At 57.3% G+C, this 69,188-nt stretch overlaps 2 protein-coding genes across 2 annotated transcripts in view; one reads left to right on the top strand and one right to left on the bottom strand.

Moving 5' to 3' along the window:
• Positions 1–37,306: 37,306 nt before the first annotated feature.
• Positions 37,307–59,672, top strand: ONECUT3 (one cut homeobox 3). Its single transcript, XM_050321443.1, has 2 exons — positions 37,307–38,336; positions 59,380–59,672. Exons 1-2 carry the CDS (start codon positions 37,307–37,309, stop codon positions 59,670–59,672), a joined length of 1,323 nt encoding a protein of 440 aa, XP_050177400.1.
• Positions 59,673–69,184: 9,512 nt separating this feature from the next.
• Positions 69,185–69,188, bottom strand: part of ATP8B3 (ATPase phospholipid transporting 8B3) — a 16,602-nt gene continuing 16,598 nt past the window's right edge. Inside the window, exon 26 of the mRNA XM_050321529.1 lies at positions 69,185–69,188. This exon is cut by the window's right edge and continues 335 nt beyond it. Within this exon, the coding sequence (XP_050177486.1) occupies positions 69,185–69,188 (4 nt within the window).

Genomic DNA, 69,188 nt, shown 5'->3' with positions numbered 1-69,188 from the left:
AACCAGTATTTTTTGGACTGGTATCTGGTGTTGCTCCAAATCCACCAGCTAGGCTTCGGTTTGTCAAAGCCACCCCCGTCCTGCATGGGCTGCTCAGGCACCTCCTGCTCAGAGCACAGCTCTCAGATGGCCCCAGAGCCCCCAGCCCATCTCGTGGCACCAAAGAGGTAACCAAGCCCTGCCCAGCTCCCCTGCCCTCCCTCCAGGGTGGGTTGTTGGGCTGATCCTTTGCAGACCTCTTGCTTTGCATGGTTAATGAGGGGCGACTCCATTTGGGGCTGCATTTACCACCTGATTACTCTCCCGTGGAAGACTAATTTGCAGACAATGGAGACAGATGCTGCCCAAACTATCAGCCAAAAGGCCTAATTCCTGCACAGCCAACTTTTTTAATTTACTTCCTGGCTGATTAAAAAAAAAAAAATGTCTCCTGCCACGGCAGGGGCCAAGGGGGTGCCAAGATAAACCCTGGCAGAGACCCTTCAGAGGCAGCTCTGCCCACAGGCTGCCAGCACCAGGGGCAGCTGCTTTGGGAAGCAGCTCTGGTGCTCCACAGGATGGGATTTCATGGAATCACAAAATGGTTGGGTTGGCAGGAACCTTAAAGCTCATCTCATTTCACCCCCTGCCATGGGCAGGGACACCTTCCACCAGCCCAGGTGTGCTCCAAGCCCCGTCCAACCTGGCCTTGGACACTTCCAGGGATCCAGGGGCAGCCACAGTTGCTCTGGGAAACCTGATACAGCCCCTCACCACCCTCACAGACAAGAATTCCTTCCCAATCTCCCATCTCACCCTGCCCTCTGGCACTGGGAAGCCATTCCCTGTGTCCTGTCCCTCCATCCCTTGTCCCCAGTCCCTCTCCAGCTCTCCTGGAGCCCCTTTAGGCCCTACAAGGGTGAACCCCCCCAGCTCTCCCAGCCTGGCTCCAGAGCAGAGGGGCTCCAGCCCTGGCAGCATCTCCGTGGCCTCCTCTGGACTCTCTCCAGCAGCTCCACGTCCTTGTGCTGTTGTTCTCCAGGGCTGGGGCAGCTCTGCAGGGGGGTCTCAGCTGAGGGGGCAGAGGGGCAGAATCCCCCCCCTCCCCTGCTGTGGGACCAGCCCAGGGCACAGGGGAGGTTTCTGAGCTGCCAACACACCCAGCTGGGGCGTTTGGAGCTTCCCATCCACAATTTGCCCTCAGGGATGACAACTGCCCAACTTCAGGGACGGGGTGGGTGATGCTCAGGGGCTCCTCTCAGAGCTCCAGTTGTGCCCCGTGTGCTCCCAGCTCCTCCTCACCCTCCTCCCCTTGCCCTTTCCTCGCTGCGGGAGGGCCGTGACTGCTGCTCGAAGCAGGAATTGGCCGTGGTTGCCACCGGACCAGGAGACTTCTCTTCCATCCCCAAACTCGGGGCCAGGTCTGGAGCGGGCGCCTGGCCCTGCCTGGCCAAGGTCAGCCTCTCTCTGAAGGACGGCAGAGCCTCCCTCGCTGCCTCCCCCGGCTCCCCACGCGCTGCGTCGCTCGTGAGGGCTTAATGATTACCCTCAGATAACTTTATTGGCTGGGAATTATCGGCTGGCTCTGCTGCAGAGCCAACCTCCCTCCCCTCTGCGCAGCCACAGGTGAAGCCCAGCGTGGAAAGTGGGCGAGAAAAACCCCCACGGGGAGCGGGGGGTGGTCGGGGTGGGATTTTTGGCTCAGGGTGTCTCTCCTTGTGCGGGAACAAAGCAGGGGCCGTCCATCCATCCGTCCTTGGCTAGGCAGCCTCTGGCTCCCTCCAGGTTCCTGACCGCTTTTCTCAAGTGCTTCTCATTTCCAGAGCACTTTAAAGACACGATCTAATTAATTCCTCCGAACCACCCTCCCCGGGGGAAGGGGGCAGGTAGGGAGGTGGAGCCGGGGATCCTGAGCGGGCTCACCGGCTGATGGGAGCTGCGGTTTCAGCCGTGGCCTGTGGGAGGGAGGAAAACCGGGATGAGGATCTTCTCCACTGCCCTGGACAAAGGGTGGTGACACCGCACGTCACTTCATGTGAGGGGCCTCATCCAGCCTTGTGGGCAGAGCTGACCTGGTGGGGGCGGGCTTGACTCCCACGAGGGTTTGACCCCCCTCAGCAGGTGGAGGTGCTGGCGGGATCCTTGCCTTGGGGTGCTGAGCAGGGTCCCCACGGCTGCAGAGGACAGGGAGAGCAGCCCATCGCCATGGAAACGGTCCATCCTGTGTGGATGTGCATCCTGGCAGGGTGGGTTGTTGGTGGTTTTTTTTTTTTTTCTTTTTCTTTTTTTCCCCTCCCTTCTTCTCCTTCTGCGAGACCTCGGCATTGATCCGGGAACGTGCTCTTCGCATGTATGATCCATGCAAACACCGTGTTCCTATTGATCAGCCCGCTCTGCTGCTTGGGGTCTGTGCTGGCAGCAGAAACAAAGGCCGGGGGGAAGGAGGGGAGAAAATTACCCGGCACCACACCAGGCAAACAGCTCTGGCAGCGCCTTACGGGGTCTCTCCGGAGCTGCCTCCTCCTCCCGCCCGTTCCCGTTCCTCCCGTCTGCCCTCGGTGTTCCACTCGCTCGTCTCTTCTCCAGCTCCCCTCTTGCTCCTGCCCGCCAAAAACGGCCCCAAATCCTCCCCCCCTGCTCTGCTGGTGACTTCCTGGGGGCTATTTCCAAGAACCAAGGAGGTAACATGTCCCTTCCACCCATGGGATGTGGGGACACGCTGTGGGGGGGAGGGTGGGGGTCCCAAACCCACCTCCTTTGCCAGCCGAGCTCTGTGTAAGCCTTAATAATTACAGTGAGGAGTCAATAACAATTAGGCCTAACAGCCACTCAGCAGAATTGACGCAAATTATTTTAATTTTATGTTTCTATCGATGGACTTTTCCAGGTTGGCACCTTCTCCCCCCTTCCCGCTCCTCCCAGCCCCCCACTTCCCGGGCACACCCCCAGCCCCTCCTCCCGTCCTTGCTCCAAAAAGCTGCGTCCAAATCTGGAGTTCCCTGCAGGAGAGGGCGTTCGTGCACGGACAGGTCTCCTCGTTTGGGAGGAAAACCTCTGCCCTTCCCGGGAAAGTCGTTCCCGGTCGCTCCTGAGGCACGGCAGGAGGGGAGAGGCCGCCTTCAGGCTTGGTTTGCTGGCAGTGGAAGCAGGTTTTGTATCAGTGCAGCCTCCTACAACGTGGTTTTTAGGATATTTAGACATATTTTTTCACCTTCGTGGTGGGGGGAAGGCCACCTCAGGTTTAGCTGGTGTTCTGTTGTGGGATTTTTCTCGTGTCGTTCTGTACCATTGACCCACTTGATGCATTCATACCACACCGAAATTATGAGGGAGCTCATCCAAACGATGCCTCAAAAGCAAATGTTTTCACGACCTCACATCCAAATCTGTCTCAGCTGTCCCTGTGTGGAAAGTGCAGCCACAATCCCGCAGGTCCAGGCTCTGCACTGGGGGTTTGCAACACCTCCAGCCCTTCCAGCAGCCAAAAACAAACCAACCCCTGGTGTGGGATGTGCCCCCGTTCATCACCTGCAGGGAAAAAAAAAAAAAAGCACAGGTAATTTTTATTTTTTTTTCCTGCTGGCTGACGGTCAGTGAACTATTCCTGCATATTTTTTTTCCCCTTCCCTGTTTACGGGACTGAGCAGTTAATGGCATGACCTGCTCCACGTCCCCCGGGATGTCGGGAGCTGCCGAGCTCCGTGGACCAAGAGATGACCCTCAGGCTGCGGCCGTCGAGTCTCCCACCCATCCCACGAGGGAGACTCCTCCAGGCTCCTTTCCTCCTCCTGCCTCTGGGGGTGTTTTATCCGCCCGTCCCGGCGCTGGGAGCGGGCCCAGCCGAGCTGTAAATCGCCGGCATCCCCGGCCCCGCTGACCTGCATCTTTTCTGCTCTCCTGTCATTAGGGCGAGGCAGCCCATTCACTGGGTGACAGGTGCTCAATTGCTCTTAAGTGGCTCCCGGATAATTGGGGAGGTCTTTAGCTACTTGTAACTTCCAATAATAAACAATAGAGAGAGGGGAAAAAACACCCGCTCGCGGAGCACTTAACTGATGGCCCCCTTGTCAAAACCGCATTAGGGCTCTTCTCCTTCCCGCGGGCCAGTCCCGGGAACGGTGACACTGTGCCAGAGCCACCTCCTCGCTGTCACTTTGAGGGGGTGGGTGATGAAGGAGGGGACCCCCGGTCCGGTCCCACCACTGCTGGGTGTCGGGGGAGCTGTGCCAGGGCTCGGGGGATGGGGGTTTGTGAAGCCCTCCTGGATGTTTTTTGAGGGGGTGGAGGGGATTCAGGTCCAAATCTCAGATCCAAAAGGCAAGTTTTACACGTCAGGAAGTGTTGCTGGTCTGAAATCCCTGGCCTTCAGTGCAGCTTACAGGAGGCTGAGCCCGCTCTCAGATCCTGCCCCATCCCTGGAAGTGTCCAAGGCCAGGTTGGAGCAACCTGGGCTAGTGGAAGGTGTCCCTGTGGAAGGACATGGGCCTTAAGGTCCCTTCCAACCCGAACCACTCTGGGATTCTGTGATCTTCCCTTTAAATCCAAACCCAAGGTGTTGCTTCTCCTGGCCCTGAGCCATCTGCAGGCAGCTGCCTTGTGGAGTCCCTCGGCTCCAAGCAAGGCTCTTCCCATCCCATAAGGGGCTGAGAAAGGACCTTTCCTCAAAGCTCCACTGTGGTTCTGCAAGAAGACCTGTCCATGGAGCTTTCCCCCTGCTGCTCAGGTGTTGGTCCAGAGAGCTGCTGGTGGGATCTGCACCTTTGTCGGGGTTGGGAAGAGCACAAAGGTGGGATGAAGCCCTGCAAAATCCTCAGCTCGGTGGGCAGCTGGGTTAAAACTGCAATCCCCTCCAAAAGGAGCTCTCAGAAACACATCTCCAGCTCCTGGGATGGGATGGGGTGGGATGGGATGGGATGGGATGGGATGGGATGGGATGGGAGGCATGGCTCATCACAGCACTAACTACCCGCATGGAGGCAGAAAGGAGATTTCCCCTTGCCCTGCTCCAGGCTGGAGGTTGCACAAGCTGAGAACTCAGATCCAGCAGTAGGGCTGGGGAGACAGTTCAGGTCTCCTAGAAGTTTCCTTGGAGTGCTGCTCAGCAGTGCCCCAAAGCCCTGGAGTAGCTGCACCGTGTACGGAGCCTTTCTGGGAGCATCACTCGGCTTTAAAAGTGCCTGTCAAGCCCCTTCTCCAGGCTGGGAACCCCAACTTCCTAAATAAGCCAGTGAGGATGTGATGGGACACCCCAGATAACGCTGGGCTGTGCCAGGTGAGCTCTGAGCACACGTGTCCATGATGTCCCTGTGTAGGGGCTGCTCCCAGGGCTGCTCAGGTGTTGCTGGGGGGACCTGAAGTTGTCCCTCCCACATGGGCCACCCTCCCCTTGTGGCTCTGAGCCTCCCCCAGGCATGGCCAGCCTTGGCTTTGGCCAACAACGACTGCAGCTGTGCCTGAGGAGAGGCTCTCTGTGCCCAGAGGCAGAGGATGGTGAATACCCTGTTTCTTGCAGATGCTGCTGCCCACACAGCCAATGGCCCCCCAGTAACGGGGACCCTGGCCCATAAATCCCCCATTGATCCGCCAGGAGAAGGAAAAGGGCAACAAATATTATTCCCAATGAATAATTCAAGCCGCTCCAAGCCAGGCCTCGCGCGTTCATTACCCTCCACGAGGACCTGGGGGATAGAGCTTGAAAGGCCCTATAAAAGGAAACTGGGGAAGATTTATTTTTGAGGTTGGGCAAATCCTGATCACCCACGGCGGGAGGGGTCGTGCCTGGTGCTGGAGCAGGGGCTGCTCAGCCCTTTGCCCCCCTCTCTGCTCCAGCCTGGTTGATGCTTTGTTAAAAAAGGAAAGCACTTACGGTGCTGTCGGGGCTCAGTCCACTCTCCTTTCTTCCCCGCCGAAGCTTTCAGGGATGAAAGCACTCTAAAGTGCTGGCTCTGGTGTTGGGAGCTGAGCAGTGGATAATCCCCCTCCTGCAGCCCCTGCCTGCCTGCCGGGGAGGTGCTGGCTGGGGCACACGAGCCGGGAGGGGATTTTCACTCCTCGGTGCCCTGGAGACAGTGAGGGTGTGGGTCGGGGTCTCACCACAGAACCACGGAGTGTGCTGAGCTGGGAGGGACCCACCAGGATCATCCAGCCCAACCCTCAGCCCCTGCACAGGCCGAGTCACACCCTGTGCCCCAGAGGATCATCCAAACGCTCCTGGAGCTCTGGCAGCCTTGGGGCCGTGCCCACTGCCCTGGGGAGCCTGGGCAGTGCCCACCACCCTCTGGGGGAAGAACCTTTCCCTGAGATCCATCCCAACCCCCCTGGCACAGCTCCAGCCCTTCCCTGGCTCCTGTCCCTGGTCCCAGAGCAGAGCTCAGTGCCTGCCCCTCCTCTACCCCTGCCCAGGCAGTTGGGACTGCAGTGAGGTCTCCCCTCAGTCTCTCTTTCACATGGAAAGAGGGAGAGGCACTTTTCCTGGAAAAGTTGTTGTTTCAGGTACAGGGGTTTGCTTTTTTATTTTAAGTAAATAGAAAGGGAGGATTGAGGTTTTGATGCAAGTCTGGCACTGCTGAGGTTTGGAGTTGGGTGTCAGCTCCACCACAGAATCACTAACTGGCCACTGGCTCCACTGGTCATCACAGAACCATGGAATGGTTTGGGTTGGGAGGGACCTTAAAGGTCATCACATTCCACCCCTTCCACCAGCCCAGATTGCTCCAAGCCCTGTCCAACCTGGCCTTGGACACTTCCAGGGATCCAGGGGCAGCCACAGCTGCTCTGGGCAACCTGTGCCAGGGCCTGCCCACCCTCACAGGGAGGAATTCCTCTCTGATGTCCAATCTAACCCCGTTTTGTTCCAGTTTAAATCCTTAACTTCTGCTGAGCTCCTTGGAGCAGGCACTGCTTGTCCTCTGGATGTTCCTGTAAGAACTTAACTCCTTCTGGTGGCTCCACTTACCCTCCTGCCCAAAGAAGCAGCTCCCTTTCGTGCCCATGAGCTGGGGCTGGGCTGGGAGGCGTTTGCTCCCCTGGCTTGCACTGCCCGCTCTCCTCTCTGTTATCTCTGCCAATAAAACCCATTCCTGAGATCGAGCCCTTGATCAATGATGGCAGGATCCATCTCCCATCAGCTGAGCGAGGTGGCTGTGGCAGCTGGGTGGGAACAGGGGGCCTCCTCGAGAGGACAATTCATCCTGGTTATTGGCCACCAGCCGTCAGAGGGGACGAGTGGCTCCCTGAGGGGGGAGATCCTTCTCTGATGGCCTCGATGCAGCGACCAGGATGGATTTGACACCTTCCCTTTGGGCAGCCACAGACTTGGCTGGGAAAGCTGTCCCTGAACTGGCCTGGTGGAGGTTCCCTCCACCACGTCTCCCGTGGGTTGAGGGGACAAGTGACACCCAAGGGCTCAGCTCGTTGGGTTTCAGTCCTGAGTGTCACTGACAGGAGAAGGAGGACTTCTCTGCCTTCCTCCATGTCCACCTGAGGCCTTTGAGCTGTTCCTGTGGTTGCTCACGTGTGGTTTGGCTCGTCATCTGTCGAAGCCAAGGGGAGATTCCCCATCTCTCCCCAGGCTTGGTGGTGTGAAGACCGCCAGGAGCATCCCGAGGGACCGTTGCAGACTCGGAGAATCCAAGAATCATAAACATTGGAAAAGTCCTCCAAGGTCACCAAGTCCAAACTTCGACCGAGTGTCCCCGTATCACAGAGTGCCACATCTGCTGGTGGTTTTTAACTCTTCCAGGGATGGTGACTCTGCCACTGCCCTGGGCAGCCTGTTCCAATGCCTGACCACACTTTCAGCAAAGACTTCCCTAATATCCAGCTTCAACCTCCCCTGTAACAGCCTGAGGCTGTTCCCTCTCCTCCTGTCCCTGTTCCCTGGGAGCAGAGCCCGACCCCCCCCGGCTCCCCCCTCCTGTCAGGGAGTTGCAGAGCCAGAAGGTCCCCCCTGAGCCTCCTTTTATCCAGGCTGAGCCCCCCCAGCTCCCTCAGCTGCTCCTGCTGCTCCAGCCCCTTCCCCAGCTCCCTTCCCTTCCCTGGACAGTCTTCAGCCCCTCAGTGTCCCTCTAGTCCTGAGGGGCCCAGAACTGCCCCCAGGATCTGAGATGGTGCCTCAGCAGTGCCAGGTGTATGTGTGTGTCCCCCCACCCTCTCTCTGCCTCTCCATAATTTCTGTCCAAGCCAGGGCACACTCAGCAGGAAGATGCCCAGTGGCAACTTCGAGTGCAGGTGATGGAGGACCCATCTCCAGCGGTAGATAACTGGTGGTGATTAATTACCCGGGTCATTAAGAGCGCCTGCCCAGCTCCCAGCCTGGATTCCAGCAGCACAAGGGCCTCATTAGGTCTCTATCACAGAGCCTCCGCTTTGGAATTTGAACAAACCCACCCTTTTATCCTCCTCGTGGACCTGGGAACAGCCTCACACAGGCAGGGTGTGCATCAGCCTTTGCCAAAGGATGGCCCAGTGGTGTCAAACCCCACCCCAGGTGGAAAAGGAGGGGTGCAGCCTTGGAGGGCCCACGGATCAGCTGGGAAGGGCACAACAGGAGAGGGACACAGGGAGAGTGTCCCGTGCTGTGCACGTGCACAGGAGGGCTTTGCCATCCCGCAGGGCTGGAGGCTCAGCAGAGGGACAGGACAACCCCCCCTCACCTCCCCTAATCAGGCTGCTGGTGCAAAAACTGTCCCCCACAACCCACCCTGGGCCTGCCTGCCCCCAAACCCAGGCACTGCTCCCCACAGGGTGCTCCTCAGCCCTGGCCTCCATCCCTGCTCCCCCCAAACCGCGCGGCACGGGCAGGCCCATCCAGCGAAAGGTGGAAAAAGGTAATTAATCTACAGAGAAAAAAGTGTTAATACCTCTAAGACACCGGGGACACTGGCTGTCAGCTTCCACCAATTAGTCACCTAAAACCCTGCCTGTATGATCTCTGTGGTACAGCTGAGTTGATTACTCTAATTAATTTTGCATTGATCTGCATGGATCTGCAGCACCAGGGCCTATCACGGGCCGGGGAGGAGATGGATGCGTGAGCCCTACCGGAGCGTGGAGGAGGGAGCTCATCCCGGGAATGCTGCTCCCGCTTCCACTGCCAGCCTTTGACGGCTCCCCCCACTGCCCCCTTGTCCCCACAGGCAGAGGGGACTCAACTGTGCTCAGGGCAGCATTTTGGGAGCACCTTGTCAGGGGTGGGACAGCCCTGTCCCGTCCTCTTCCTCCCCCTGCACCTTAAAGATCTCCCTTTGCCTTGCCAAGGAGAATTCCACTCCTGCTGATTCCCCTCAGCCTGCAAGCTGAGGTTTAAATCCACCTCAGGCAGGCTCAGCCTCGCCCCTTTTTTGGGGACCTTTCTCCCTGTGTTTATTCTGAGTGAGGTTTTGTGACAGTGAAAAGCCAAACATTTGGTGTTTTCTAATTTTTTTTTTCTCTCACACTTTTTTCCCTCCCTCCCTCTCTGGCTGAAGTTTGACCCAAATTCACAAATGTGCTCTGAACATTCCACAGACCCGAATTCCTCTGCTCCCTCCCTGGGGGGAAGTGGCAGTGGCAGAAGGTGACAGTTCTGGCACAGGGGCAGGATCCAACCCCACCCTCCTATTTCGGGATGAGCTTCTCCCCTCCCCACTCTCCCTTAAAGCCTGGAAGTGGGAGGGATTTCTGGCTGCCACGATGGAGCTTTCATGGCTTACATTCCCCTCTCCCAGCACTCTCATGCATCCCGTGCTCCGATTCCACGTGGCTTTTGCCAGGGTTTTCAGGAATGTTGCAGCTCCCTGCAGCTCTTTGACCTGCTCTGAACACCTCAGGGGCACCCAAGTCTGTGCCCATCTCCTCCCCACACATAGCTGGGCAACACAGCTCCTGCTCTGCATCATCCCAGGGCCACAGAGCAGCAGCTGGAATGAAATCCCTCCTGGAGCAAACCCACCCTTGCACCGAGACCTTGTGGAACCCCCAGCAGCCCCCACAGCTGCTCCCAAAGCTCATCCCAAACCATCTCCTTGGCTACTCATTAAAGGTTTGGTGTTAAGGAAAGCTCCTTCCTCAGTGCCTTAACCAGTGCCGCTTCCAACTCTGGATTTATTCACCTTGGAAAAGGAAAACTGAGGCACAGAGAGATTTAAACCACCCGAGGACGGGATGAGGCAAGAGAGCAGAGCATCCTCCTCACGCAGCCCTAGCAGGCAAAGGGTTATCCCCTGCCTTCATAAGCATAATTTCCCGGGATTAATATTAAAAAGGTTTGTAATGGCTCCCACTTGTTTCTCAAATACCCAGCGTGGAGATAAGTTATCAGCTGCGGCCATAATTGCTATTAATCAAATATTCAAATCACCGCTGCAGTTGCCCACAGTGGGACACACACATAACTCTCCAGCTCTGGTAATAATTAATCTTTCTCCCCCCCCCATTTTTTTCTTCTCTTCTACTTTGGGCTCCTGCAAATATCTTTTGGTGTTAAGAGGTCCCCAGGGAGACCTGCCTCTAAATGAGGTGTAAAAATCTAAGCCGCACAAAAAATAGCATGCGGCTGGGATCGATACTCTCTTCACAGCTACATCGATTAACAACAATATTCTTCATTTATTAATTATGAAGGGGAATTTTCCATCCTTGCATCTCTTTCCCCCGCTCGTTGCTCGGGTGGGTTTTGCGGCTCCCGGCCCAAGGGGGGAGTGGGGAGGTGGTGGCTGCCAATGTGGGTGGGTGGGTGGGTGAAAGGGGCAGGGAGGGGAATCTGTTGGTTGGTTTGTTGGTTTGTTTGTTTGCCTGGTAGGTCTCAGCAGCTTGAGCCAAAAAAAATAAATAAATAAAAAACAAAAAAAACCCCCACCATAACTGAAATACGGCTGCCTGAAAGCGTTCGAGTCTGAGTATGTGCTTCTACAGCAGCTTCCAGCAATTTACAGGATTGTCCTCCTCCTGTCCCAAGCCCTGCACTGCCACCCCCCACCCTTCCCCATAAAGGCACTGGAATTTGTGCCTTTGAGACACTTTGAATAATTGGTCTGACTGGAAACCAGTCCTTCCAAAAAGGGAGGGGGAAAAAAGGGTTTAATTTTCAGCTGGTCTAGGCCAGGAAACAACCTGTTTACCATATCCCTGTGTAATTAGAACACTGCTGTTCAGGGACAGTGGAGGGTTCTTAACCTTGCCGAGCAGAAATGTGTTGCAGCCTGTCTTGATCCACACCTGTCTCTGCTCCGTGGGCTGAGACCTCATGCCACGAGTTGATGTGCAGGAGAGCAGCTGGAGCTGGTGGCTGGATGGAGCTGATGCCTGGATGGAATTGAGGGCTGGATGGAACTGGTGCCTGGATAGAATTGATGCCTGAATGGAGCTGATGGCTGGATGGAATTGGTGCCTGGATGGAATTGGTAGCTGGATGGAATTGAGGGCTGGATAGAACTGATGCCTGAATGGAGCTGATGCCTGGATGGAGTTGGTGGCTGGATGGAATTGAGGGCTGGATGGAATTGGTGTCTGGTTGGAATTGGTGTCTGGATGGAATTGGTGCCTGGTTGGAATTGGTGCCTGGATGGAATTGATTCCTGGATGGAATTGATGCCTGGATGGAATAGATGCCTGGATGGAATTGAGGCCTGGATGGAGCTGATGCCTGGATGGAATTGAGGGCTGGATGGAGCTGATACCTGGATGGAGCCGGTGCCTGGATGGAATTGAGGGCTGGATGGAATTGGTGCCTGGATGGAATTGGTAGATTGATGGAATTGAGGCCTGGTTGGAATTGGTGCCTGGATAGAATTGATGCCTGAATGGAGCTGATGCCTGAATGGAATTGGTGCCTGGATGGAATTGGTGGCTGGATGGAGCTGATGGGTGGATAGAATTGATGCCTGGATGGAATTGAGGGCTGGATGGAGCTGATGCCTGGATGGAATTGGTGCCTGGAGAGCAGCTCAGCAGATGAAGACAGAGGAGGCTCCAGAGCAGCTCCTGTGCTCCGGGAGGGTTTCCAGCCCTGCAGAAATCCCATGGTTTGTCCCAGCCCTGTGTTCCACAGTGAGTGTCCGGTGGATGCTCCAGACCCAGTGTCTCCCAGGTCACATTGTGGGGTCAGGGAGAGGGGCAGTGGCAGGGGCAGGAATCAGCAGGGAGCAGGGTTGAAAACCTCGGGGGCTGAACTCTCCACCATCCTACACTTTTTCTGCCAGGGTGCTCTCCCTGGGAGCTGCCACATCTCCCTCAGGCTTCCAGGGATGCTCCTCTGGGAGCAGCAGCAGAGCTCGTGTCACCCTCTGCACACAAGAGCAGCATCTCATGCCCCATGTCAGCACTTCCAAAGGAAAAGTTTGCCCCAAACTCCTCCTTCTGGATATAAAAAGGGCCGACTTTAGGGCTGCAGGTGGGAATTGCGCTGGTGGAGCACAGAGCAGCATCGCTTGGGTCCTGCCTGGAGGGAAGGGGGCTCTGGGGCTGGAGCCCAGGCACACCTTGTACTGCCGAGCGGGTGATCGTTATTTAAAGTGAAAATCACCACCCAGCTCTATTAGACTTTAAAATAAAAATTAGAGATTTTTAAAATAGATTTTCCCTAACGAGGAGCGTGACGGATGGGGCCTGTTGGAGAGTGTGTGAGCACAGTGAGCTGCTGGGGGAAATGAAATGGCTGAAATGGCATCAGAGAGAGCGTCCCTCGCCCTCCCCACCGCTCTCCTCCCTCAAAAATCCATACCAGCACCATCCTCCTGGAGTGGCACTGGGACAGGGGCCAGGACACATCCTTCCCTCCAGGCTTAAGTGAGCAAAGACGTTTCCTTCCTCTCCAGAGACAGATATTTCCCCTCTCCTAAATCAAAGCAAATGGTCCATCCCTGCTCCTCTAAATCCATTTGCAGCCCTGGCTTGTCCTCCATCCCCTCCGCCGCTCATTCCCACAGTTTCGGAGCGGAATTCAGTTTGGAAATTTCTGTTCAAAATTCAGCAGGGTTAAAACACACTAACTTCTTTTTTTCTTTTTTTTTTTTTTTTTTTTTTTTTTTTTTTTTTTCCCTAGGTGACCGAAATCTGAACACCTGAGCTGTCTTGGAGTAATAAAGATCAAACCTGGGGTTGTGGAACAATATTTTTTTGTTGGTTGGTTCCTGCCCATTTTCTTGCTCAGAGCTCATCTCACAGATCAACGTGTGGAGTTCTCATACCTGCTCCAAAGCCGAGGCATTTTCAGGGGGAACGTGGAAATGAGGTCCCTGCAATTCCAACGAAATACAATTGACGTTTTGCCAGCTTCATTAAATGTGCTATTTTTACCTCTGGAGGTGCAATATCCATCCGTGCCGCGGGAGCGAAGGGGTTGGGACGCGTTTAACGCAGCAGCTCCTCACATGAAGTCCTGTTCAATCCCTGCGTTATCTTTCCCAGCGCCTTATCAGCCTCTCTGGGCTATCTGCCTTCCTCACCCCTCCCCTCGTGCCTGTCAGCGAGCTGGGGGATGTTCAATGTGAAAATCCTTTTCCATCAGAACCTCAGCAGGGCCTCGGGCAGCCCCTGAGCTGGGAGCGCATCCCGTGGGCTCCTCCTGGGAGCTGCAGCCCAGGGACACTCAGCCAGGGTTCCAGAGTCATCTCCTGCAGTACCACAGAGCATGGGGTGGGTCCTTGATCCTCCTGCACTTTTCCATCCTAGGATGGGTTGTTGGAGGGTTTCTCCCTCCCACCATCGCCTTCAGTTCGGCCCCATGAGCTGCAGGTGGTTACACACCAGGGTTTGGGTTGGGAGGGACCTTAAAGATCACCTCGTTCCACCCCCTGCCATGGGCAGGGACACCTTCCACTAGCCAAGGGTGCTCCAAGCCCTGTCCAGCCTGACCTTGGACACTTCCACGGATGGGGCAGCCACATCTGCTCTGGGAAATCTGGAACAGACCCTCCCCACCCTCAGAGGCAGGAATTCCTTCCCAGTATTCCATCTATCCCTGCCCTCTGGCACTGGGAAGCCATTCCCTGTGTCCTGTCCCTCCATCCCTTGTCCCCAGTCCCTCTCCAGCTCTCCTGGAGCCCCTTTAGGCCCTGCCAGGGGCTCTCAGGTCTCCCTGGAGCCTTCTCTTCTCCAGGTGAACCCCCCCAGCTCTCCCAGCCTGGCTCCAGAGCAGAGGGGCTCCAGCCCTGGGAGCATCTCCATGGTGTCCTCTGGACTTCCTCCATCATCTCCACAAACTTTTGCTTTTGTTCCCCAGGGCTGGTGGCAGCTCTGCAGGTGAGGTGTCACCTGAGTGGAGTGGAGAGAGTGGATCCCCTCCCTCCCACTGCTGGTCAAGGACAACCTGAGGTTGTTGCTCTCAGCGCTCTTCTTCCCACCATCACGACAATCTCAGCTCATCCATCGCCATCCCTGGGCATCTCACAGCTTGGATGCACCTCTCCAAGAGTCTCTCTGAATCCCCATGAGCTGCCCCAGAACAAGGTGGTTCCCAAGGCAGCGGAACGACCCCACTGTGACAAAACGCACCACTGTCCCCTCTCCCTCCAGCTGGAAGTGCCACCGGTGAGTGGAGCCTGCAGGGTCTCTGCTTCCTGCTGGGAGCAGGCTGAGTGTCCCTGCCAGCCCGGAGGGAGAAGGTGGCACGGCTGGCACTGGGGGTGGTGGCGCTGGGGGGTGGGAGGCGGCTCGGGGGGCTCCGGCTCGAGGTTACCACTCGAATCCGCACAACTCGGCGTACCTTGCAAAGTGCTCGATACGCCTATTGATCAGCGCTGGGCCTTGATCAGTTTACTGGTGCTGCTGCCGCAGTGCTGCTTTCGGGAGGGAGGGAGGGATGGAGGGAGGCAGCGGCACAGGAGGGGGCAGGGAGGCCACGCCGCGCCTGCGCCGGGGACGCTCCAACTTCCCAAGGCCAACTTGGGGTTCTCGGAGTTCGGGGCCTCTCCGCCCTTCTGAGCCTCGCCTGTTGGCTTGGGGGGTGTTTTTGAGGCAGCAGAGTGGAGGAGCTGTCCAAAAATCCTCCTCTCCCCTGCCCAGCAGGGTCCTTGCCAAAGCCTCCTCAGATGCCCCAAGCTGGGCGCCCACCCAATGCCAAGAGCAGAAGCCAGGAGCCAAAGGAGGGAGGGGGAGATGTGGTATCTGTCCATGCTTGGAGCCCACTGAGGGCACCCAGAGGGGTGTGGGGAGCTGTGGGGCACCTGATCTGCTCCCCAGAGGGTCAGTGTCTCACTATAGGGGAGCAGAGATGGGGCTGGGGTGTCCTGTGCTGGACCTGTGGATGGCAAGGCCAGGTGGCCAAGAAGGCCAAGGGCACTTGGCTTGTGTCAAAAACAGTAGGACCAGCAGGAGCAGGGCAGTGATTGCCCCTCTCTGCACAGCACTGGTGACACCACACCTCGAGTGCTGTGTCCAGTCCTGGGCCCCTCACAGCAAGAAGGACATTGAGGGGCTGGAGCATGTCCAGAGAAGGGAGTGGAGCTGGGGAAGGGGTTGGAGCAACCGAGGGAGCTGGGGGGGCTCAGCCTGGAGAAAAAGAGGCTCAGGAGGGACCTTCTCACTCTCTGCAACTCCCTGACAGGAGAGAGGAGCCGGGGAGGGGTTGGGCTCTGCTCCCAGAGAACAAGGGACAGGAGGAGAGGGAACCACCAGAAGCTGCACCAGGGGAGGGTCAGGTTGGGCATCAGGAGGAATTTCCTCACAGAAAGGGTGGTCAGGCCTTGGCAGGGGCTACCCAGGGAGGTTTGGAGTGCCCAACCCTGGAGGTGTCCAAGGCAGGCCTGGCTGTGGCACTCAGTGCTCTGGGCTGGGGGACAAGGTGGGGATGGGGCACAGGGGGGCTCCATGGGCTGGGAGAGCTTTTCCAAACTCAATGAATCTGTGATTCTGTGGTACCCAGAGGCAGGCAGATACCCAGAGGCATCGAAGGAGGTGTGGTGGGACAGAGCAGAGCAGGGAAGGTTGATCAGCATCAGAGCCATCCTTTGGGCTCAGGCCATCCACAGGTGGATAGGGGAGGTGCTGTGAACAAACATCCATGGGGCTAGGATGGCTTTGGAGTCCTGGGCTCCCTGTTTCATACACTGTCCCCATCCTCTAAACCCCCTCAGCATGTCTGGGGGTGTCTGCCCAGGGCTCTTCCAGGAACAGCTCCCCTTCTGCTGAGAGGGTTGGTAAAATGCTCTGGGCTCCAGAGTGGAGGGAGGCATGGAGACAAAAACCTACCCACAGAGGTCAGGGAGTTAATTTCCAGCTCGTGTCCCCCTCTCACACCTCGCTGATTAATAATTGAAGAAAATGTATTTCTTTTTCGCCTTGGTATAAATCAAAAATAAACACAGCATCCATATCCTGCCCCAGGGAGAGCAGGAACGTGGGCTGGAGGACGCTGAGCTGGCTCTGCAGAGAGGTTCCCTCAGCCCCTCTGAGCTGCCTTGGAATGGGGAGGAGGATGAGATGGCAGTGGGGACTCCTTCAAAGAGACTTCAAGATTGGCTTCAAGCTCCTCCCGTGGAAATCAGCACTAAAAGGCTTCTTGAGATGAGCCCTGGAGTTGGGCTCTGAGCCAGCAGCCACTGGGAGTTTGGTGTTCTTGGGTACTTCCCATTGCCCGAGTTCCCACCCCTCCTGCTCCCAGGTCTTCCCACCCACCTGCACCCAGTTGCTCCATCCCTGCTGTTCTTGTGTCCTGCTCCCAGCCATAGCTCACCTGAGCCACTGGCAGCCTCTGGGGAGACATTTATGGATTGTTGGAACAGTCACCAGCCTGGCATGTCAGTGCCTGTCACCCACATGGTCCAGGATAACCTGGAAAAGAAGGAGGAGGAAGGACACTGCCCTGCCTCTACCAGGGCCAGCGGCCTGAGCAGATCCTGAACCCCCACCATCCCTCCTTTCCACTGGTTCCTTCTCCCATCTCGCAGGATTCTCGTCGAGGAGGGTTTGGCTGAGGCTCCCACCCTCTCCATCCTGGCTCCTGGGGGCAACCCCGTTCCCAGCTGCTCCTATCTGTGCTTCTCTGCTCTGTCTGCGCTGTCTCCCTGCTTCCCCTCCCCGGGCTGCCAGCAGGAGCTGGATCCCAACATTTCGTATCCCCGCCACATCGATCTGCGCTGATGGATGCTCGAGGAACGCCCCTGGAACACGCAGGCATCCCTGGCCGGGCCCGGCGCCTCCGTGTTCATCTCCCAGCTGTCACGGGGGGGGTGTGAGTGTGCTGTGTGCAGCCCCACACCTGGGGGTGGGTGGGTGAGTGGGTGGGTGTGTGTGCAGAGCCCCCACTCTCACCGCTGTGCACGTCCCTGCTGAGGTGGAGCTTCGTTCTGCCCTTCCGGCTGCAGTTGGAGCCCTTTGTTCGGGAGATGGAGCAGTGCAGGTGCAGCAGGGGTGGGGTGGGGTGGGGTGGAGTGGAGTGGGGAGAGACCTCGGCACTCTCTCCCATCCCCCAAAATGCTCATGAAGCCTGTCTGCTGCTCGGGGCGTCTGGTAGGGATCCAGAGGGATCCAGAGGGATCCGGAGGGATCCAGAGCAGACCCCGGGGGCCCCCGCTTGCTCTGATTTCTGGCAGCCGCCTGCCATTCCCCTCCCCTCATGGTTAAATAAAGCTTTGGGCTGTGATGAAGCCCATTAAAGTCAGAGGCGAAGGTGTGGGATTGAAATGTAGGACAGCAGCCGCTGCAGGATGTGGTTGCATGGGATCAATGGGAAATCAATACCCGGCTCTGCTTCGCGGGCTCCCGCCAGGCCCTGCTGCTGCTGCACCCCCCGGGCACTCCCCAACTTCCTGCACCCCGTGGGATGACCCCTGGACAGCCCCCAACCCCGAGCCAAGCACCCCCTGCAGCCCCTCAGAAGTGGGAAAGGAGGAGAAATGTTGGCATCCACCAAGCTGCGAGTGCGAGGCCGCAGACAAAGCTCTGTGGGGCAGAGGGGGGCTCTGGGCTTTCCGGGGAGCTGAGCCGTACCCTGAATTCCCAGCGGGACTGGAGGGACCAGACTGAGCCCCACGTGCTGCGTTTCCCCTGCTGATTCCAGAGGGTGCTGAGGAGGCAGCCACGGCCCACACAGGGGGTGAGGGATTGAAGCCAGAGTGAGCTCTGGAGTGGGATCCCTGATCCCGAGGGCAGGGGAGCATCCAGGAGCTCCGGCAGTGGGGCTGCCCCTCCTGCCACATCCACGGGCAGGGATGATGCAGCAGCACAGCCACGGGACACGGGAGAACCGTGACACCACGACTCCCACGGCTCCCACTGCTCTCACCTGCACCTCAGAATGGAACTGCAGGTGATTCCCGAGGCTCGTCCTTTCCTGGGCTTCCAAGCACTGCAGCCACCCTGGAGGAACCGTCACACTCCTCCGGAGCACCGTGCCCACGGCCAGCGTGGACCTGACTGCGGCAGGAGGAGGGAGCTTCCTCCATGCCATCACCATCACCACCACCATCACCATCACCATCACCATCACCATCACCATCACCATCACCATCACCATCACCATCACTATCACCATCAGCCCGGCGGGGGCGGGGGGGGGGACGACTGAGGAACCAAGGGATCTATCAGAAATGATAGTTTAATTGGAGGGAGGTGAGCACAGCACTATTTAACCACCGCGGCGCATTGACGGATTGATCCAAGTCTAGTTACACTGGGTTTGTGACACTCAGAGGGCTCCCAGCCAGCTCTGGGCAGAGCCCTGCACAGCTGGGAAGCTGTTCCTGGGAGCGGAGAGCTGGGGAAGGGGCTGCACACCCCGCCTGTGGCACCCAGTGGTGACACCCACCCCACGGGTGCCATCCTGGTGCCCTCCATCGCTGCAAGGGTGCCTGCCCAGAGCACCCCTGTCCCCCATCCTGTGCACAAACATCCTGCTCCCCGCAGATCCGCCTCCCCCCGAGGTCCCACCTCTCCTTGGGTCCCCCGGGGCGTCACCTCTGTCCCCCCTGCAGCAGAGGGGACAGCTCGGGGAGCGCTGGGAACTGGGAGGGATCTGCAGAAGCCCCGTTGAACAGGCAGTTTTCTCATCCCAGCTCACGTGAACGCGGCGAAACCATGACATGATCAATCAGGGATGAACATTAATTATGATTGCACCTTGGGATCTTGATTGCCATTGATTAATTGATTGCAGGGCCCCTCGCAGCAGCGGCCGCTCCATAGGAATCGCAAGGGGGTGAGGCGGCCGGGCTGGCCCTGGGAGGGGGGATTTGGGGATGGGGGCTCCAGGGATTCTTAATAGAGCAGGGATGCTTCTATAGAGAGGGGGAGAGAAGGCAGAGCCCCCGTGCCGAGCGGGGACACCGCGGGGCCGTGGAGTATCACCTCCCCCGAGCAGCCGCCCGCGGCAGGGGGGACGCGGCTGCCGGGGAGGTGACACGGATGGGGACACTGATGGGATCCTGGGATCCTGAGAGCCGATCCCGCAGTGGGATCGCGCTGAGCCGCGGGCTGACGAAGCCTCTTTGTCGCAAGGTCTGCACTTACCACCCCCCACCCCCGCCACCCCCGGCCCCCCGCGCTGCTGATTCCCATTGTCCTGCCATGGGAATCGATGGTGGCCCTACCAAGCCCTGCTCCGGCGGGGAGGAGGGACGGGGGCCGCAGCACCTAATAGGTATTTTTCCATCATTAGGCTTCTGGAGGAGATGCCTGCGGGCTGCTCGCGCTTGGTACATCCAGCAGCGCTTCCCAACCCGGCCTGATTGGCGAGGGCAGGAGAACAAAGCCAAGCGCTGGTGCCCCAGTGGATCCACGCCGGGGATGCCGGGATTCAGGACCCCTCTCCAGGTGCTGTGCCTGCGGGCAGCGCTCCAGCGTCCTCCTGCTCCTCTCCTCAGCTCTAGGGTTTCCAAGCTCGGCGTCTCATCAAACCACCCGACACAGCTTTGCCAGCTCAGGGCTGCTCCGGGTGGCACTCCCAGGGTTCCAGGCTGCTCCTGGAGCCGGACGGGCTCTGGATAAACGTGGATCTGGGCACAAACACAAAACCATGAGCTGCCAAGCGTGCTCCTCCCGGCCTCGCCGTGGTGCTGGGCACCGCCTGCCAGCTCAGCTGGCCCCGCCAGCACACCAGAGGTGCCCGGGGAGCTGCCAACCACGGGGCTGTGCCAAGCAGAACCCATCACTGCTGGGGGCAACCAGGGCAGCTCAGGCGAGGGGGGGAAAAAATAAATGATTTCCAATAAACTGGCAGTAATAGGATATCGATAACCAGACCAGGGCAGTGCCGAGGAGAAAACCAACCATGGAAAAAAAAAAAAAAACCAAACCTTCCTGGTGAATCTCCAGGGGAAATTTGTGCCAAGGTTAAAAAAAGAACACAAACAAACGAACAAAAAAACAAATAAAACACCCCACCCTGCTGTACAATTAATTCCTTTTGATGGTCATTTTTCTGGCTGCCATTTCAGGTGGGAAGTGCTGGGATATCGATGGATAGAGGAGGAGATGGCAGGACCTCCATCCCCCTGCCCCTCTGCAGCAGGCTGGAAGTGCAGGGCCTGTGATTTATTTAGTATCCATGAATACTGAGTGAAATCAGAATAATGGGGCACTTAGCCATGTTACTGAGAAATCACTATTGTGATGCAATTTACTTCAATTAATTAAGCCTTTTTTGTTACCATTATTCCTTGTTTTACATTTTGTTTTAAATTTCAAACGATTGGGCGCATTGTGGTGGGAAGCTGATAGCTCTGGTTAGAGCTGCTGCAGCAAGAGCCGTAAATACCCAGGTCCCAGCCCTGCTGCTGTCCCTGGAATTCAGCAAAGGCCACCGAGTTCCAACCTGCAGCTCCACTGCCTGTGCTCCAGAGCATTTAATGTGGTTTTAATGCAGCTCCCAGGGGTGCTCTGAGTGTGGCCTGTGAAGCAAAAGCCTGAGCTTTGGGTGCAGGAAGTGAAAAGGACGATTTTTTTTTTCTCCGAGGATGAAGAGGGAGATCTTGGAATCACAGACTCGTGGATTTGGGTTGGAAAGGGACCTTAAAGTCCATCCACTGCCACCCCCTGCCATGGGCAGGGACACCTTCCACCAACCCAGGTTGTTCCAAGCCCTGTCCAACCTGGCCTTGGACACTTCCAGAGATCCAGGGGCAGCTACAACTGCTCTGGGTAACCTGTGCCAGGGCCTCCCTACCCTCCCAGGGAAGAACTTCCCCCCAGTATCCCATCTATCCCTGCCCTCTGGCAGTTTAAAACCATTCCCAGCCGCTGGCTCATCCCTGGCAGTGCAGAGGGAAGGATTCATCCCTCTCCTGTGGCTGCAGGAGAAGCTTTTTCCAGGCTGGGAAGGCAAATTCCTCCATCTGTCCTTGGTGTTTCCATGCTGCTCCTGCCCAGGAGGCCTTGGACAAATCCAGAGCTCAGGAAGGAGGATCCCAGGGCAGAACAGCCACCAGCTGTGGAGTCAGGCTGGCCCTGGAGAGTTGACATCTCCCCTTTGCCAAAGGGCAACAATCTGTGGCACAGGAGCGATGTGAGGGCTGGCACCACCCTGGTGGGCCACCTTCCCCACCAGCCAAGCACTGCTGATGCCAGGAGAGGATCCCCACATCCCATGGGACGCTGGGGGCTTCCAGTGGGTGCTGAGGCAAAGCTCCAGCTGGTTTTGGTGTGTGCAGAGAACTGCTGTGATTCTGTTTTCCTCTGCTGGTGTGTCAGGGCTGGGTCACAGGCCCCAGGACACAGCTCTGGTGGGCAGGACTTGAGCACTGAGGGGTTGGAGACTCCCCTGCCTGGCCCTGGGGCTCCCCCCCAGGGTGGGCTCCTCATGGGGAAGGGTTTCAGGTTAAACTCGACCAGGATCTCCCCAGAACCCTGCAAGCCCCTGGATCTGTGCTCAGGATGAGTCCCTTCGACAGACAGCAATCCCCACCCTAGGGAGCTGAGACTCAGCCAGGGAGCACCCAGGTCAGATGATTCCAGCACCACAGGGACCTCAGGTGGACCTGGCAGTGCTGGGTTAACAGTGAGACCCCACGATCTTGGGAGACTTTTCCAACTCTGATGATTCTGTGATTCCCTTCCAGCCCTCCCACCTCTCCAGCTCAGCAGCCCTGGGACCTGCCCAGCGTCCCAGGGCCAATCCCCTGCACCATCCCCCCACATCCCTGTCCCCAGCATCACGCCAAGGGGTGCAGGGAGCCCTGGCAAATAAAAGAAGCCATTTACTACGGGCAGTGCTCTCCCTTCCAGCCCTCCAGGTGATGCCGTTTAATCTCCCGCATTTTTTAACCCCCGTGTCATCGTACCCGCTGCCCTGGCACAACTCCTGAGCGCTGAGGGCCCTCTGTGTCAGGCTGTTCTATCTCTTTAATGGAGGGGAGAGAAAATATTGGTGCCTCGGACCCCCCCTGGGAATAAATTCATACTGCCGCATCGATTCGATTTTTCTCCTCCTTTTGCCTGATTCCTCCAGCCTCCTGGGTAACCAAGATTAAGCTTCAAGCCCTTCTGATATTACTTTGAAATGCAGAAACCTTCAGGAAAAGAGGCTAAATCTCCCCTCGCCTTCGGAAAATGGCAAATGATCGTGGGGAGTGGGCGAGTTGCTCGCCTGTTTTCTCCTCCTCCCGCCTTCCAAAAGACACTCACAAACACCCTCACAAACACTCACAAACACCCTCACAAGCACACGCATGCAGGTGCACCAGCCTGAGGCTCCCTTTTGCTCCCTCTCCACGGTCAGGATTCACAGCCCCGCTGCTGAGCCGTGGCTGGGAGCTCGGGAGGCACCACCTTCACACACCGGATCAATTCATTATCAGCCCTGTTATGATGAAGCTGCTGAAATGTGGGCTGAGAGAACTCCGAGGGCAGGCAAAGAGCTCTCATTTCCCCAGTCCCTTCATCACTGGAGACAGAGCTGGCCTGTGATCTCGGGCACACATCTGGAGCAGCTCCAGGGATTTAATTGGTGTCACTTGGGCGCTGCCAGCGGTGCCAGAGGGAGCAGGAACCAGCCCTTGGGATGGGACCCTTGTCCCTCTTGCCTTGGCAGCAGCAACTACTCAGTTGGGTGACAGCAGAAATTTAGGATATTTAGGAAATTCAGGAGAGAATGGATAAAGCTGAGGCACAGGGAGCAAGAGCTGGAGGGTCCTGAGCCTGTGGAGCTCCTTGGTGCAGGGAGGGGAAGCCTGGGGGAGGAAAAGGGGGTGGAGATGCTGCAGGAGGAGATCTGGGCATGGGCCATGGAGTGGAGGGGAGTCAGGGAGAGGGACAGGGACAGTCAGGTTTTGATGTGTCCACAGGGTATTTGTTTTCCAGGCTCTTGGCCTGCCATGGGCTGGTCGCTGCAGCCCTCAGGAGAGGGCAGATAGAAAAGTCCAAGCAACGGAGGGTTCTGCTCAACCCTGGCCCCAGCTGAGTGTCTGGGATCTGCCAGGTAAAGTTTCTGTCAGTTGAGGTTATCTGGGCTCTTTCTTGGTCTCAGCCACTCACTTTATCTACAGTCAAGTCCTATCCCCCCAGATACCATCCTGTGTCCCTTCCTTTGACATCAGAGTCCTGGGTCAGTCCAGACTCCTCCTTGCCTGGTTCTGCTCCCAGACTTGGCATCTCCCTGCAGCAAACAAAGCCAAGGCTGTGCCCCTTCCTCTCCCTGAGCATCCAGCAGCTCTGGACATGTCCTTGAGGCTCTGCAACCTTCAGACCCAGCTCTTCTGCCTGCCCTGCCATCCACACAGGGGTAATTTCACTGCTCCCAGCCCCATCCTTAAGGCTGGCCTGGGCCACATTTCCCTGCCAGGAGGTTTAATCTCCCCGTTCCTCCCCTGGAGATCTGGAGGAGACTCCACCTGAGTCCAAACTCCTGGATGTGTTCACCTCCTTGTCTGCTTCAGACGGGCAGCTCTGGACACGTGCAGCCCCTCACCAGCCTGTCCCTGGCAAAACTCTTCCATGAAAACTTCCATGCCCTGTCTCTAGAGGTGTCCAAGGCCAGGTTGGATCAAAGGAGCAGCAACCTGGGCTAGTGGAAGGTGCCCATGGCAGGGGGTGGAATGAGATGAGCTCCAAGGCCCCTCCAAACTCAAACCGTTCTGGGATTCTGTGAAAACTTCACTTTGAAGGGCCTTGGAGGTGCCCAGGGAAGTGGGAGCCACGGTCACCACGTGTGTCCACGCTCTGCGAAAGCCAACCTGGATTTTTGAGGCAAGGACTTTTCCCCCCTTCCAAACCCTCCCGGTGACATCTCTGACTCCATTTTTCTATCGATGAAGTTTATTGGCCTTTTCTTGCAAACCCTTCAGCAATTAAAAAAAAAAAAAAAAAAAAAAAAAAGAGAGAGAGAGAGAAGAAGAAGAGGAAGAAGAAGACAAAGGGAGTTGATGTTTGACTGCTGGGCTATCACTTAAGTCCTTGTTCCTGTTTACTCAGGACTTATTAGAGCTCATTCAATGCCTATAGCATGGCTGGATCAATACCTGCTGGGAGCAAGAGAGATTCCGCTTGGCCACTGTAGCCCATGTTGCAGAATTGATCTGCTTGGCTGCTGCAATCTGAAAATCCATCTTTTTGCGCTCCCTGCCTCTCTCCTCAGCGGGTTGCTAAGCAACGGGGGCTCCTTGGGATGGCCATTGGCCAGCGCCGCGTGGTCCTCCCTGGTCACTTGGCCACTTCGGGCTGCGGTTCCTCCTCCAAGGATGGCTCCGGGCGGAGGGCAGGGAGGAGGGGAAGGGGCTGGAGGGTGTGTGTGTGTGGGGGGGTGGGGGTGGGATAGGGAAATCGATATCACCTCACATTTAACCTTTCTTAAAAAAAAAAAAAAAAAAATCTTTGAGAAAACTCTATTGACCTGTCCCTTATCGCCTCGCGCCACCGCGGCCCCTGCGCCTCATCAACACCTCCCTTCGGGGTGGGCCCCGCTCCTTCTCCTCCCTTCTCCCTCGCTGCCTCACCTTGGCCGGGCACAAAGTTGTGCCAGCCGAGCTCGAGGTGTCTTTCTGAACTGATTTCATTAAACTGGGGCAAAACCTTTGTGCGGATGTGCTGGGATCGATGGAAACCCCATTTGCATCGATTTCGCTTCGCTTTGGCAAAGGAATCGAATTATACAAACCGATACCAACCTGCTTTAAAATGATTTAGGAGTGTCTACACAAGACCAATTTTGGCTTGCAATTTTGTGTGGAGACAAGGTCCATCCCTCCTCCCAAGGAGCTGCTCGTTAGGCAAATCCTGCTGCCGTGGAGGGCTCCAAGCTCTGGATCCCACGGCCTCTCCAACAGCATCATCCTAGAAGTGGTGCCCAGGCTTTGCTTCCCTTCCCTCAGACACAGGGCAGGGGTGAGGTGGTTGTTTCCCAGGTGCTGTAGAGTCTTTCCTGTGCAGGTATTGGTCCTGCTCTCAGCCCATCCCACTGTAGACTCAGGGATCTCATGTGTGTCTTTACTACAGCCCCTCGAAGATGTTGTGTCTCAAGCCCAAAGTCTTTGTACAAGAGCTTTACAACCCTTATTCTGTGACTGTCTCACTTATTTTGGGAATATCTGCAGTGCCAAAGGACAGGGGGGGCAACACCGGACTCCACAAGTGCTGACAAGTGGATGTTTCCCCCTGTGAGGCACTCACGTGAAGTGGCCTCACACCCACAAGGGCAAATCAGCTCCCTCAAAAGCCAGGAAAAGCCACGTTTCTCCAGCAAAACCAACCCCTTTCATCAGCTACAAGAGGCAACTCACACCTGAAGGTGTTTCCCAGACAGAAAACATGAGCCCAGTGAAGTTGCACCTCTGATCCCAACCCTCATCCTGTTCATCCTTCTGATCTCAGGGCCCCCACCCTGGGGTGTCCATATTGTCACTGGGGAGGGTGTTTTGATTAATTTTGGGGTTCAACACACAGCTCTGGGGCTCTCCATCATAGCAGCTGAGGGTCAACCTGCGTGGAGAAGCTCTGTAACTCGTTCCTGATGGAAAGGTGAGTCAACAAGGACCTGCATTGCACCTGAGTGGACTCTGGCTCACAGTGGAGACGAGAAACCAGGTTTGATCAGCTGTGATCAGACCCCCTGGGCACTGTGTGCAGGTTTAGGGACCCCCATCCCACCCTGTGTCCTTCAGCCCAGGGAAGAAGCATCAGAGGACGTGCATATTACCATCCCCTTCCGAAGATACATTACAACCCCATTCCAAAGATATCTTATTATACCTAAAGATATATTACCACCTTAATGCAGATTAAAAATTCCGGTAGTTTCATGTCAGCTGGAAGAGCTGAACATAACTCAGCCCAGGGCAGGGGCAGTTCCTCAGACCTTGCACACAGGTAGGGCTGAATTCCAGCTGTGGGTCTCATCCTGCCCCAGGGTGACCTAAGGAAGCCGGTCCTTTGCCATGAGGAGTCCTCCTGACTCTGCTGGTACAGTTTCTCCTCCTCTGTAACTGTCTTCTGGAATTTTCTTGTCCTGCACTGGTTTTTTTTCACCCAGAGGAAAGGCAGGACACAAACCTGGGAGGACAGAGCAGGGAGCAGGGATGCTCCCAGAGTCCTGAAACTCAGAAAACGTCACTTTTTCAAAACAAATGATTTTCCCAAAAGAGCCAGTGCTGCGTTAAACCTCCCTTTTCAAATACGCCATTGGCCACATGAAAAGAGTGGGAGTCATCAGGTTGTCCCCACTTCAGCATTTCCAAAAGAATAATTCTCCTCTTTCGGCCCCGTGGGATTGTATTTTTGTTTTAAATTCATGATTAATTTACACTAAAAGGAAATTTGAAAAACAGCCCAAGCTTAAATTTAGCTGCAGCTTTAAAGCCTGTCAGAACCCTCTGCCTTGACTGACAACGTCTGTCACGGTTTGCATTTTTTTATTTTCAATTTCTTTTTTGTTTTGTTCTGTTTTGTTGTGGTTTTTTTTTCCTAAACAAAGAAATGAAAATTCACATAAATCCTCACAAGAGAAGGAGGAACCCACCTCCTGCCTGGTGCCAAAGCTCTTCTCCAAATTCCTGGGTGGAGGGGGGAGTTTAGGTTGGTGCTTCCAGGCTCTGATGAATAGCAGCACTTCCTCGAATCGGGGCAGTGCTCTTCCACTTCCCACTGGGATTTTTTGGGGGATATTTTGTTGTGGACACGTGTTAATGGCTGCTGAAGGATCATTTACCGAGCAGCACATCCAGCCCCGGGTTCTGCGAGGGCTCCCCACGCCCTGGGGTGGCTCGGGAAGACCGTGGAGTGATTTGTGCTTTCACCAGAGCTCCCGACTCGCCTACTCGATATCTGACAAGCTCAGCAGCGACTCGGGAGAACATTCCTGGTCCACACTGCCACGGGAACCTGCAGGTTTGATCCTGAGCCACAGGATCCCAGGAGGATGGATCTACCTAGCTCTCCCAGCCACTTTGCCCTGGCTTTCTGCATCCACCGAGTGCCAGACTGGTGGGGAATGGGTTTGATCCCAGTTCAAACCCTCTGTGGTGTCCCCATGGGGGGCAGGATTGTGGCCATCCCTGCCCCAGCCTCCCCCAGGTTTTCTGAGGGAGTAGTGAAGTTTCCCACGGGCTCTGAACTCGCTGCGGGGTTTGAGATTCTGACACGGATTGGGGAGGGAGGGAGGAGGGATCTTAGGATAGAATAACCCCAGTGCCCTCCAGCAACACCACTCAGGGGTCCAGGATTTAAACAGGTCCTTGGAGATAACAGCTGGGGGGGTTCAGCTGGAGAAGAGAAGGCTCCAGGGAGACCTGAGAGCCCCTTGCAGGGCCTAAAGGGGCTCCAGTAGAGTTGGAGAGGGACTGGGAATAAGGGATGGAGGGTCAGGACAAGGGGGAATGGCCAGAGGGCAGGGTGAGATGGGAGATTGGGAAGGAATTCTTCTGTGTGAGAGTGCTGAGGCCCTGGCACAGGTTGCCCAGAGAAGCTGTGGCTGCCCCTGGATCCCTGAAAGTGTCCAAGGCCAGGTTGTACAGTGCTTGGAGCCACCTGGGCTGGTGGAAGGTGTCCCTGCCCATGGCAGGGGGTGGCACTGGATGGGCTTTAAGGTCTCTTCTGCACAAACCATGCTGGAATTCTGTAATTCTCTTCTGAACATCAAGGAGAGGGAAGAAGGGGAGGGCAGGCAAGCAGCAGGGAGGGAAGGTGGGGAGGGGGAGAGAGTCCCTTGGCAATGGGAGGTTATTAATTTTTCAGAAAAGAAAATGCTTTGTACATTTTCAGGAGAAACACTGTGGGTTTGTTCTGCAGATCCTGTTTCCAGAAGCCCCTGTCCCCTTCCAAAGCCCCTCAGACACCTGAAAGGCTCTTCTCAAATTCACTTGGAAGCTGCAGTTATTTTGGGGAGGAAACAGAAGGTTTGCCTTCCCAGTGTCCTTGAATTTGCTGTATAATGAACATGAGACAAGTGTTGAGAGGCAGAGCCCACAGCAAGGGATCTTCCCTGCCCTGGAGACCTGAGAGCCAGGATGGGCAGGCAAGAAGGGAATGGTAACGTTGGGATTTCATGGAATCATTAAGATTGGAAAAGCCCTTTGAGATCATGGAATCCAACCATTAACCTGGTCCTGCCAGGTCCACCACTAAACCAGGCCCTGAGCACATCTGCACGGCTTTTGAACATTCCAGGGATAGTGATTCCACCACTCCTCTAGGTGACAGCCAAGCCACCCCTGTGGGGACTCCAGGAGCACTGCTGGGGCAGCATCTGCTCTGCCCTGCTCTGGTCCAGGGAGGTTTCCCCAGCTGCTCCTGCTGGGGGGGGGCTCTGTGGGGGCCGCAGGTCTCCACCAGAAGGTCTCCAGGGTGGTTGGAGCTGGCTCTTCACTTTCCCTGCCCCGGGTCCCTGCAGGCATTGTGGCTGTTTTTCTGGGTCTGTGATGCTTTTCCAGCCTCTTTCTGCTGTTCACTCTCTCCTGCAGCTTTTTGTTTGCAGTCTCTCCCCATCTGCTCCTCTCCTCTTTCCCTCCAAGTCATTTAACCCACAGGCCCTGCGGGGTTTTCACCCACCACCATCCCCCCGGGTTCTGCCAACCCAAGGAGGCCTCCCTGAAATGCCACATCAAGGACTCCGGTGCCCAGGGGAGAAGGGAGAGCTCTGGAACAACCTACAGAGCCGGGTGACACCGGGTGTGTTTGCACACAGACTGGATAAATCAGCCAGCAGCCTCGGTGCCCGGAGCACAGCCCTTTAAACGCGCTGCACAAATGAAGAGCAGGAAACAAAAACTTCATCCATTAACAGAATGACGGGTATTTCCCCCCCTCCCCTCCACTCTTAGGCCGGGCCTGGTCGAGCAAAACACTTAAGTACGTGATTAATTTGTAGTCTAAGAGACTTAAGCACATGCTTAAGTGTTCTGCAGCCCCGGGCCTGACGACAGAGGTTTCCACGGCGCGATCCGCGCTCCCGACATGTTGCAGTGGTGCTCAGATCTATGGATTAAGGGTGCCATAAACAGTTGAGATATTCTGTTTAAACAATCATTTGTTGACAAGACTATTCTAAGCCCATCGAATCCCTGAGTGATAGATGTATGTTGTCTCTCCGAGTCTCAGGCTGTATCAGCCATTGATTTTCCCCAGCCTGGATGCTAAGGTAACCTTTACCTGGGAGCTTAGGCAGCGAGCCATGGGTGTACGCTCGCCACACCGGCTGCTGTTTGCGCTGCTGGAGCCAGGACGGAGGGGAGGCTCAGCTTTTCACCCACCCACACGGCACGAGGCTACCCTGCGAGCTCTGAGGGCTGGGGATGGAGGGGGCCGTGTCACTCGCTGCTGCGCTGCGCAGGCTGGGGGTGCTCCCCCCTGCCCCGGCGTCCTCCAGGGTCTTCTCCAGCCCAAACCACGTCTCAGGGTGGTTTGTCCTCCTCCACAGGATGCAGCAGCATTGTCCTGCCATCCATCTCCCGCTCAGCACCCACTCCAGGAGATGTTTATCTCCAGAGACCCACGAGTGCCCCGGTGGCTCCGTCCCTGTGAGGGTGCCGTGCCGGGACACCCCTCCTTGAGATCTGTTTTAATCACATTTATACACTGTAACCAGGGGAAGGAATCTATTGACAGTCTGTCTTCACATTTCTGTCAATTCTTCCGGAGACATCATTAAATCCAAGAGTGGATCTTAATTTAACGTGTTAGCTAACGGGTTATTTAATTAGTTTTCAATAAACCCCCCCACCCAAAAAAAAAAAAAAAAAAAAGGGGGTGGGGAAATGGGCTAAGCATTAAGGGGAAAAAAAAAAAAAAAAAGGTAACAAACCAGAGAGCAGGATGATGAACACATCCAGGTTTCCCGGATCTGCAGAGAAATCATCTCCTCAGCCCCTTCACCCCTTCTCTCTCACAAGAAAGAGTCCTGTTGCGTTTCCCCCTCTCCCCACTGTGTTCAATAATAAATGAAAATGGTAAAAAGCAATTCATACACAGGCTAAGCGTCTGGATTTATTATCAAGACAATTACACCGAGGAGAATTCCCGGAAAATTACTCTTCGAAGTCTTTCTCTGGCACCCCCTCCTAGTTTGGATAAATACGGCAGCAATTACTGCTGCGGGAGAGAGGAGGTCACGGGGAAAGGGGTGCCAGCGCCTCGTGCCCCAGCCAGGCTGGCTCTTGGGTGCCATCTGCCATCGGCGGGGCTGTCACCTGCCACGGGGGTGGCTTTGTGCCCGCGGAGGTGGCGGAGTTTGGTAGGAGGGGGGGGGGTTTGGGGGCAGCGGGTGCGGATGTTTCCCTGGGGCAGGTCTGTGAGATGGGGATGGGCTGCGGCCGCTCTGGGTGTGTGTCAGTGTGTCCATGTGTCCCTGTGTCCCTGTGTCCCTGTGTCTGGGGGGGGTGTGACAGTCCTGGGTGGGTATGAGCCACTTTGGGCTATTTTGGTGCCCAATGCACCATGACCCACACAAGCCCGGGTGGGCAAGGGGCAGGCCCGAGCACCCCACGGTGCAGGGACCCCCTGCCCGTCCCCCCAGGGCGGCTGCCTGGTCTGGCCGGAGGTCGTCAGGTCCCTGCCTTGTCCCTGCTTAATCACCTCCTTCTGCCTCAGTTCTGCTTCCCCTCATCCCCATCCGCGCCTTCTCCTTATCCCCGCCTTGTCCTCGTCCCTGCCTTGTTCCCTTCCCCGTCTCATCCCCATCCCCGACTTCTCACCATCCCTGCTTCCTTTCCCTATTTCCTCATCCCTGTCTCTGCCTCATCCCCATCCTTTCCTTGTCCCCTTCCCTGCCTCATTTCCCGTTTTCCTCAGCCCCATCCCTGCCCTATATCCCACTTTCCCTCACCCCATTTCCCGTTTCCCTCAGCCCCATCCCTGCCCTGTATCCCACTTTCCCTCACCCCATCCCTTCCCTCCCCCACTCCCTCCCCCGGCTGTCCCCGCAGGACGCGCGGTGTCCCCGCAGCCCCGGGGCGCGGTGGGACCTGTTGCGGGGTTTGAGCCGCGGGGAGAGGGGGGGTCCGGGCCCGCACACCCTCCCCGGGCGGCTCCGCAGACCGAGCAAGGCCCTGCCTTCTCTCTGCCCTCGGGATGGGGGAGAAAAGTGTCCAAACCCCGGATCTCAGCGAACAAGCAGGGACGGCTTCTCCCGAGCCAGGTGAAGGAGCCTGCGGCGACAGGAGGAAATACCTGCGGGAAATAGAGGAACAGAGGCATAAAAAATAAGAATAAAAAATATATATAACATGTATTTAAAAAAACCCGCATATATACAAAAAAAATCTGCACGCTTTCTATACATATTGTATATAAAATACATAAACTATATATCTTGCATGTATTATATAAAATAAATGCGTTGGACTCGCGTGCCGCCGGTGCAGGGTGGGATGTGGGATCGCGCTGCAGTACAGAGGGAAGCTCCCGGTTCCTCTCGTTTCCTCGATGTTTTACCGGCCCCAATTCCTGACCCCGGGCCCCCCTGAACCCTCGGGAAGCTCTTGGGGTGCTGAGAGACGCGCTCTTGAGGGTGCCCAAAATGCACAAGGAGCAAAAAGCGGCAGAGGAGGGAGGACGAGGACATTTCGGAGGTCTGGGGACACCCCCCCGTCCCGTCCCGCAGAGCACGGACAAACTCGTTGCGCGTCTCACGCTGTGGGACATCCGCGGTCCAGGCCGGCTCGGGGACGGCCGGGCCCGACCAGGGCAAGGAGGAGAGAGAATGGGAGGGAGTGGGGGAAAAAATTAGAAAAAAAAAAAATTCTTTTTTTTTTTTTTTTTTGGTAGCTGAGAGCTGGGTGAAATCCCAGCGATTTTCCACACTTTTCCACCGAAAGCTCGGGAGGGGTCGAGCCCTCTCCGCGCCGCTGCCAGGGTGTAAAGTTCAGGGCTGCTCTGCGGGGAACTTTTGAAAACAAATTGCGGATGAAAGAGGCTCTCGGAGGCTCCCGTTGGTGTTCCCGAGCCGGGGGGCAGCGGGGGGGACCCGGGCACGCCCCCGGCCCCGGGTGGGTGCGGACCCCCGGGAGCGTCCAGCCCCGGCCCGGGATGCGCCGGAGCTCCGCGGGGCCGCTTCGTTCGAGCAAAACCCGCGGGGGTTACATCGAAAAGAGCAACAGTCCGTGCTCAAACTGCCCCTCCGGGGTGAAATCGGATGGAAACCCCCCTGGCCCCACTCCCCGCCGTCGTCCCGACTCCACCGAGTTTCGGAGCGGCCCAAAGTTTCGGGGCAAACGAGAAAAGTCCCTGGAAAGGCGGCAGAGGGATCGGTTCACCCCCAGCCCTCCCCGCTTCCCTCCCTGCTTCATTTACCCCGCTTGCTGCCGCTTTCCCCCCCTCCCAGCGCGGCCCCGGCCCGACCCACCGGGACCGGGGAAAGGAGGGCGGTGGAGGCGGGGGCAGCTCCCGGCGGGACCCCCGGACCGGTCCTGTCCCTAAAAACCTCCTGGGCAGGATCTGCGGAGAGAGGGAAAATATTCAGGGGGAGAGCATTAAAGAAAACAGTATTATCTCCCGCAAAAGGGAAAGAGAAAGGAAAAGAAGCCAGGAGCGGCGGCGGAAAGGGCCTGATCTGGCAGCTAAAACTGCCTTAAAATTAGGGAAAAAAAAAAAAAAAAAAAAAGGAAGAAGAAGAAAAGAAAAGCCTGAGAGGGCGCAGATCCCGCTGGTCGGTCGAGAAGGGGCCGAAATTTTAAGGAGAGGAAACGGCCGGTGGGGAAAGAAAGGGCCGGAGTTTTCTTGCCTGGCTGGATTCCTTCCCGGAGCGCCACAAACCACAGTGCAACGCGCTGGGCGCTGCCGGGAAAGTGGGGACGGGGAAAACCGCACCCGAAAAGGCGGGATAAGGCGGGGGAAGGGGGCAGAGGTGCGGGGATGCCCCCTCAGCCCGCGGCCGGCCCGGGGGGCACGGAGCCCCAGGGCGGGGGCGCGCTCGGGACGGCGGGGCCGGGGGGGGCTCCGGTCCCGTCGCTGCGCCCCCCGGAGCGGTTTTCTCCGTATCCCGCTTTAATGACCCCAAATCCAAGTGGAACTTTTCCGGCGTGGCTGGTTTTTTCCCCGCTTTGTTTTGTTTTGGAAGCGAAAGCGTTTGAATTCCCCTTCAAGAACCGGTATCAAAGTCTCTTTTTTTAAAAGCTATTGATTGCAAAAGTCTTATTTAAACCAACACATTTTAGTTTCTCACATTTTAAAACATCATCTGGGGCCCATTGTATGGAAAATCGATTAGCAGGAATTGCCACGCTCTTTGCCTCCCGCTTGATTGTTGGAAAATCGAGACATCCATAGGCAAAGGCTGGGCTGGGAAAGGTTTGGAACCGAAATGAAAGGGTTTGCGAGGGATCTATAGGCACTAAATAATTCACCTGCCAGGCGATGGTGCTGTTATTTTGAAGCCTTAAAGAACTTTAAGGAACTTTTGGCTCCCGGCGGGGTGCGCGGAGCCGCGTCCCGGCTCCTTCTCCCTCCTTGCCCGGTAAACCCCGACGGTTTGGCCGGTGCCCGGTGCCTGCTCGGCGAAGGCACCGCCCGCGGTGCGGCCCCTCCGCTGGGGCTGGTCCTGGCCGGGTCGTTTGTGCTTTCGCGCTGTTCCTAAGAGGGATGGAAAAATAAAAAAAAAATAAAAAAATATAGATTTGAACGCAAAGCAGCTCAGGAGCTGCGCATCGGCACCGGTGGGCAGGGGTACCGGTAGGGTACCGGCAACAGTGCTCGTCGTGCCTCCCGCACCCCTCCCCGGCTCCCGGGCTGCCCCCCGCCCCACGCCGCCCCTCCTTTGCGGGCTGCCCCAAAAGTCCCGCACCGCCCGGGGAAGAGGGAGGGCAGCAGGGCAAGGACAGGGGTGCAGAGCGGAGCTCTGCGAAGCTGGAGGGGTTTGGGGTGGATTTGGGGGGGGGTGGGCTACTGGGTCCGCGCCTCTTCTCTCCCCGCTCGCCCCGTCCGAGCGAAGCCGCTGCGGGGATGTCGCGGGGGTGTGTGGGGGGTGGGCCGGGGGGAGTTGCCCCGGGGCCCCGCTCTCCCCTCCGCACTTACCGCTCTGCGCCCCCGGGTGCCCGCACCGCCCGGCTCCGCTCGGAGCGCTGCCCGGGCGGCTGCGGAGGAGCAGAGGGAAGGGAATTAAATAGAGAGAGGGAGCTCAGGAAGAAAGAGGAGGCGAGGGAAGGGATCAATAGCATCCAGCTGGCGAATGGAGCCCGGGCCTCTCCCCCGCGCTGCGCCCCGGCCCATCGCCAGAGCCTCTGGGCTCTCCGAGGGGCTTCCCCGAGGCCGGGGCCGCCGCGCAGACAGCGAACCCCGCGGCTCACGCGGTCCCGCAGCGGCTCGGCCCGGGGCCGGCCCCGCACCGCTGCCCGGGGAGCTCCCGCAGCCTCCCCGCGCCCCGGCCCCGCGTGTCTCGGTGCCTCTCGCCTGATGATATTGCATCGATCGGGGAAGGGCCGGGGGGGCGGGAGGGGGGCGCGGGGCTACCGCATTACTCAATTATGTCGCACTAATTACTAAAAAGTCCCTCTCTGCTGTTTGCTCGGTGCAGAGCTGGGTGGAGGGCAGAGTCCAGCGCCCGTCCCGGGGGGCCCTCGGTGCTGCGGGCCCGGCGGTGCTGGGGGGGGTGGGGGCTTCGGGAGCCCGGCCCGGGGACGCGGTGCGGGACGGCAGCTGCAGGGATAGATCTATCGATGGGCGGTCGATGGGCCGGTCGATGCTCTATCGCCATTATTACACTCAATGAAACCCTTCCAGACGCGGCTGCTTCATCCCTGGTTTGTTCCCCACCTCCTCCTCGCCGCTCACCTCGGCACCCCCTCCCCTCAGCATCCTGTGGCGCTGCCCGGCTCCAGGAGGCACCCCTGCCCATCCCTGCCCGGATCTGGTCATCCCCTGCCCACCCCTGCCCGACTTCGGGCCTCGACGTTCATCTCTGTTCGGCTCCAGACCCCCCTGCCCACCCCTGCTCGACTTCGTGTTTCCGTTACCGGCCTGGAAGCCCCCTCTTGCCCACCTCTTGCCCACCTGGATACTGCGGATTTCGCATCCCCAGTGGAGTCTCTGGGACGTGGCTCCCGCAGTTTTGGGGATCCTGTTCACGGTTCGTGGATCTTCCCGGCAGGGACGAACCGACAGGGGATATCGAGGGGGGGGTGGGAGTCCTTCCATATCCCGGCTCCAGCGGGCTGGATCGCGGCATAGGGGGCAGAAAAGGGCCTGAGAAGAGACCCCCACTCTCCCCTCCGTTCATCAACTGCCCTGCGCCCACGTCCTGGGAACTAACGGAGCTTTATTGTAATGAACCCGGCACCTAATTGACTTCCAGGAGGTGGGATGGGGTGGGATAGGATGGGATAGGACAGGTTAGGCTGGAACGGGTGGGAATGGCTTGGGTGAAATGCACTGAATTCGGACAGTTAACGTTAAATTTTGCTGAATTATTCCCTGCGCAGGCGGGGAGACTCTCCGAGCACCGACCTGCGGCTCCCGGGAGCGCCGGGCCCCGCTGTCCTGCCCCGCACGGACGCCCTTCGGTCGCAGGAGCCTCCCCGCAGCGGCCGGGAACGGAGCAGCCCACGTGGAGCTGGCGGGGCCCACCCGCTGGAAGCTACGGATTTTATTTTTATTTTTTCCCTCTGTTCAATAAAGGTTGGAAAAACAGCATGTGCCGGCCTGGAGGAGCGGGAATGGCCGGGAAAGACCAGAGTGGGGAGGGGAGTCCAGCTCGGGGCAGCAGGGCTGGGGGCGACCGGGAATGTGCCTGAAAGGACACCGAGCACAAGCCCCTCCGGTGACCTGAACCCGGCTCGCGTTGGCTGCTCATCCCGGCTTCCTCCCCTTCTGTTCCGTTCCCTTTCTATTTTCCCTTCCCCTTTCAGTTTTCTCTTTTCATATTCCATTTTCCCTTTCCATTTTCCGTTTCCCTTTCGGTTTTCTCTGTCCATTTTCCCTTCCCATTTTTTCTTTCCCTTTCCCTCCACTACGACTGCCCAGGGCCCTGCAGCACCGTGTGTCGCCCCACGAGTGTCCCTGTCACCTCCCCTCCTCGTGCCAGGGAGAACCCCCTCTCTTCCCGAGGCAGTGCCCACGGGGGTCTGCGGAGAACGGTGGTGATGGGGGGGAGACACGCGTGAGAAAACACGGATGTGCGGGGACAGGACGGGATATCTGGGGTAGACGAGGACAGCCAGGCCCTGGTGAGGGACACAGGGGAAGGCAGCGGGGGGTGGTCGTGGGGGCGTCGGGGACAGGCTCAGCCAGGGATGGAGGCGAATCAGGGGTGCGGGCGGCCAGATTTGTGTGTGTGTGTGGGGAGAGACGGGATCAGCCAGATGTGCGGGGGCGCAGGTGGGCACATCACACCCGCACATCGCACCCGCACATCACTCCCTCACATCACACCCGCAGCGCTGCCAGACGCGCGCTGGGCACCGGGTGCGGGGGGTCACGGCGGTGCGGGGGGGAGGCGTGACACCCGGTACGGGGAGGGTCACCCGGTACAGGGAGGGTCACCCCGGTGTCAGGGGGCGCCCGGCTCGAGGGGGTCACCCTGGTGCGGTGGGTGTCACCCAGGCGGGGGTCTGGGTGCGGGCGGGGTGCGACCCCGCGCTCCCCCCGTCCATCCCACCCACCCCCGCCGGCACCGGGAGAGGTGCGGGGGGGCGGCTCGGGGCGGGGCGGGGCGGCGCTGACGTCACGGCCGAGCCACAGCGAGGCTGCCGGGAGCCGGCGGCCGAGGCACCGCAGCCGCCCCGCACCGCGCCCCGCGCCCCGCTCCGCCGAGCCCCCGCTCCGCCGAGCCCCGCGCCCAGCAGCGCGGCCGGCGGGCGCACCATGCCGGCCTGACCGCGGGGCGCGGACATCGATCCCCGGGCGCGGAGTCTGAATTAATCCGGGCAGCCGGTGCGGGGAGGGGGCGGCGGTGGAGGAGGAGGAGGAGGAGGAGGAGGCGGCGGCGGCGGCGGCGGCTGCGGGGGTGGGGAGGAAGGCAGCGAGCGAGCGGGCGAGGCAGCGGCAGAGCCCGGCGGCCACCATGGAGCTGGCGATGGAGAACCTGGGCAGCCTGCACGGCGTCCCGCACTCGCAGCCCGCCGAGCTGCTGAGCCCCGCGCACGGGCGGCAGAGCTCGCACCGCAACCTGGTGCCGCACGGCCGGCCAGCCATGGTCTCGGGCATGGCCTCCATCCTGGAGGGGGGCGATTACCGCGGCGAGCACAGCCTGGGCGCCCCGCTGCACCCCGCCATGAGCATGTCCTGCGAGTCGCCCTCCGGCATGAGCCTGAGCAGCACCTACACCACGCTGACCCCCCTGCAGCACCTGCCGCCCATCTCCACCGTCTCGGAGAAGTTCCACCACCCGCACCACCACCACCACCACCACCACCCGCACCAGCGCCTGGCCGGCAACGTCAGCGGCAGCTTCACCCTCATGCGCGACGAGCGGAGCTTGGCCTCCATGGGCAACCTCTACAGCCACTACCCCAAGGACATGCCGGCCATGGGGCAGCCCCTGTCGCCGCTTCCCAACGGGCTGGGCAGCCTCCACAACGCCCAGCAGCCGCTGGCCCCTTACGGCCCCGCCGGCCACTTGCCCAACGAGAAGATGCTCTCGCCCAACGGCTTCGACTCGCACGCCGCGATGCTGTCCCGGGGCGAGGAGCACCTGGCGCGGGGGCTGGCGGCGCCCAGCTCGGCCATGATGCCGCCCCTCAACGGGATGCACCCGCACGGCCACCCGCACGGCCAGCCCGGAGCGTCGCTGCTGGGCGAGCGGGAGCGCCCCGCGCCCGGCCCCGGCTCCCAGCCCGGCGGCTCCGGGCAGGTGGAGGAGATCAACACCAAGGAGGTGGCTCAGCGGATCACGGCCGAGCTGAAGCGGTACAGCATCCCGCAGGCCATCTTCGCGCAGAGGATCTTGTGCCGCTCCCAGGGGACCCTCTCGGACCTGCTGCGGAACCCCAAGCCCTGGAGTAAGCTCAAGTCCGGCCGGGAGACTTTCCGCAGGATGTGGAAATGGTTGCAGGAGCCGGAATTTCAGAGGATGTCGGCGCTCAGGCTGGCAGGTAGGACACGGCACGGCACGGCACGGCTCGGGCCACCCGCTCCAAACCTCCGGGCGGGGGGATCAGGGGGTGCTGCCAAACACGCATGGGAACCCCTCGAGGGTTTCGGGGTGCGAACTGGGGACGGGCTCGGCAGGGTGTTGCCGACCCGGTTTTTGTAACATTAAGACCGAAGGAAAAGGATTTAGATTTAAGACGAGTTATATCTAAGGCGACTCCCCGGCTCCCCGGGCCTGCTGCTGCCCGCGAGAGATGCGGGATCGCGGGTGGTGGGAGCCGGGAGCTCCCCGGTCCGCCTGCCTTGGGGATATCCCTCTCGGTCCCGCCGAACTAGTCGCTTGGCCCCGGGAGTATCCTGCCCCCGGGGCCGCTGCTGGAGCTCCTCCACCGTCGCTACCGGGGCCGCGCTCTGGGGAAGCTCCAGGACACCCCTCCGGGGCCGCGCTCCGCTCCCTCCGGGCACCGGCTGCGCTCGGCAGGAGGATCGGGACCCCCCTGCCCGTGTCTCCGCTTCCCGGCTGGGTCGGGGTCCCGCAGGGCAGATCCCCGCGGCCTCGGGTCGGCGCTGGGCCGAGGCTTCGCCGGAGAAACGCGGTTTTTCTGTGCGGAGGGAAGGTGGGGGTCACGGGGAGAAAGGCTAGGGGGCGGGGGGGGCATAGAGGGGTCAGCTGCGGGCAGGGACATGCCCGGGTGCGACCCACCACCCTCGGCACGGAGCCGCTCCCCCGGGGAAGGGCCGGAGCTCTCGACTCCACAGGGTCGAGCCGTGGTGGAGAAAACAGGCGTGCACGACTTTTAATCTATTTTTTTAAGAAATCCGAGCTCCCCGCGGAGCCGGGTAGAGCCAGAGACGAGGACCCGCCGTTATTTATGGGGGAGAGCAGCGTTCATATGTATTTAGTGTAATTCAGTTGCTCTTTAATTAGGGCAGGGTAGTGGCATCTTTTAGTTCCAGTCGATGCCCTATTGAAAAGCAGTTAATAGAATGCAAATTGTTCCTGGCTTTACAAGGTTCTGGTAAATAAAGATTTAAACACTGCCGCGATCGGCCGTTTAATGCCCCCGTTGTTGGGGCTAATTGAGCAGCGGGCTTGGGCTTCTTCCTCGCCAGAATTGGAAACAATAATAAATAATTCAATAATAATGATAGTAAAAATAAAAATAACCGGGATGGGGATGATAAAAAGGTGGCTGCAGGTGGAGGAAGCTCAGAGGGATGCCTGTTCTCGGCCGACTTATTATTGGGGTCCTAGTCCCCAGCCCGGGCCAGGAATCCCTGTCCCTCTACCTGCTCGCAGGGTCCCTGTCCCCGCTGCCACCGCTCCGCTCCTCCCGCCGCCGTGGCACGTTTATTTTCCTTAAAATGGTTTTTCTTCCCCAGCGTCGTTTCCTCCGGCGCCAAGGCCGCCATGGCCCCATTATTTACGAGAATTAACCCCCCAGATTTCCTGGGAACAGGGTTTATTCATTTCCGTGAAAACAAGAGAAACCCCACACCAAATCCCCAGTCCACTCGCCCGCCGTGAATCCGCCCGTGTTGAACCCGCTCCCCACGCGGGCCCGGCCGCCCCACGCGGCTCGTGGAGGGGCTCGACCGAGCTCCCCCCCTCGGCCCTGTCGCTTTGTTCCCGGTGCCCGGCCCCTCCGGGACCCACTTTCGTTTCGTTCCTGCCGCCGTCTCGCCCTCCCGGGCCCGGCCGTGGGGCCCGTTCCAGCCCCTCAGGCTCAGCCCCGGCCCGACCGCCCCGATCAGTGGGGTCTGGGGGAGGGGGTCGCGCTGGGGGGGCCGTACCCGAGCCCCTCTATCGATGCAGGCGAATCCCCCCCCCACCACCAGACCCACACCGAGGCCGCAGGTTGAGCTTCCTTGTCCTTTCAGGCCGCCCCGGACTGGGGGCCTGGAGGGGTCTGGATGGCTGCAACCCCCCCCCACTATTCCCCTCCCCCGGCAAACAGGGAAGGGACCCTTTCCTCGCCTGGGCAGCGAGAGGAATTTTTTCTTCCCAGTAAAAGTGGAAAAAACCCGAGTGTTAGACGCGGGGCACGGGTGGGGCAACGGTTGGTATCGGTCCTGATCCTATTCCTGGTCCTGATCCTGGTTCTGTTCCTGGTTCTATTCCCATTCCTATTCCTGGTCCTGTTTTTGGACCTGGTCCTATTCTTACTCCTATACCTATTCTTATTCCTATTTGTTCCTAGTTTTGATCTTGATCCTGGTCCTGGTCCCGGTCCTAGTCCCGGCCCGGGGCCACCCGGCTGCGGGAGTCCATCTGATGGATTAGTCCGAGTCAGTGAGTCGCCGATCGATGCCCACGCCGGGCCCCTATAAATGGCACCCGCCGCTTTTCTCCTCTTTCCACCCCAGTTCCCCCCATCCCGCCTCCCCTTCCACAGATGAACCATTAATTATTCAGCCGGGAGATGGGGGGGGGGCGCAACTCCCGCCGCCCGGGGCTCCCTCCGGCCCCGCTCGCCCCAAGGGGCTCTGCAAAAGAGTGGAGGGCGTCCCACGGAGAAACATCTGGGCGGCAGCTGGCGGTGCCCGGCCCGTCCCCTCGGGCCATTCATCCTCACGGCGTGACCACAGCCCCCGCGGCCCCGCTCCGGATTCAGCTCTACAAACTTCGCGACCACCCCACGAGGCCTGCGAGGGCCCGCGCGTGGGGGAGAGCTCCCACTGTGGCGCTTTCGGGGGTCCCTGCACGGCTCCGACCCCCACCGGCTGTGGTCCGTCCCTGGGGGTGAAACAGTCGTCGGCTTCGTTCCCGTGGGATGATGCGGGAAGCGGGTGCGCTCCTGCGTTCCCACCCCGCGTGTCCGCGGAGGGCAGTGGGTGCCTTCCCACCAGGCGTGTCCGTGGGTGCGCTCCCATCCCCTCAACCCCGTCGGTGGAAACCCCCCTGCCCGGCACGGATTTATCCCGACACTCAGGACGAGGAAATTCTGTCGGGGTTATTTCTCGGGAGGGCGACAACACCGTTGTGTCCCTTTCGGGACACGGCGCTCCCCACTCGCCGCCTTCCTTCGTCCCTGACTCCATCCACCCTCCCGTGGTTTTCCCCTCTTTGCGTGGAATTTACCCCGCGGGGGGGCACGGCCGGCTCGGGGGGGCCGCGGGCTGTGCCCGGGGCCTGAGCAGCTCCCCGAGCCGGGCAATCCCTTCTGCTTTTACATTTGCTTCTCCTTTACCTCTCCCACAATTCTTTTTATTTTTCCATTTGCTCCCTCCCCCGATTTTTAGTTCTCCTTTTGAATTTTTTTTCGTTTTCTACTTTTTTTGTTGGTGTTCGTTTTGTTTTGTTTTCGTTTTATTTTTTCCTTCCCTTTCTCCTTCCCTTTCTCCTTCCCTTTCTCCTTCCCTTTCTCCTTCCCTTTCTCCTTCCCTTTCTCCTTCCCTTTCTCCTTCCCTTTCTCCTTCCCTTCCTCCTTCCCTTTCTCCTTCCCTTTCTCCTTCCCTTTCTCCTTCCCTTTCTCCTTCCCTTTCTCCTTCCCTTTCTCCTTCCCTTTCTCCTTCCCTTTCTCCTTCCCTTTCTCCTTTCCTTTCCTTTCCTTTCCTTTCCTTTCCTTTCCTTTCCTTTCCTTTCCTTTCCTTTCCTTTCCTTTCCTTTCCTTTCCTTTCCTTTCCTTTCCTTTCCTTTCCTTTCCTTTCCTTTCCTTCCTTTCCTTTCCTTTCTTCCTTTCCTTTCCTTTCCTTTCCTCTCCTTTCCTTTCCTTTCCTTTCCTTTCCTTTCTTTTTCTTTCTGTTTCTTTCTCTTTTTTTTTCTGTCTTTCTCTCTTTCTTTCTTTCTTTCGTTCTTTCTTTCTTTCTTTCTTTCTGTCTTTCTTTTTTTTCTTTCTTTTCTTTATCTTTTTCTTTTCCTTTCTCCTCTCGTCCAAGGAAATCGCCGCCGCAGTACAAACCGTCGTTATTCAAAAAATAATTAAAAAAAAAGCTCAAAATCACCCTGAAACTGCTAACACGATCGCGGGGCTGGGCCAAGGCAAATGCCCGAGAGCTCTGACAACACCAATAATTAATGTCGCTAACTAATACTGCGAATTAATACACAGAATTGCCAGAATGAAGGACAAGATCGCGCTGAGAAAAACCTCTGGGGAAAAAAATATACATATATATATATATAATTTTTTTCGCTAGTTTTGTTTTAATTTCAGCCTCTTTCAAACGACTTCGGCCCAACGGCGGCTCCGACGGCGGCGGAAAATCGCGGCCGGTTTCGCTGCTTTCGATCCGCGCGTGGCCGCGGAGCGACGGGGAAAAGGCGCCGCGGCCACGGGGAGGTTTTTAGGGGATCGGGAGCGAAGGGATTCGCCGCAGTGAAATGGGGGGAAAACGGGAGCTTGCGGGTCCAGGCTCCCAGTGGCTCCTCCCGAGGAGGAGTCGGAGAAAAACTCGGGAAAGGAGAGAACCCCGTGTTCCTGCTGGGGGAAAAAAGTGGGGTCTTTCTGTTTTCGTTCGTTTTTTTACTTAAATGTCTTAATTTTTTTTTCTTAAATTATTGTTATTTTGTTTAATTTTTTTTAGCATGTTAAGAGGGTCGCAGCTGGATGATCTTTAAGGTCCCCTTCTGAACCCGAAGCGTTCCGGGATGCCGTGAAACACGGGCAGCTCCGTCCGCCGCTGCGGAGCGGCCACCGCCGGCGTGCCCGGCTCCGTGTCCCGCACCTCCCCGCGCCTCCCTGCACCCCGCACCCCGCACCGCGCCCCGCACCGCGCCGCCGCCTTATCAGCGCGCCGGGGCCGCCTCGCTCCGCCCGCCGCTGTTTTCCTGTTTGCTCCCGGTGTGCGCAGTCAGAACGGGGCCAATAAACCTCCCGCCGGTTAAACATTAAATGGGGTTCCTCCCCCCACCCGCGTCCGTGGGGTCACCCAAATGCTGCTCCCCAAATCCTCCCCCCCGCTCCGGGCTCTGCTCGCCGCCTGCCCGGGAGGGACCCCCAGCCCCGGGGGCCACAGCAGGGGCTTTTCTTGCTGCCTCTTTTTTTGGGGGGTGTTGTCACATTTTGGGTGGGTTTTTGCCGGGTTTATCTTTTTCTGGGTGTACAACACGGGGGTGATATTTTTTTTTCCTTGTCCTGTCAATCGCCACTGAAACCATAAGGGAGAGATAACAGAGAAGAGAAAACTCTCGGAGTGACCTTTGAATCAATTTGAAAAACCTCATTTAACTGATAAGTCTTGAAAGGCCCAGAACTAATTTGAAAATACATCTATTAAAATCTCATTGCCGCTGCCTGGGAGCTGCTGGGAAGGGTGTGCGAGGCGACTTCCCGGGGTCGGGGGAGCCGGGAGAGCAGGTTTAAGCCCTGGTCAACAAAGAGATTGCAGAGCTGCCTGCAAAATGATGGGGCTTGAACCGGGAGAAAAAATAAGAATATGAAAAGAAAATGGGTTTTTCTTCCCCAGCTGGTGGGGAAAGGGGAGATTTACAGCATTTTCCTGCCATAACCAGGCGCGGAGTCTGCGAGTGCAGACAGAATATTGGATTTTTTTTTTCTTTTTTTTTTTCTTTTTTTTTTCGTTCAGAAAACAAATCCAATATTTTCTCATTCTGCTCAGAGGCAGCTGCAGGGCTGGGGAGCCTGTGGCTCTTGTGGGGGCTGTGGGGGGTGGGCAGCCTTGCAACTCTGTGCTCCCACCGCTGGGTTTTCAGCCCAGCTTCCTCGGTGCCAAAAAAAAAACAGGGATGGGGAAGGCAGGAGGAGCCCAAAGGCAGGGCCCGGGCGCCCGTTTTCCTGCCATGGGAACATCTCACCCTGCCCTGGGCATCACTCGGGTGTAAAGGAAACAGAAATCCCCACAGGAGCTTCCCGGGGCCCAGGGCAGGGTGGGTGAGGGCTGATCTGCAACACTCACCAAAAAAAAAAAAAAAAAAAAAAGGAGAAATTAAAATAACTCCCTTCGGAGCCTGGTTTGAAAGGATGGGGTCTTGGCAGCTCGTTGGGGATTCGGAAATCCAACCTGTCCTCCCGCTCCAGACCCTGGAGTGCAATCTGGGGCTCCACTGCCTTAGGACGGGCTCTGCTCCCTGAGGGAATCGCCGCCTCCTGGCTCTGCCCGAAGCTGGACCTGTCACCCAACCACCAGAAGAGCTTCCCCCCACGCTGACTGATTCCCTGGGGTTTCTTGGGAAGGTTCAGGCAGAAGCAGCCTGGCACCCTGTCCAGGGGATGGAGGCACTGGGCAGCTTTGTTCTACCCCCAGCCCATATCCACAGATCCGCACGGTTCCGTCCCTGCTCCTTTCTGGAGCCGAGCTGAGATGTCCAAATTGCTGAGGTTTAGCATGGAACTAAGGCTTAAATCAACCCAGGGTGAGTCCCATCAGCGCAGGATGGATGTGTCCCATCAGCACAGGATGTGCTCTTGGCCATTGCTCAGCACCACCGGCAGCGCAGAAGGGGTTGAGGCCAAGCCCTGCCTTTGAAAACCGACCAAAAAGGGAAGTCGGAGCCAAAAATTGTCCCCATCCATCCTGAGCCAGAAGCGGTGCTGGGCGGGTGCACCGGGAGTGCTGCAGGAATGTGCGGTTGGCAGCGAGGGGCTGGGGAGCAGCTGGCAGCAGGTCTTGGCAGGGAGTGCATTTATTCCTGGCTCCGTGCAGGGGCCGTGGCCATCAAGCAGCAGATTTTGCTGATTTAATGGAAATTCAAAAATCTCGTTAATACCTCGAATGATACAGAGCAATCTCCAGCCAGATGTAAACCAAGACAGGGTTGGACAGGAGGGAAATGGATTTTTAAAACATTTGGGGTCGTTAAATAATAGCGAAACAAAAAGGCAACGTGGATTCTCTGGTGCTGGAAGGAGGGACCACTCCAAAAATAAAGACCCAATATTAAAATCGAGGGGTAGGATTTCAAGAATGACCTTAATATCTCAACCTTAACATACAGATATGTTCCACTAGAGATCTGCACCGATGCTCTGGTGGCTTCTGCAGTGCAAGAGGAGGAGAAGGAGGTTCAGAAATCATTTAGAAAAGGATTTGATGGGGTTCAGGGCGGTTAGTGAGTGGAGAAGTTGGGGTTCAAGGTGTTTCACAGGTGGTGAAGTCGGAACAATGATTTGTCAGAGCAAAAATGGGGCTATGGCTGCAGGATGCTCATATTCCCTGTCCCCATCCCGCTGATCCTCTCACTGGGGATCAGAGAATTCTTTCTTCACCTTCTCATCCCCAGGGTTTTGCCTCCAAACCCTTCCCTGCAGGACTCCGGTGCTCCAACCAAACCCTGCCCTGGTTTCCTCCGGGAAGGAATCCATGAGATGAGTTTGGGGAGCTGGAGACTGGAATTTTGGGGAGTTGGGGGGTGTAATTTTGGGAAGCTGGGGAGTGGAATTTTGAGGAGTTGGGGAGTGGAATTTCGGGGAGCTGGGGGTGGAATTTTCTCCTCGGTCTCTACCCCAGGCAATGGTAGATGCCACCACCACTTGCTCCGCGTTGGACACGTCCCTGTCGGGGGACCTGGACCCGCCGTCCTGCCTCAGTTCTGCGTCTCTGTGATTGCTCCTCTTCCGCTTCTGCTCCCAAACACTGAGGTATAGGAATCACCACCAGGAGTGAATCCTCTGGGATATGGGAAGCCTGGTCACCCCCGACAGGCTGGGAGTGGCTCAGCTCTGCCCAGCCTGGGAGAAGGAGCCGGAAAATCCCTGTGCGGAGCAGAAACCTGCGGAGGGGAAAGCAGGGGCTGCTGTGGGAAGGCTGGGATTGGCTGTATCTCCTTTCCTGCAGGAAAATCCCAACGTGTTGACCGAAAAAAAAAAAAATAAGGAAGAGCAAATTGCAGCTTTTTCTGCTGCTGCTGGCACGGGCAGTGGTGCCAACCCAGGACTGGGCAGGACGAGGCGGTGAGGGGAGCAGAGGCTGCTGGTCTCCCACCCAGCCTGGAGGAGAACTGAGGTCTCCAGCTGTTGGATGAACCCAGGGAGCCCTAAATATTGGGGGCTGGCGGGGTTGGGGGATGCTGACAGGGCTCAGTGTGCGGACGCAGCTGGGAACACGATGCATCAGGTTGGGCTGTCAGGGAGCCCGTAAAAACCCCAAACACACCAAAATTAGCAGAAACGCCTCGTGCCCAAGTCTTCAGAGGTGATGGTGTCCCCAGGGAACCCCCACGGCAGCGCCTGCCACGGGGAGGGCACAGAGATCTGTGGCAAGGTCGGCTCCGGTCGCTGGGAAAGGTCCCAAAGCCTCGTCCCCCCTCCCCACACCGCGCGGCCGAAGGGACACGAGCTGTGACGTGGCCGTGGGTGGAGAGGTCGAGCCTCCACAGATCCCCCCGCGCCTCAGTTTCCCCGAGGAAGGAGCGGGGATGAGGGTGCTTTGACAGCGATTAAATCCCAGGAAACTCCGGGGTGCCACGGGACGGCTCAGCCTGAAGGCGAACTCCGCAGAGCGACGGCCCCTTCGCTCCTCTCGGCCGATAAAGAGCAGGGAAGGAGCAAACTCTCTCCATTAGGGACGAATTTGCAAGTGTATTGGGAGCTGCTGACGGGCGATACCATCAGGGGTTGACAGAGATATCGGCGGCTCCGCTCTTCCGCCGGGAATGCTCTTCCCGCTGCGGAGCATCCCGGACCCGGGAACAGGAGCGGTGGACACAGCATTCCACCCCTCGCAGTTTTTCTGGAGGTCTGGCCCTGCTCTGTATTTTTTTTTTCCTCATTTTTTGAGGGTCCCTTGTTTGCCCTGGACCACCCCCCCGGATAAATTACGTGATCCATCGGTAATCCGGGATAGGATCTCGGCTGGGTTTTTACTGGGTGGGTGGATGGACAAGTACCCGGTCCAGTTTGTCCCAGATGTGACGCTTTGATGTGGTTTGTGCTTCCAAATCTCCCCTGGGATGGGGGTGTCCCTTCCCCATCCTCCTGCCAGCTCCCAGGGAGTGAGGAGGGAGATGGGATGGTGGCATTGCCCGGGCTTCGGGGTCGCCCCAAGATCCATCTGGAAATGGATCCCCAAATCAATGCCTGATGTTAATTCTCTTTTTTTGAGGGGGCTCCAAACTTGAGGATTTTAATGACATTTCTCAAGTGCAAGGCAGCGATCCCGATATTTCTGCCCTGATATTCCCAGGGGAGCTCCTGAACGGGAGGCTCCTGCTGGATCCCTCAAAAGCCACTTGCCCGCACACGGGCAGCCCGAAAAAAAGAGGAGAAACTGGAAAATAAATCATCCAAATCAGGCTATTTGTTCAGGGAATGCTGATTTCAACCCAGCTGGCTTTTCCTGGAGAAAATTTGGAAGCATCTCCCCAAAACCGACACACAGCCTTTTCCCACCCTGAATTGGTGACTCCCAGTCAACCCTCTGCCTCCAGCACCTCCGAGGAAAACCCAGATTATTTATTGGCTCTGGTTTTTGACGCTGTCACGAGGCAGCTGCCCTGCTGGTGGGTGCTGGGGGGTGAGCCGGGTCCTTCAGCCTCGAGGGGGGGGGTCACAGCACCGTCACCCTCCTGGAAAAGGGACCTCAGGGGGACGGTTTGGGGAACTGGGGCGGTCAAAATCCCCCTCAGGCTCCTGCCTCGCGGCTTTCCCGGGCTGTTTGTGGAGGGTTTGTGCTTCCCCCGGACGATGGATTCACTCCAGAGGGGTCCCGGGGGTGGGAGGGGGCAGCGTCACCATCACCCGGCAGAGACTCCCTTGGGTGTCTCCTGTTCCTCAAGAACGGGACGGAACGGGCAGGAAGGGAAAGGGGGACCAGCGTGGGAAACAAAGGCGCTGCTGGGATTGGGTTTGGGCAGAGCTGTGACACCCCTCGGGTCCCTTCGATCCCTCCTCAGCCTCCCTTTGCTCTCCCTTCTCCTCGTTTCCTTTCCCCCCTTTATTTTTTCTTTTTTTCCCTCTTAACTTTTCCTCCTTTTTTTTTTCCTTTTCCTCCCCCTTTTTTCCTTTCCCTTTAAGTTTTCTTTGCCCTTCCCCCCTTTTCCTATATTTATCTTTTATCATCTCTATTTTTCCTTATATTTCTTTTTTCTTTTGTCTTTTTCTTTTTTCTTACATATTTTTCTGTTTTATTTTTATTTTTTCTTCCTTTTCGTTTTCTTCTTCTGCCTCTTCATCCTCTTCCTTTTCCTTTTCTCCCTTTTCCTTTTCTTCCTCTTCCTTTTCTTCCTCTTCCTTTTCTTTCTCTTCCTTTTCTTCCTCTTCCTTTTCTTCCTCTTCCTTTTCTGCCCTTTCCTTTTCTTCTTCCTCTTTCTTTCTTTTTCCTTTCTTATTCTTCCTTTTATCTTTTTCTCTTTTTCTCTTCCTTTTCTTTTTTCTTTTCTTTTTCTCTTTTCCTTTTCTTTTTTTCTCTTTTCCTTTTTTCTCTTTTCTCTTCCTTTTTTCTTTTTTTCTCTTTTCTCTTCCTTTTCTCTTTTCTCATTTCTCTTGACTCTTCTCTCTTTTTTTCCTTCTTCCCCCCCCCACCTCCTCTCTCTCCTTCTTTCCTTCTCAACCCATTTTTACCCCCCAACCCCTTTCCCAGCCAGCAATTAAATCTTCCGGAGAGAAACCCCTTTAACCCCAACCCCCACTAAACCCTCTTCCTCCCCCGCGTGTGCCTCCACATTTCATCCTCCCACCTCCGGGGAGAAGCTCCGGGGAGCGGGCAGCTCCCACCCCAGGGAATAACGCCGGGAATAAAGCCGGGAATAACCGGATGAATCCCCCATTCCCGCAGCCCTCCCTGCAAACCTGCCCGCGAGCTCCCGCCGGTCACGTCGCCATCAAAGTGATGTGCCAGCAATATCCAACACGCAGTTAAAGCCACTCGTGGGAGTTTCGATAAAATCGACCGGGCAGGATCAATGGGGCTGCGCTGGCCCCGGCCCCACCTGGGGGGCGAGGGGAGGGGGGCAGGAAAAACACCCAGGGCTGCGGAATGGGGGGCGGTGGGAGGGGGGAGCTGATTACAAATCTATCCCCTACTCGCCGTGATTAATTGCTGCTTTACCAGAAGGAACAGCTCGGGGTGGGGGTCATTTTTAAAGGGAACGATGAGGATTGGGGGGGGGGGGGGCTTTCTCTGCTGTGTTTGGATGGGAGGAAGATCCAGCCCTTCTTCCCGTGGGTTTCCCTCCCGGTAGGACGGGACCGGCAGGATCCAGGGGGGCAGCGACAGCAAACACAGCCCAGGGTGGCCATTTGATCCCTCCAGCAGCGATTTGGGAGTCGGAAAGGGGGGAAAGGCCCCCTCGCAGCTGCTCCGGGGATGCTGAACCCCATCCAGCCGGGATCTCTGGTGTCCCAGTGCTGGGACTCCACCGAGCTCCCTTCCAGGGCATCACCTGATGCTCGGTCAGGATTCAGGTTTCTGGCTGCTCCTCACCCAAAAACCCCTGCCCTGGGCAGCCCGTTCCCTTCGGGCCGGCTGTGAGACCCTCCAGCCGGGCTCTGCGTCCTCCCCGGCGCTCGGGGGGTCTCGGGCCCGCCCTGCCCTCCCCGGAGGTGCCCGGCTCAAATTAAAACATCATCCATCGTTACAGTGGCAGCGCATAATCCCTGGCAGATCAGTGCAATTACTGCGGGAGACGCCTGGGGAGCTGAACTAATAACGCCGGAGCGGTGTATTAAGAGTCAGTGGCTTAGCGCCGGCCACGCCGCGCCGGCCCCACGCGTGGGGGCGATGGAGGGACCCCCGGGGGGACAGGGGGGTCCTGGAGGGGCTAGGGGTGGCGGCTGTGCGGCTGGGTGGAGGCGATGGGGCGTTTTTCCTGCTCCTAGCCCTGTTTGTGGAGCGGTGATGGGGCTGTGATGGGGAAGTCACGGGACACTGATGGGGACATTCGTGGGACACTCGATAGGGTGACAGTGGAGCAGCCATGGGGCGGTGTTGGGGCAGGTTTGTGCAGTTTTGAAGCAGTTTTGAAGCAGGGATGGGGAAGAGACGGGGCAGATACTGGACAGTGATGGGGCAGTAGTGGGACTGCAGAGAGGGTGGCAATGAGCGGCCATGGGGCAGCGATGGGGCAGTTTTGGGGGCAATTTGGGGTCAGTGACGGGGCAGTGGTGGAGCTGCGATGGGGCACTGTGGGGCAGTGCTGGAACAACAACGGGGTGCTGTGTGGCAGTGCTGTGACAGCGACGGGGCACCGATAGAGCACCGAAAGGCAGCGATGGGGCAGTGACGGAACACGCCGAGCTCCCCTGCCCCGCACCCGGGCCGAGAAGTGCCGTTCCCGCGGCTCCCGGGGCTACCCCCCCGTTCCCCCCCGCGGGACGCGCATGGACCGCTCCACCCCATGCGCGTGGGGCGGCCGGACCGGCCCATTGCACGGAACGAGGGGGGGTCAGGGCAGAGCCATTGGCAGCGGCGGGGGGGGCGGGCGGTACCACCGGCACCGCCCCGGGGGGGGATGAGCCCGACCATCCGCAGGGGGGCGCCAGAGAGGCGGGGAGGGACCATCGAGGCTGCCGGAGGGGGGAGCGGGGTGGAACAAACCATCCCGGCTGCGGGGGGAGGGGAGGAAGCAGCGCTTCGGAATGGGGGGGAGGGCTGGGACCCCCCCTCAGCTGTCACCGTGTGCCAGGGACACACCTGAGGGGCCAGGCTGGGGCCCCCACGGGGCCACCCCAGCCCTGAGCAGCCCCCAGGCCCTCAGAGCTGCAGAGTGAGGTCACGTCACTGCTATGGAACCATGGAGTGGTTTCAGTTGGAAGGGATCTTAAAGCTCATCTCATCCCACCCAGGGACACCTTCCACGAGCCCAGGGTGCCCCAAGCCCCGTCCAACCTGGCCTTGGACACTTCCAGGGATCCAGGGGCAGCCACAGCTGCTCTGGGAATTCAATCCCAGCCACTCCCCACCCTCACAGCCAACAATTCCTTCCCAATATCCCATCTCACCCTGCCCTCTGACACTGGGAAGCCATTCCCTGTGTCCTGTCCCTCCATCCCTTGTCCCCGGTCCCTCTCCAGCTCTCCTGGAGCCCCTTTAGGCCCTGCAAGGGGCTCTCAGGTCTCCCTGGAGCCTTCTCTTCTCCAGCTGAACCCCCCCAGCTCTCCCAGCCTGGCTCCAGAGCAGAGGGGCTCCAGCCCTGGCAGCATCTCCGTGGCCTCCTCTGGACTCTCTCCAGCAGCTCCACGTCCCTGTGCTGTTGTTCCCAGGGCTGGGGCAGCTCTGCAGGGGGGTCTCAGCTGAGGGGGCAGAGGGGCAGATTCCCCCCCTCCCCTGCTGTGGGGTCAGCCCACGGGGGGTTTCTGGGTGCCAGGACATGGCCGGGGCGTGTGGAGCTTCTCACCCACCTGCACCCCAAGTCCTCCCCAAGGGCTGCTCTCCATGAGTTCCTCTCCTGGTCCGTGCTCGTGGCTGGGATTGCCCAGATCCCTCCTTGGTTCATGGAATTCAAGCTGGGCATGTGCCTGTTGGAACTGAGGGATAACCTGGAGCGGGCAGTGTCCCTGTCAGGCCATCCCAGAGCGTCCTGGAGACACAAACCTGGGACACCCCAACCTGCAGGCATTCACACTGTCCTGGTTCTCGCTGCACCACACGGGAAGAAATCCAGCAGCCAGCTGAGGATTGACTCGGCCAAACCCCAAGGGACCTTCCCATCTCACACCTGATAAATCCACCACAGACCAGATTTAATCAGGAAATGCAGAAAACTCTTAGGTTTTCTTCCCCCCCACTGCTTTTCCCCTCTCTCCAGCACATGTTCCCTGGCTGATGATGGCCCTGGGCCCTCTCTGGATGCAATCTCTGCTGAGGGAACCTCAGGAACAGCACAAGCTCTGACGGAACACACGTTGTTGATGTGTTTGTTCCTCATCCCTGCTCGGAGCGCAGGGTCTGGGAGCTGCTGAAGGCAGGAACAGGCTGTTGGGAGTCACTGAGCCCGAGGTGGTGCTGAAGGGAGATCCCTGCTGCTGCTTCCCTGCCCAAGGGAGCAAGGGCAGAGTGGAATGAACAGCACCCACAACCACGGGGGTCACGGGGGTGTCACTCATCCCAGATCCCCACCACAGGCTTCGTGTCCAGCATTACTCAGTTCTCATGGAACCACAAAATCTTGGAATCTCCTGAGCTGAAAGGGACCCACAGGGATCATCAGCACAACTCCTGGCCCTGCCCAGGACACCCCAACAATCCCCCCCTGTCCCTCAGAGCGTTGTCCAAACGCTCCTGGAGCTCTGGCAGCCTTGGGGCCGTGCCCACTGCCCTGGGGAGCCTGGGCAGTGCCCACCACCCTCTGGGGGAAGAACCTTTCCCTGAGATCCATCCCAACCCACCCACTTGCCAAATCCAACCCCAAACTCCCCTTTTCCCTTCTGATTCCTCCTCTGGGGCTCTCACACCAGAGCGGAGCACCAGCATCACTGACTCTAAGGAGAATTTATTTCGGGAGATAGGGGATTTTCCAGCTGCACCCCGTCCTCCATGGATCCTCTGGATCCTCCCTCTCTCCCAGAAGGAAACGACCTCCCCCCTCCCGCCGCTGCCGTCCCTCGCGGCGCTGCCGGCCCTGCCTGACTCCGGCACTTCATTAGCACCAATTTACTCCCCGTCACGCTAAGTGGCTGTGACTCGGGAGCGGAGTGAGGACAGGGAGCAGCCGGGAGCGCTCCCAGGGCTCCTCTGCCCGGCCCGGCCCCTCTCCAGGCGGCTGCTCCGGTCCCAGCCCGTGCTGGCACCTCGGGACGGTTGTGATCTCCGCCGGAGCGACAGAAGCCAGTCCTGGTCCAAAAAAAAAGGCCTAAGAAAAGGAGGAAATAGGACAAAAAGGGAGAGCATCGTTCCAGCAGATGTGACGGCACAGCTGGAGGCTGAGCCTGGTTCCCCCCCGGGGATGTGGAGAGCAGAGTGAGCCACCAGGTCCCCCTTTTGTGAAGGTCTCTGGAAAAGCCAGTGAAAAACGAAACCTCGGCAGAAAGGAAAGTGCTTTTAACAACAAACTCACCTTTTTGAGTCATCTGAGACTGTTTGTGAGTCCCTGAGAGGCGTCTGGTGCAGCTGGCTCAGCCCAGGGCCCAGAGTAGTTCCCCTGGCAAGGACAAGAAGAAAGATAGGGCAGATGTGGAGGGATGGAGCCAAGCATGGCTGGAGCCACCACAGCTTCCTTGTGTCCCTTCACCCGCCCTCAGACCAGACAAACCCCTCTGCTTTCCGGGCTGAAAAAGCTGGAAACGCCATCCATGGAAATCCAGAGCGAGCTGGAGAAGTGCAGGAGAGGAAAGGAGGTGTCCTGGGGACTGGAGTCACTGCTCTGCTGGTCTCCAGCAGCCTCTGCTGATCCCAGCTCGGGAAGAGATGGGACCCCCCTCTCAGGAAGGACTGGTGCTACCCCAGCAGAGGATGGATTGTGCTTCCATTTCCAGCCCTTTCCCTCCTCCTGCCAGCCCCTGGAAGCCCCTGGGCTGCTGGAATGTGCCAGGAAGGTCGGGGTGTGGGCCATGAGGTGGCTCAGAGCTGCTCCCTGGAATGAGCCACGGAACCAGGGAAGGAAAAAACGCTCACAAACCAGCGCTTTGTCTCAGCTCATCTCCTCATTTGCAGCGTTCAGAGGAAGATTTAATTTGCTGGGCTCGGGGAAGCTGCTCACCCTGGCTGCATACCAATGACCAGGGACTCTCCCCGGCCCCGGGGCTCTTCCTCCTGCAGCTCCCAGGGACAGCAGGGCCACGTGGCACGGGGACACGCGTGGCACCGGGAGCTCTGGCCGGAATTCCCGGCAGGAATGTGAGGCTGCAGCTCTGCAGACACATCACAGCTCCTGACCACTACATCCCTCGGGCTCTGCGTGGCCTCTGACCTGTGTTTTTACCCCCAGAGCTGTCGATGCTGTGGGACCACGGCAGTCAAAGCTCCCCATAGGTTTTGGAGCCCCCAGAGATGTTGTTTTTTTTTGGTTTATTTTGGTTGGTTTGTGGTTGGTTTTTTGGTGGGTTGTGGTTTTTTGTTTGTTTGTTTGTTTTTTTAAAGCACGTGCTGCTGAAATCTGGGGGATCACAGGGCTGGACAGTGAGGGACAGGCTCTGCCCCAGCTGACACCACAACCCCTGTGCCCTGTGTGTTTGTCAGTGTTTGGAATCAAATGGGGTCTCAGAAAAAAAAAAAAAAAAAAAAAAAAAAAAAAAAAAAAAAAAAGGGTGGGGCGTACGGGAAAGAAAGCCGAGGCTTGGTTTTTGAACACTCTACCTGTGCTGTGCACTGTTGACTGTCCTGTCAGCACAGTGTCTTCCCTGCTGGAGGAGACCCGAATTTCTGCTGGAGATGCTGATTTGTGGCAAATCTCTTTGGGCTCTTTTCCTGCAACGGAAAGAGAAGTCAAACCAACCTCTCACTGTTGCCCCAGCACCTCAACCATCCCCAAAGGATTTCTGTTCTGCAGATGAAACCCCCTGATCTCTGGTCCAGGTTCTGCTCCAGCAGATGCCACGAGGTTGATCCCGCTCAGTATCAAGGAGAGGGAGAAGCTGAGGGAGCCCAGGGGCTGGACCCATCCTGAAGTCATGGAGAGAAACCTGCTTTGCTCAGGGCTGTTTCCCACCCAGTGCCCACCAGTGGAACGAGCCCATCCCACCTCTGCACCACAGAAACCCTCCCTGACCTGGACAACCACCTCAAGCTCCCCCTCTCCATCCCTTCTACCCCCTCCCTCTGAGCCCCTGAATGCTCCTCGATCCCCTTCCACCTTGCAAGATGATTTGACAAGGAGAAAAAGAGGAAAAACCCGGTGGGTTTTGTGTTTTGGTGGTGGTGGATTTTCTTTTTCCTCCCCCTAACCTCGCTTACAGCCAGCTCTGCCTCGCTCTGAAAGCCCCCCGGCTGTCTTTTGTGATTTCAACAAATCACCGGCACTTAAGCAAAGTGGGCAGAAAATTACAGGTTGTATTGCAAGTGAATGGAGAGGGAGAGCGCGCCGGGGCCGGGAAAACAGAGGTTTGCGGGTATAACAGAGAAAGCAGGGGCTGGTGGGGCTGGGAGCCGCCAAAGCCATCGGGTATCAGTTAAATGCTTCGCGGGAGTTCACGCTGCGAGGCGTAATCGCAGCTTCTGAGCAGCAGCCATTTGATTGTGTCTATTATGTCCCTCCTGAAGCGATCTGGGAGATAGTTCGCTCGGAGCCGTCAAGGTTAAGCCAAGGAAAACGCTCTCCCTCGGACGGGAGGCTCCAGGAAGGCAGGAACCCTCCGCGGAGCTGGGTGGGATGGCTCTGCTTCCCGGGGCTCTGTCCTCCTGCTTTTCCCCTCGAGGTTCCTTCCTCCCGTGGTTTTTCCACGGCTGGATCGGCCGCCTCGGGGATGGAACATCTCTCGGATTGCTCGCGGAAGGAAGGGGATCCGTGTAGCTGTCCCGTCCCCGCCGTGTCTGGAGTCCCCTCCTCGTCACTTCTGGGCTCTTCGGATGGTTTTGGAGGTGCAGAGGTCGCGGAACGAGCTGGGGAGAGACGGGGGGAGGAGAAAACCTCCCTTGTGGGAGAGCTCTTACCCCTTAGCGGCCACCAGAGTGTCACCCTGGCCACGGGAGACCTCCGTGCGCGTCTCCCACTGTTGGTCCTGGTGCCCCTCCGGATCTCCCGTGCCCTGGAGGAGCAGCACAAGCTTTGGGGAGGGGATGGAAGCGCGGGGTCCACGGCCAAGCCCAGAGACCCCGGGAAGGACGTGACAGAAAACAAAAACACCGAGCCAAAGGATGGGGTCGTTTGGATCTTAAGACTCGGGGGGGGGGGGGAAAAAAAAAAAAAAAAAAAAGGATTTTGAAACACAAAACCCAACGCTGGCCGGTGCGGGTTTGCTGCCCTCACCCCAGCGCCTGCAGGGACAGGGGGACGGGTCCTCCCCTCCCCCGGCCTGCCTGGGAAAGCAGCGCCCAGGGGACGGGGAATAGGAAAAAAGATCCTCCGCGGGGGCTGGGGGGGTTGATGGCCCCGTAAATAGATCCGAGCAGCGTCACTATCGATCCGTGCCGCGCGGAGCTGTAATTAGATTGAGCTGGGGGAGAGGGGTGTGGGGCTGCGTCAGCACAAACAGAAATTAATAAATAAACAAACGAGCTCAGGAAATGCGGGGTGAGGCCGCCGGCGGCGTCGCGGGCCAAAAATAACGGGGGGATCGGAGGCGGGGGTGGGTGTGGAGCGGGGTGTCACCTCTGTGTGTGAGCAACAGCCGGCACCAGTTCTACCGCCGGAGCCCAGTTTTGGCAGCAAATCCCTGCTGGTTCGTGTTTGCCTCGGAGCTTTGAGTTATTAATGGGAGATTGGCTTGTAATAATCACTCCTAAAAATTGAATGGGGGGGGTGGGTGGAGGGTGGGGAATGCGAGCTCGGAAAGCTGGAACGAGGGGTCTGAGGCTGCCTGGGCAGTGCGAGCCAAGGGGCGGGAGAATCCCCGGATCCCCGGGGGATTCGCCAGCGGGATTTGTCACGTCCCCCGCAGGTCCTGTGGGGTGTGGGGTGTGTGTTTGCACGCACCTACACGCGGCTGCGTGTCCCGGGGGTAGAGATTCCCCCTCGGTGCCTTCCCTGTGGAGCACCAGCTCATGGAGCCGTGTGGGGAGGTTCCACCAGTGCCACCAGTACGAGGCTGGTGTGGAGCATGCCGGGGGGATCCAGGGGAGGGCGGTTCTGGGGAGATTTTGGGAGGCATTCCGGGAGGGCACGTGGTGGGTGGGTGAGGAGCACCCAGGGGGAGCCCAAACTGCTCCAAACGTGCATGTGCAGCGTGGCGGGGGGAAACACTTTTTCTATTTGTTGTTGTTCAGTTTGGGGGGGTGGAATGTGGGTGGGTCTTTTTTTTTTTTTTTTAATTCATGTCTGGGAAAAGAGGAAAAAAAAAAGTCGAATTTTCTATAAAGGCTTTTTTTTTGTTTGTTCTTTTTGCAAGCATCTGATGGTCATAGGGTAGGTTTCCACATTCTCTGCTGGTTGTTCGAGTAAGGTACCCCTGGGACAGGGTCGGTGTCCCCACCCCCCCCGGCACCACCAGGGCTCCGACTGTCCCTTTGTCCCTAAGGATGGTGGATTTGCAGCCAAACCTGCCTGGGGAGGGGCGGGAGGAGAAGGGGAGGGTTCTCCACCAAGCTTGGTGCCTCCTGTCCCCTGTCCCGGCAGGAGCAGTGACTCCACGAGGGGACGGGGCAGGGAGCAAGCCCAGCAGCTGGGAAAACAGGGCTAGGTGTGTTGGATGAATTCCCTGCTTCCCGGAGCTCTAGTTCTCCCTGGCTGTGGGTGGAAGGGGTGGAAATCACCCCTCTCTGTTAATTCAGAGTGATGTGAAGAGGACTTGCAGTGGAGGCAGCTGAAGGCAAATCAGAGGAGTCCTCGCTTGTTTTCTAGAGGGGAAGAAATGACTTCAACACCCTCCTGCTGCTCCTGGACTGCAACCCACCTACCCTGTCCCTCAACGGGGCTGTGGGGGTGTGTTTGGGAGCAGGAGGGTGTGTTTGGGAGCAGGGAGGTGTGTTTGGGAGCAGGAAGGTGTGTTTGGGAGCAGGGAGGGTGTGTTTGGGAGCAGGGAGGGGTGTTTGGGAGCAGGGAGGTGTGTTTGGGAGCAGGGAGGGTGTGTTTGGGAGCAGGGAGGGGTGTTTGGGAGCAGGAAGGTGTGTTTGGGAGCAGGGAGGGTGTGTTTGGGAGCAGGAAGGTGTGTTTGGGAGCAGGAGGGTGTGTTTGGGAGCAGGAAGGCAGTCAGTCCGAGGGGAACCCTTGGACAGGAGATGCCACCGTGAGCTTTCAGCCTTTGGCCTCTGGCCCCTCCAAGGTCTGTGCACCAGGTCAGAGGGGCTCCTGGAAGTGCAATCAGGAGAATTAAGCTCAGGCAGCACCCACACAGCAAATATCTCAGGACCTGTGCCCTCCTTGTAAAATCCTTTGGAAGGTCTGAACCAGGAAACCCCAAAGGCTGGAAGCTGCTGCTGCCCTGGGCAAGAGTGGGACTCCCTTTGGCAAATCTTTAGCCTGTGGTTTACTCAGACTTTCCTGAGCTCTCCAGGAGGAAATGTCTTGTCCCCAGCCTTGCAGGGCCAGATCCATGCCCTGCCTTGCCCGTGGCATCCTCACCCTTCCACGGTGCCCACACATGTCTGGTCGAGCCCTGCACAGCCCCTGAGCACCCTGGTTGAACCCAGGCAGCTTTGAGGCTGGCCCTGCTTCGAGGAGGGACTGGATCAGCCACCTCCACTATTCTGGAATTTTCTAGGAAAGTGCCTTGTCTCGCCTCTTCCACCGACAGTTGCTTGACATTCCCTCAGTTAAAATCTGTGTGTTTACCAGTGCTTGCCTCCCTCCCTGCCTTCATGCAGCGTGGTGGGGCCAGGGGGGCTTTCCTGCCTCTCACAGTCCATCCCATGTGACAGCCCCTCCGTGCTGACCTTTGGCTTAAGCCAAGCCTGTAGGGTTTTAATTTAATACTGCCAAAGGTTCTGTAGCAAAGGTACACAGGGAAGGTGGAATTTCCCGGAGCTTCAGGTGGTTCAGGCTGTTTCTCCAGCCTCCAGAGGCGGAGAAAACCCTTCCCAGAGCAGGTGGAACCACGGAACAGCAAATGGTGCTTGCAGGCTGGTGGGACAGGGAGGCTGCAGACAGACCTTTCATGGCATCCCTGTGCCTGGCCCTTCCCTGCATTTCAGAGCTGGCAGCTGCATGTGATGGCCAAGAGTTCCCTGAGCCCCCCAGGGAGATCCACAGAGGGGATGAGGAGGCAGGGGAGACCATCCCAGAGTGCAGCAGGGGGGATGGAGGCCCGTGGACAACCCCCAAAGCTCCGGGGTGGTGGAGCAGGTCCCAGCAGCCAGGCTGTGGGAGCAGAGCAGTCCAGGAGCTTCCTCAGCCCCCAGTCCCGGGCTCAGCTGAATATTGGGCTTTTCCTGGGCATCTGATGGGCTTCCCCCAGGCTTTGGTCACAAAACCATGCTCAGAAGGCTCAGGAGGCACAGGGGAGGAGGAGGAGGAGGAGAAGTAGGAGGAGGGAGGTGGCCTAGGGCGCGGCGGGCACCGAGCCAGCATGTTCTCTGGCTCTCGGGAGGCGACCTGCAGGCGGGGCCGGGGTGGTGGGCACCGATTAACGGCCCTATTGTCTCTTTTGAACGCCCCCTCCCCTCCCCCCTCCCCCCCAGCCTGCAAACGCAAGGAGCAGGAGCAGCAGAAGGACCGGAGCCTGCAGCCCAAGAAGCAGCGCTTGGTCTTCACGGACCTGCAGCGCCGCACCCTGATCGCCATCTTCAAGGAGAACAAGCGCCCGTCCAAGGAGATGCAGATGACCATCTCCCAGCAGCTGGGCCTGGAGCTCAACACCGTCAGCAACTTCTTCATGAACGCCCGCCGGCGGTGCATGAACCGCTGGCAGGAGGAGCCAGGCGCCAACCCCGGGGTCCCCTCGTCTTCTACAAGCACTTTCTCCAAGGCATGATGTCCCCCCCACCCCCTCCTGAGCCATCCCCGCCCCTTCCCGCACATCCTCCTCGTGACAAAGCCAACCCCAGACTCGCACGCACGTCCCGGGCCGGCCAGGGTGGGTGTTTTTGGGTCCGTGAGCAGCCCAGACCCTCGCGTGGGCATCGCCCACGGGCGGGGGGGGGGCCTTGTGCCACATCCCGCTGTCCTGCCACGTCTCCCCGGCTCCTTGGACGGGGAGAGGGTTTGGCATCAGGTCAGCTCCGTCCCAGGGAGGGCTCAGAGGAAACCCGTGTGGTGATGGGGGATGGAAGGAGAGAGACAGAGAGAGAGAGGGGCTGTTTGGAAGCATCCCTGGTCCTTGGGGATCACGGAACCTTCTCTTCACCTGCCCATGGGGGTTTTTGGAGAGAGGGGAGCACCCTGATCCCCCAACCAACCTTGCCCTCGGTCACAGCCACCCTGGTGGCTCCCACGGTGGAGGGGCAGAGGTGGGGGAGGTACAAGAAGTGGCAGCAGGGGCTGGGCTGTGGCTCAGCCCCACCGAAACAAGGCCCGTGGTTCAGATGAGGACGAGCAGGGACAACTCTCCCGCCCTGCCTGGAGGGTGACCAGGCTCCTGCCAGGCCTCTGGCTGCTGGAGCTTGTAAAAACCCCTCTGAGGTTCCCCAGGGCAGCCAGACCCTCCCTGCCACCCACACACACGGTGCTTTCCTTCCCAGAGGGTTTTTTATCGAGGACTTTCCATCTCCTCCACGGGCACCTTCCTCTGATCCTCCCCCGGGACGCCCCAAGAGCACCCACACTCCGGCCCTCCCCACGCACACCCCCCCACTCTGACCCCTGAGAGCCCCCATCCCATCCCAGATCCCTCCCGGATCCCTCCCTGGCTGAGGAGTCGCCTCCCCGGACCCGCCGTCCCCCAGCGCGTCGCCTGGCGCCCAAAGCAGGTCAAAGAAGCACATTTTAAGCTACAGAAATCGGGTATTTAAAAAAAAGATGATTAACAATTTGTCCGCAAAGGAGACGGGAGGAGAGACTTGGAGTGAAGGATCTGGTCTGTCTGGCTCCACCCTTTCACCGCTGGGTTTCGCTTTTTCGGTTGAGGAAAAGGGACGCGGGCAAAGCGGATTTGTTGGCTTTGTGCCTCGCCCCATCCGCCCCTCAACACACTCTGTTGCCCCTTCCCATCCTCCCCCTTCTTCATCTCTGGTACCAAAGAAATTACAAAACCAAAAAATGGCAACAACAACAACAACAGCAACGAGTTTGCCTCCCGGGGAACCAACGTCGGCGTCCGGCGGGAAAAGGAGAAATCCGAGGGATCTGGTGGCAAAATCCAGCCCTGGGTGTGAGAAAAAGAAAGAAAAACAAAACACAAAACTCCCCCGGTGAGATCGAAAGGGATAAAAAAAAAAACAACAAAAAAAAAAAAATTCCAACCCACCAAAAAACCCAAGGAATAACGACAGAAACCACAACCAAACAAGCTCGACTCCAAGACCGGCAACTTACCAAAAAGACACCAGATTTTTGGGTTTTGATTTTTTTTGTGGTTTTGTTTTTTTGTTTTGTTTTGTTTTGTTTTTCTTTTGTTGTGCCAATTAACAACCTGCCTTAAAACGCGAATTTCTGGAGCAAGTGGTACTTAGCTTCAAAGGGATCGTTTCCTCCGAGCTCTCGATGGTGACTTGTGCCATATAAAAAAGCAATCACGAGGCCAAACCCTTTGCAATCAGCCCTTGTCCCACCCCCCCAACCCCCCTGCGGGCTCCTTGCCAGCCTGGGGGTCCTTGGGAGGAGCAAGAGGGGACAGGGAAGGGCTGGGAGAGGCTTGGGGATGGACAGGGAGGCAAGGTCCCTCCTTCCCCCACCAGTTGGGGAAAACAAAAAAAAATATAAATAAATCCTCCAAAACCAACCGTCAACCAAAAAAAAAAAAAAAAAAAAAAGGGACACTCTTGAATTTATGCGGGTAAAACAAAACAGTCCCATCTGCGTTCGAACGCTCCGGTTGCTTCGATTCACTTTACTCTGCGAGTGATCAGTTGTGTCACAGGAAGGCACCTTGTTGAAAAGAAGGAAAGAAAAAAAAAAAAGAGAAAAAGGAAAAAAAAAAAAGGAAAAAAAAGAAAACGAAAGGGTACAAGTTCAGCAACAAACAAACAAAAACCAAACCAACAAAAAGAAAAATAACAACGGGAAAAAAAATCCAAACAAAAAAAACACCAAACGGAAAAAAAAAAATCAAAAAGGAAAAAAAAAGCACTAAAAAAAAAAAAAAGAGGAAAGAAAGGACAAAAGAATGAAGAGAGAAAGGAAAAAAATAACAAACCCCCCTGCACACGAAGCCCTGCCCGGCGGGGTCGGAGGACGTCGGTAACCAAAGAGCTCCTGGGGTAGGTGGGCGGTGGAGGGGCCGGGGGTGTCCGATGGACACGGTGACGCCAAACTGAACCAATGGATTGCTGGAGAGAGAGGGCGGGAGGGAGGGGAGAGGGAGAGGCGGGAAGGGGCAGCGTGCTGTGCCACCCACATCCCAAAAAACCCTGCCGGCAAAGCCAATCTCACCCCACCCCCGCCCTCCCCAGGACGCCGCTCCCCCCGCCGCTGCGTTTTTCCCCCCCGATGTTGTTTCTTCTTGTCTTGTCGTGACGTGGTGACGATGGTGGGTGGATTCCTGAACCCCATCGAGTAGTATTCGAAGGGCTGAAAAGCCAGGGAGAAGGGGGCCTTGGTTTGGGAAGTGAAAAAAAAAAAACAAAACCAAAACCAACAAAACAAAGAAACAAACAAACAAAAACACACACAGGAAGGAAAAAAAAAAAAAGGAGGGGGGGGGAAGGAAAAGAAAGCAAAAGGGGAAAAAAATAAAATAAAAAAAAGAGTAAATGCCACAGGCCCTCAAGGATGCAAAGACATTTCTAGTGAGAACCCGAGACTAAAGGCTACCTCACTTGAGTTTTCAATTTTTGTGATTTGAAAATCACAGTCTGATACCAAAGATTTTGTTGCCTTGTCTGGTCTGTGCTGGAAACGCCACTTTCCCTGCTCCCAAGAGACCCTCCCACCCCCACCCCGGCCGAGAGACCCCCCTTGCCACCCCCAAACCCTCCCCCAAAAAAAAAAACAGCCAGCCCCCAGAGTCCCCAGAGAGCGAGGGCGAAGGCGAGCGAGCGGCTCCGGGATGGCAGCGTGGTAGATGAGTGCCTTTTTCTTGTACCAAAGGTGTGTGGCCATTTCTCTGCTCCTCTGCTTTGACCCCTAAAGACTTTTCACTGATTACCTCAGCTCTCCGAAAGGGACGGGTCCCCCACCAGCTCTTGCAGTCTTTGGGTGTTGGGATGAGGGAAAGGAAACCCAACCCTTGTCCCGATCGATGGGGAATCCTCCCCCCCTCCCCTCGCCGCCCGCTGCGGGAAAGGTGCTGGTCCCCCGGTATGTCCCCCCTCTCAGATGTCCCTCTGTCCCCCAGCCTGGGCCCCTCTTGCCCCAGGAGCACTGACCTGGTGTCTGGGGGCAGGAAAAGGCTTTGTTCCATGTCTGGGACCCCACGGAATCCCACGAGGTGACCACATGGGTTTCCTCATGGGAAACTCAAGAGTTTCTTCCCCGCTCAGCTCAGGTTTCCCTGGGCTCTGGTTTCCCTTTCTGGTGGCACAGGAATGGGTTTGTGGCATTTCTGTTCGGAAAGACAAAGGCAGGAGCGGTGGGAAACCTCCCCCTGGGCTCTCTCCAAACCCTTCCCGTAGGGAATGGTCTGGAGCTGTGACACCTCTTAGCAGGAACTTTTCCCGTGCCCTCAGAAGGCTGTTTTTGGCTGGCTGGGGAAGTGTAGCCAGGTCTGCCCCACTCTGCCTCTTGGCTTTGGCCAAAGGCAACAGGAGGACCCTCTGGAGAAGATGCTCTTCCACATCAGTGTCTGGAATTTGGGACAACTTGGGTTGAATGGCACCCACCCGGTCCAGGCTCCTTTTGGGTTGGACCAAACTTGCCCGGGGCCAGCCCTGCTGTGACTCGTGGGGTTGTCACAACAGCAGGGCCAGGAGCTGGAGTCGGTGCCCCTCGTGGGTCCCTCCCGCCCCAGGACATTGTGTGACTCTGTAATTCTGTGATCCTGTAATATTTTATGATTCCAACCCCCCTGGGTCCTCAGTCCCACTGGGCAACCTGAGAGGGCAGGTCAGAGCCCCCCCGACCCCGTCCCCTCCCTGTCCCCCCCTGTGTCCCCTTCCACACTATTGCCTTGGCCAGGCCTTGCCCGACCCCCTGGCTGCTCCCCCCCCTTTTTCTGCCCCCTTCCCACGCAGCTTGTGATACCAAAGACGTTCTCTATGCAGGAGAAAGCCTTCTTTTCCACCCAGCACAGACCTTACAAGCCTTTGACAATGTTCTCTGAAATACCTCAAAATATTTAATGTATAGTTTATGTGATATATATAAAACTAAAAAAAAAAAAAAAAAAAAGACTTAGCTAGTTTTTGGAATTTGTGACTTGAAGCTTTATACTGTTAAATTATAATTTTGCAGAAGACGGCATGTTCTTTATTTCTTTGACGCGTTCCATGGGAGACATATTGAATGTTAAGGAAATGAAAGCTGGATAGTTTCAAGATTTAAGAAAAAAAAACAAAAAAAAAAAAAACCCACACAAAAAAGAGAGAGAGAGAGAGAAAGGGAGAGAGAGAAAGAGAGAGAGATTAAAAAAAAAAAAAAAAAAGGACCCTCGGAGTTTACAGATTTCATATTTAAACAAGTCCTTTTAAGAAAAAAAAAGAGAAAAAAAAAAAAACGAATAACGATGACGATACCTTTGCGTTCAGATGTGTTACTTTTCTCTGAGTCATGTCGTACAAGAGTATTTATTATACGTGTTCTGTGTTCAAATGTAATTTAAAGAAGACCAAAAAAAAAAAAAAAAAAAAAAAAAAAAAAGACAAGATGAGAATTTGATTTATGCATGAAAAAAAAAATATACTCTTTCTTGAAGTAATGTAATAATTATTCGGGGAGGGGTGGCGGGGTGGGGGCGGGAGGGGACAAACTGTGCTTTTATTTTATTTATTTAATTTTATTTTTCTGTCCACGAGTTTTTTTCGGTTGGTGAAGATTCCTCTGCATGGATCACGGTTGTTTTCCAACAAGTCGCTGTTTATCCCCTTTGGTTTCTTCCTTTCTCTTCCTCTGCTCGCCCTGGAAGCCGCGCGGCAGCAGCAGCGGCGAGGGGAGGGTGGCGGCTGCTCGGGGGACCCCCGGGGAGGGTGGGGAGCAGGGCACACCCTGGGACCTGTCCCCACCCCCTCACCACGGAGCCTGGCTCCTCGCCGTGCTTTGTGTTTGGGGTTTTGTGGGGTTTTTGTTTGGTTTGGGTTGGTTTGGTGTGGTTTTTTTTTTGCTTTATGCAGCTCTGGGGGTCTGTCAGGGGTCCAATCCCAAGTGCAGCCGAGAGAAGGAGAGACAATCATCAGCCACCACCACCTGAGCTGGCACAGCCCTGGGGGCTCCTCGTGTGCTCTGAGACAAGGGAAACGGCCCCAGGCACCCCAAACCTTCCCTCAGGGCTGGGACCTCGCCAGGGGGTGACCCCAAATCCCCCTGCCTTGGGGACACCTCGGAGATCTTCCCCTGCCCTGCCCCGCACGGCATCAACACCCGCCTGGACCCAGCGAGGGCTGGAGTGGAATGGGCTGGAGTGGCTGCACTGAACCCCCTGCTCCTTCCTCCCCCCGCTCCTCATCCTCTCCTTGGTCAAAGAGGACAGGGGAGAGGCAGGAAGGAGTCATGTCCCTGGAGCTCAGGCTGATGGGGACAGTGGTTCAGGTCACTTCCATTCCCGGAGCATTTACCTGTTCCTCTCCACCACTCCATCCTTTCCCTGCATCACTTGGGGTGGATCCGCTGTGAGGAAAGAGATCTCAGCTTCTTCAGGCCCCGCCAAAGTGGCCCCCAAAAGCCAAGGAGGGTTTTTTTTTCCATCTGCTGTCCCTGCATCCTTTGCCCTGGTGAGCAGCGCCAAGAGCCTCCATAACCACGTGGTGGTGGGAGACAGACATGCTGACTGAGGATGTGGGTTTTAGGAAGAGATGGTGTCGGTACCAGCAGCACCATTCACCTACTGACCAACCCTCCTGTCCTCTGGGAAGCTCTGCATCCCCTCCATGTCCCGTTTCCTCCCTCAAGACTTTTCCCAGCACAAGAAGCTTTGGCGCTCGGAGGCCAAGAGCTCGATTCCAGCTGCAAGAAGGTCTCACCAGGCTTGGATAGAACCCCCAGTCACAAGTCCAGGGACCTTACAGAGACCAGCTGGTTTCCATCCTGGGGAGTCATGGCTGAGGAGACCCCAGAGAAGCCAGGATCTGAGCTCTCTGCCCTGTCCTGGTGATCAGCTGAGCCCTGCCCACACCAGATCTGGCCGTACCTGCTGCCCACACCAACCAAAACGCCTTGAGGAGCAACTTGCCACGATACCAAAGATTTTTTTTCCCCCTGCAGGTAATGACAATCCGAGCTCTGTCCTAAAGACAATTCTCTTGACCAGGGTTGCACCCAAAGGGCATTTTTGTGCTGTGGGGAGCAGGAACAAAACTGGGGCTCGGGGACACCCCTGAGGGTGATGGAGGATGAGGAACAGGAGGAGAGCTGGGCTCTCCCACTGAGACCTGCTGGTTCAGCCTGGCCACTGTCTCCTACTTCAGCTGTGGAAGTTTTCAGGGATTTGGGTCACTTCATTACCTCTGACACCTCCCAGTTCTACCTGGGGTGGAAGTTTTCCATCGACGACTTTTACTCTTTGAAGACCCACGGCCAGCAGTGGGGCAGCCCTGCCCCATCCCACGGGGCAAGCAGGAGGAACAGGGGCTCTTGGGGGTGCCCAGCTGGGTTTTAACCATCATTCCCCCACTGTGGCACATCCAGAGCTGGGCTTTTCCTGCCCTGAAGCAGATCGGCACACAGAGCTTTGGGAGCCGAGAAACACCCACAAACATCACCCCTTTTCCTGAGCATCCAAAACCTGGCTGGGGAAGACCATCAGCTCCTCGTTACCTCTCTGTCCCCAGCCCTCCTGGGGCACGGTGGGGTTGTCCCCATCCCCAACACACGTCCCCAGCACGGGGTGAGCTCCTTTCCCTTGTCTCAGAGGACACCCAAGCGACGGGGCTGGACCTGCGGGCGCTTCCTCCCCTGTCTGGGGGGGGTTGTGTTTTTTTAAAGGGAATAAATTCCAAATGCAAAGAACAGGTATTTGGGGTTTGTTGTTTTGTTTTGGTTTGTTTTTTCCTTTTTTTCCCCCCTTCGATTTTTAAGGAAAGGAAGAGGTCAGAGAGAATTAACCCCGGCCAGGAAGAACCCACAGCCTCGGGTCTGCCAGCCCAACCCCCCCATCCCCCCCAGAAAACATCACTCATTTTTCTGTATAGCAATAGGGGACACTTACCCTCATCCCACAGGGTCTGAGGGCCACATCTCTGAGTTTTTAAATGGCTTTTTCCTTCTAATTCAATTAATTTAATTATTTTTATTTTTTTGTTGTTGTTGTTGCTGCTGCATCATTGTTACTCTCATGGGATAGGTTTTACTCTACAGCAAAATGCAATTGTTACTCCTCTGTGTCTTGCAACTATATTTGTTTAAGCTATTTACAAAGGTTAAAAAAAAAATTAAAAAAAAAATAAAATAAAAAAAGAGTCTTATGTGTCAGGCACTTTATCCAAACTGTGCTGTGTGCTCTGGAGTTTGTTCCTCGTTCTTTGCAATGACTCATGCAGGGGAAGTTATCAGGAAATTTAACTCCAGCCTGTCAACAGGTTTTAAAAGAGAGAGAGAGAAAAATTAATCTCTATTTGTTCATCCTCTACTGGTCATGACTGTGTTGTATTTCTGCAGCTTTCTGTTTCTTCAATAAATTATTTTCTAGTCATTCACCCTGGCGCGTCTGTGTGTCCCTCCTGATGCCCCCCCCCCAATTTTAATGACCTCAGCTCCTCTCCCTACCCCCGCCCTGGCAGCACCAGGATGGAGATGCAGCTGGGGAAAAACTTCTCCCAGTTTTCCACCTCGCAGTTGCAGGGGGGTGAGAGCTTTCCTAGAGGAAATTTCTTGGCACCATCCAGCCCCTCCTGGCCAGAGCCCAAGGGAAACACTTTAAATCTCACAAACTCGATGCAGACAGGGCCAAAGCACTTGTTAAACAAACCCATCGGGTCGTGTGTGCTGCAGGCAGGGCCAAGTCCCCACGGTTGATGTAATTTGGGGTCGTTTTACCCAAATATCTTGTCCTCCTGTGCGTTTTGCCCCAGCACAAGCGCCGGTGACACACACAGGGGGACCACAGGAGCCTTTCCATGCAGCCTTTGCCCCTTTGTGGCACGGCAGAGATTTACAGGAGAGGAGAGAAAAGCCAGAATCCTTTTAATTAAAAAATGAGGACAATAAAAAGGGTGACCCAGTCACCAGTCAGCTGTTCACACACCACTCCTCCAGCAGCTGCAGAATGTACAGGAACGTGCCCCGTGCCCAGCGGGCAGAGCTGATCCACGGCCCCCCCGGGGCTTCAGCCTCCCCCAGGAGCGCTTTTTGGGGCTTTGCAGAGGACAACCCCTGGCCACAAGTTGTCCCCAAAGGGGGAATGGTGTGGAGATGGCACACAGAGGACACCCTGCCCCTTGTGCAGGGATGGTGGAGGAGGTGGGAAGGGCGGGGAGGGACGAGGAGAGGCTGCAGGAGCCAGGCTGGTTTGGCTGGAGGAGGAAGAACTGCAGGTGATCCATCAACCACACGTGGATCCTCCTCCAGAAATCAGGGGGCATTTCAAAATCACACTGCTCGGGTCTGAGAGACCTGGGCTACTGGGAGGTGGCCCTACCCATGGCAGGGGGTGGAGAGAGATGAGCTTTAGGATCTTCCAGCCCCAACCACTCAGGGACTCTGTGATTGTGTGATCTGTTGGGTTGATTGTGTGCTCTGTTGGAAAGCCAGGTGGTAGAAACCAGCCCTGTGTGGGGAACACAGGACAAAGCTCTCTGTGCAGCCTCTGCAGCTCAGCCCACGGAGGGGGGTGGGGGTGAGCAGGGTGAGGGGCAGCACCCACCATCAGGGTGTTTAATTCATTCAGAGGTGGGATAATGACTCTGGGGCAGCTCCCTTGCTGTCTGTGGCCCCCAACCAGGAGCAGGATCACCCTCAGCCAGGAGGAAGCCTCGGCTCTGAGGGGCTCAGCAGAGGGGAGGGGGCTGAGGTGCCAGCCAGGGGCTCACAGAGTGAGGGGACCAGCCTGGTGGCAGCAGCCTGTGGCTTTCTCAGCTTTGCAGCCTCCTGCAAAGCCCATGCACACACCGTGTGGGTGTGACCTCCAGAGGTGCCTTCCAGCCCTGATTGAGTGATTCTGCGAGATGGACACACCCCAGGGGCTGCAAACCCACCAGATAAGACTAAAAGGTGGCCCAGAAGAGGAGGGAAGCAGCCAGCTGTGTGCCTTTGACACTCCTCCCCTGTCCCAGCAGGGTGGGAGGTCGGTGCCAGCCAGGGCAGCTAC

Source organism: Myiozetetes cayanensis, unplaced genomic scaffold (genome assembly GCF_022539395.1).
Source record: "Myiozetetes cayanensis isolate MyiCay16 unplaced genomic scaffold, myiCay2020 scf26, whole genome shotgun sequence".
Lineage (NCBI taxonomy): Eukaryota > Metazoa > Chordata > Aves > Passeriformes > Tyrannidae > Myiozetetes > Myiozetetes cayanensis.
Note: the sequence above shows the minus strand (reverse complement) of the source record. Positions and strands in the feature narration are given on the sequence as shown.

Bases quoted from the DNA above. Each gene is read 5' to 3' on its own strand.
- ONECUT3 (XM_050321443.1), top strand. From the start codon at position 37,307: ATGGAGCTGGCGATGGAGAACCTGGGCAGCCTGCACGGCGTCCCGCAC. The intron at 38,337-59,379 runs GTAGGACACGGC...CCTCCCCCCCAG, and splicing joins GTCGGCGCTCAGGCTGGCAG to CCTGCAAACGCAAGGAGCAG.